Below are 60,948 nucleotides of genomic sequence, written 5' to 3'. Positions count from 1 at the left end.
TTTCTTTATATTATTTATTTCTTTATTATTTTATGATCATAGCTTTAGCATCAGCTGTGGAATGGCCAAGGGAATACGGTTTGTCAGCCCTCCCAAAGGAGCCAGTCTGAGAAGGGGCTAGGACACAGCACGCACTTCATTTACCTGCTCCTCTGACCTTCTCCGCTGGGAGATCAGTAGGTCACCAGCCCTCTCTGAGTCCTGTGTCAAGGGTTTGCTAGGGAATATACTTTGGCTAACTCATTTGCTTCACTCTCATTAGTCCTGCCCTTCTCAACAGCCCTTTCAACATGGTGCTCTCTCCTGTACTTCCCAGTCACCCAAGCTCCCATCTGAAACTCTTTTCTGAGTTACAGTCCAGAATTTCACCAAGGACACAGTTTCACAAGCGCTTAAAGAAGGTAGGAATGCCACTGACCGGTTCCCACTCTGGTTCCCTGTGCAGGTGCACAATGATCGTGTCAGCACAAGCACAGGGCAAGGGCGAGAGCAGGATTACACATGGAGTCTGCTGAACTGCTGCCTCGTTCACATCTCCGGGTCCCTACAGAAATAGTTCTCCAGCTGAGGCAAAAGCGGCAGAGGAAGCGTGTCCGCAACGCGGAGCAGGGCAGCTCTCAGCCTCCGACAGACTTCGTCTTTGATGGAGAGGTCACAACACCACTGCCAGCATCCCTCAGTGAGTGTCAGCACTCTTTCTTACATAGTAACTTAGTGACAGACTTCATGGGAAACTTCGGCTCTTCCTTTAAGGTAAGCGTCTCAACCCCTGTAGGTGGGGACCTATAACTAGGGTAAAGCAATTATTCTTGGTACTTAATGTAAGCATCCTGGATCCCACCCAAAGCATCTTGACATCTCTGCCCCTCAGTTTCTCTGCCTGTATTTACCTATCTACCTGAGTTATTTATGGTTACTCCCACCTGCCAGCTCCTCAGAGGTGCTATAAATAACAATAAAATAATAAAAAGTGCTGTAATCCTAGGTACTAGACCAACTTTTAAAATTGTGTCGACTATTCTATTTGAAATTTAGAGAAATTTCAGAAAAGCTATCTTTAGTATTTTCTGTTTTACTTATCTTTGAAATGCAGTCTCGAAACCGTTTCTGATTTCTCTCCAGAAGAGAGACCCTGACAGGTATTTGGCTGGTAATTGGAAATACCATGGAGGTATGAATGCTGACAACAGTTTATTACAATGAATGCATTATAACAAATATTCATTTTTCCTCTCAATGTTCTTCTCTTCCAAAGTTTCTTTTTAACATTTTGATTTTGCACTGATCTCTGTCTAAAACCTTTAGAAAATCACCAAGTATCTAAATTCATCAAAGAGAAAAAGGAGAATGTATTTCTGCATGAAATGAAATGAAATGAAAATTTGACATTTTTCAGATTTTCAGTAGAGCTTCATACTCAATATAAAGTAGGCTATACACAACATACAATAAGAAGTAGATAAGATGAAAATATTTGCTAGTTAAAGATTTTCAGATAAACTTACAACTACGAAAGGTGTAACTGGTGTCCGCAGACTGTTCAGCATTTGATTATTAGGGGATTATTTCCTCCACTCCTGCTGTTTAAGGTATCCTGGTTTTCAATCTATTCTTGAAAAAAAATCTTTTGGTATAATATTATATCTGAAAATAGATTACTCTGCACTAGCTATGAAGAGCCTTGGGTCAGACACGATCAAAGGTATGGCACTCAGTAGAAGTTTGAGATTGTTTTTCAATATTTTTATAATGGAAGCTATTACTAAATAGTATTATTATATAGAAGCTTGTAAGTTATTCTTCTTGCCATGTGAACAGTGGGTTAGTCTTTAAGGAGATTGATGGCCTGGTTATTAGGAACAGATGTGGAAAGTACCAAAGGGTATTTGCTGTCTGCCTCAGTCTTTCTAACCAGTTGCAGTTCTTGAGATTAAGCTACTGTCTGGGACTTGATACTCTTGAAAAACAATCAATGGAATAAAAATTGCACATAAGTTTTTTGTGACCATGCCTGCTTCAGGTTGAGAGAAAGACTAGCTGTTCAAAGCAGATCATTTTTTGAGACCCTGGACTTCTTTAGGGGCTTAGAAAGCTCTCACTATAGTGTTTGAATAATTCTTATCAAATCCTACTCTGCTATCTTGGTTTCTTCCTGAAGGTTACCTTGTTTCCTGCTGCTGTTTTATCTAAGGTATGAACACCTGTATGCAGGGCCATTTAAAACACAGGAGGGTTATTCCCATTTGGTTCACTGTTACACAACCAAAAGCTAACAGAATGAGTGATCTTGTAAATATTGACTATTTCCACTGCAAATCAATCAACTGTAAACCTAAGCATAGTAACAATATTGAATGGCTAAAGGAGACAGAACCGCAACTCACAAAAGGCTGCCATGCAATGAACAAATTCACAAAGGGGGAAAAAAAGACCAGAGCCTATCTTGAGAAATCTGTGATATTTCCAGCTTCGCAGATCTACCACTGTGGTAGTTCAGTATCCTGAGCTGGACCTGACCTGAATGGGCGTGGGTACAGAAGACTCTGAAATTGGTATTGGATAACTACACATCTCCCGGATGTCTACCTTCCCCAGCGGGGGAGACTTCACTGCATCACAGCATGTGAAACTGCTCCCAGAAGTGGAAGAAGTTCGTGGCTCCAGGCTGGTGCTGGGCAGGGGGATGTGCCTGCAGGTGGGCTCGTCCGAGCCCAGGACACCCGCGATGGGCCATCCCAAACAGGGAGTGCAGTGCTGAGCTACGGCCCTTCTGCCTCTCTGTGGTGCTCTGCTGGATCTAGCATGGCGGGTCACAGGCTGAGCTTTCATTTTCCAGCCCGAAAATACTTAAGATGGAAAACTGGTGTTAAAACCTAGATAACAGCTGTGTTACTAATGCATCTTACTTAACAATTCTGCTTTCTCCTTAACAGAAATACATTTTATTCATAGCTGTTAAATTTCTTTTGTATAAAATAAACATGACACAGTTTGTATCAAAAATGATAAATGTGATTTATTTGTTCTACTTTTCAACTGACTTTGAAATGTCTCAACTAATATTCAACTAATATATGGGGTCTTACAGATTGTTTTCAGGAGAGGAGAAATTGATCATGGAGTTTGGACTTCTTGTTGTACCTCTTTTAGTACACGTACACAGACCTCTATTTCTACCTATGGAATCCTAAATCCAAATAATCAAAGAATTTGGCTTCTTTGTGAAGCTGCACACATCTCTGAATTCAGTCCTCTGTAATAACATCTCTGGGCGGATTTTGCAGATACCGCTTGTTTTAGGTTGTGCCTTCTATTGTTTCTCCTATCTTTCTCCGAAAGGAATCTCATTGCTTCTGATATTCATTATGAATGAAATGACATGTTAAAGATAATAAATTTAGACTCAGAGAAGATGATGAAGTCATCAGTTTTCTGCTTTGTTATTGAGCACCCTGCATTCTTTTATTTTATTGTATATTACACAGCTATGATTTATTAAGTTCAAACAGTAAGGTCACCCCTCTGGGTGAAGGCAACATGAAGGCAGTCCTGTAATTCAGATTTTCCAGCTTAGAAGATGCTGAAAACATGATAAACTGGGGAATAATTTGGAAGTTCTTACTTTGTCCTTTTATCAGTAATTCGTACCTTGTGGGCATCACCAAAGAAGAGACTCTCCAGGAGAGATTAGGAGGCAGTGACAGATAAACTGGGAAGAGAAGGCATCTCTGAGGGAACAGGTAGTGGCAGGAGAAGAGACCCAGACAGGACTGAAAGATGAAGAGAACGCAATGGCCATCACTGTGCCAGACTACTCTGTGATATAGTGGCTCAGCAACTCTCACACAGAATTAGTACACGCTGCAGCTTCTGCTGTTAACACTAGTGGTATTCATGGCATGATTAGGCACACCAAATTTAACCAAGAAACCATAATCATGTACTGTGCGTAGTCACAGTAAAAGAATATACAAGCTACTAAGAAACAAGAAATAGAAGTTCTTTGTAGAATGAACATGCTGATACAGGTCAAAGTTTTGAAAAAAATGTGATAATTTTCACTTTTCACATAAATGCATTGGACTTTATACACTGAAATGTATATGACATTCCTGTGGAAGCGCAGAAGTAAAACTCTCTAACCCTCGAAACCAATAGTATGAATACAAATCCCACAAAAATGAGAAATGTGCCACTCAGACTCATGACAAAATTTAATCCTACTGCAGTATTTTCGATACATCAGGTGGAGAAGCAACAGGCTGAGGACAAGAAAAAGAAAAGTTTTAAGGCAATACAGAGAAGTCACAATGGTGTATTTCACACATTAATTGACAAGTTAGCTAAGAGAGGATTTACTATCATAACTTTGATTGGAATAGGTCTTTCTTAGTCATCTTCCTGGCTGCAGAACAGGAAGACCAAAACATTCTTCACTTGAATCTTTTCAATGTTGTGACCTCCTCCAAACAAATTATTTAATACATGTCACTAGATAACAAGATTTCCCCATCAAGAGATAAGTGCTTGAGCACAGATCTCTCCAATGCTTCATTAGAAATGTGGAGGCTTCCTAGCCTCAAACGAGGCAGTCATCACATCTCACCTGAGTCATGTATGCTGGACATGAGTGCAGGTCATAAATTACACCTGGAAACATATAAATTTCGTCAGAAAAGACAATATTTTTTTTTCTGCCAAATGTGTTATTCTGAATCTTTGAAAGTGCATTGTTCCAACTGAACGCATTGATTTTATTCCCAGAATTACATAATATTCAGAAACGTCAACTCAGTAATCACCTTGAACAATGCCACTCTAAAATTTTTTTGGATTATTCATGAAGAAAGACAAACCTTTCTTTCTTCCCTGTAATAACAGCCTCATCATAAGGCATCTACTTTTTACTTCTAATGACAGCCGGTAAAAGAAAGCATTCTGTAGGAGTGGTCTCACCCATGAGTCTACACATTTTTCATCTTTCCAGGTGGGTATATTCCACATGTGCAGAGTTACTCAATTTAGATTTAGTGGCAGCTGATTTTAACTGCTTTGCAGATACACAAACGATAAAGTGGGTTGCTCTCAGTGGAGTTTCTAGAAAGACAGGAGCATACATAATCCTCAAGGTCAGATCCTCAGTATGGCAGGTACAATGCCATATATTCTTTTTCCACAGACTCCGGCCTAAAAGTACATAGGCTTTTCTCCTTTGCTACTCCAATTGGAAAGCTGTTCCAGATACCCAATCATCTTACCGATAGTTTTCTAATGGTTTTCAAAGCAAGGATCAGTATAAACTCCTGTGATTTTGTAACTTCAGTACAACTTTATTTCTTAAAATGTTTTTGTTCCCTGGCATAGATGTTTCTTGGTGTCATCATGCTGTATCAACAGCACCATAAACAAGAAGCTAAATCTCACCTGGAAAAGATTTTCCCATCCCTGAAAAGAATAAACAATCTTTCCTTATTACCACTTGATGCAGACAATTTGTGTTCCTTTTCATACTAGGAAAGGCTTCTCCATTAAGCTTCTGCCCTAAAAGAGAACAGGGAGAAGAACAAACAAATGAAAAGCTGGTATTTGTTTATCTGAATATATAATTAAATTAGAGCAATTATTTTAATTGCTTAAACTGAGCAAAAAATAAAAAGAAAAATCCAGCTTTAAAATGTAATAAAATCACACTCCCTGTTCTGATTTTCAAAATAAATACTAATTTGCTATGTGATCAGTAGACACTGCTTCAGGAATCAGTAATAGTCCCTAGTTGGGATGGAAGAGCAGCTACTCAAGAGATGAAGAACTAAGAAAGTGGTATGGCCTAGTTATAAAATAGATCTTGTTGGAGTAAAGTGATGGCTAAAGGGGAGTTTGGACTGCATTTACTGTTGTAAAAGATTCATGTTGCTAAATTCAGGCAAAGGACATTTTTCAGGAGGAGATATTTCTTTCCTGAAAAATGCTTTTCTAGCCAAAGATTCGTCTCAAAGATGAAGCTAGAAGAGGCTTTTCCTTTGGACTGTCCAGAGAAAATAGTGAAGTCTCAGGGGTTAGGAAGTTGGTATACAGTTAAACTAATAAAATAATCAAAAGTATTGCCTGCATGTTTGGCAATCTTTCTTTGACTTTGATTGTACTGGAAATAATTATGTATCGTTATGCACATATGCATATATTATACAATATTTGTGCATCCCCTGAAGTCATATTCCATATTATGCATAAATGAACATTTCTACATGTAATGTTGTCAGCCTTAGAATGGCTTATACTCCTCTTCCGTGCCACAATGCCCTACAAAGAAAAAAACTATATATATTCTAGTACTGTCAGAATACATATGTTTAGAACTGAAGGAAGAAAAAAACTTCAGCTGAAGACAGTAAACACCTCATAAACATAACTGACTTGTCACACTGTTATGTTAAAGATTATGATGTGAGAAAACATAGCTTAAATTTTTATCAGTTTTACTGGTGGAAAAGGAAAATATCTGGGATTTCTATTATAAACAGAGTACTAGTTCTGTAGTTCGTAAGGCTACAAATAAAGTGCACGTGAACTGTACAAATGAAAAACGGCAGATAATGGCACAGAAATAACATGCGAATAAGCATAGTATAAATATGCAGAGAGATAGATACTGAAAATGCACTCTTGAACTCCAGGACAAAGAGTAGCTAAGTGGTTAGCTCAAGACTACAGATTGCTTAATAGCACCCTGCATTATAATAAACCTCCTCTGAGTTTGGGAATTTTGTATATGTTGCTGGAAACGTACAGAATGATTATAGTCAACTAAACACAGCACACTAAAAGCAGCAGGGGTCATACCAAATACCTGGTTCTTTCAAAAGTGTGTCTCTCGGCAGTGTAGTGCTCTATCAGCCAAGTGAACTACGAGCAAGAATCCTAAATAACCCAGACAGCCATTGCTAGATTCATGAGACAACAACGTAAGCTTGCTCTGATATAATAATGTTTGCTCCAAAACCAGGCTTGACTGCCCCAAGGAATGAAAAGGGGCCAGCATAGCTGGGAGAAAAGCCATTTTAAGCAGCAACTACAAGCATTTGTCATTGCTGGAGCTCCTAAGGTGCTGCAGCTGGAAATTAAAGCTGTGGAAAATCTGAGGCAGGGTGGCAGGGTGGTGGCACCGTGCTACGAATCTTAATCTTTTGGAGCAGCTGTCCTCAAATATGCCGGGTGGCACATAAAGTGACGCTTTGTCCATGCAACCCTAGAACAAAGGAGCATATGGCTTTTGCATGAGGGATATGCTTCATCCCATCCTTGTTGTCGAGCCTGAGAGTTTGACTTCCTGAGTTTTGAAAATGAAAAGGGCTATGGGATTTTTTAACTAAAGGAAAAGGACGATTTTCTTTTCCTCCACACAAACTCAGCAGGCCTTCTCCAGATCTGCAGTGGTACCAACAATAACAGAATTGCTTTCAGTTAGACATTGGCCATGAACATTTTAGCCAAAAACAGGAGTCTCAAAAAAGTCACAAATCCCTAAAAACAGGTCATTATAGATGAAATCAGCTTGCAATTTTAATTATAGTGCTTGTTCTTGTTATAATGGCTTTTGTCAAGGCCCTTATCATACAAACTTAAACCATCAAACAAAATAACCAAGATGTAGAACATTTTACTTTCAAGTGGTTTTACTTTAATATTTAATATTTCCAACTAATGCATTTCAGATTTATTATTCTAATGTGTTGGGAGCTTATTTTATCCTTGAGGCACCTCATACCATGGAATAAAGACAATTAGGCAGCTTTTGTCAGTTCAGTCATTCAGTTAATGAAATATCTAATTCATCCATTAGCAGGCTATACCACAATTTAAATATTCTACCAATCCTCAGACTCTTAACTATGTTATCCTACTGCATACCAGCCATGCTTTTCCCAAAGGCCTGTGAAGAATGAGCTGCACAAGTACAGAATAGTGAAAACTAGGGTTCAGGCATAATGAATTTCACCCTCTGAGTGTTCGTTGTGTGCTTTGCAAACCTGCTTATACTCCTCATCTTTCCATGGTATTTTTGACAGACTCCTGAGAAGTGAGAGTCTTTCTCTTCATATAATGTTAATTTGCTTATTTCTGTCTCTTCATTTAGAAAACATTTGAAATGGTGCTGATATGCCTTTCTTCTATTTTGTAGCACATCTAAAACATGTCTTTTCCCTGCTTCCTCTTTTTTGAGTTGAATGTTATTCAGATTCTCTCCCAGACAATTCTCAGATAACTAACTTAGTTTTAACATGGTCATAGTTTGGCCTTTTCTGGGCACAACAGGATGCAGTCACACCTTACTGAGAAAGCCTGAGCAGAAGTATCTCGGGAGGATGAGACATCTTTCTAGTTTCATTCCAGCCATTCAAAACATCCATCTTCACCTATTTTTTCAGATATATGTTCTGATCTATATTACTTCAAATACAAACAGTTTTCTGTACACTGTCCATATTTTAACACCTTTAGGCTGATGGCCAGATTTGGGACCAAGAAGATTTTCCTCATGCCAAGCTAGCATGAAACCATGGTGGTTGTATGTTCATTTGCAGCCTGAGAAAGGCACATTAATTGCAGGACTGCCAAAGTATACCTTATTTAATCAGTTCTCTGGTACTGCAGAGATCAGGAGCACTGGTATCGCACTGCAATTTCCTGTTCTGAATATGAGATACATGTGCGCCAAGTCTCACCAGGACCTCACTGAAGTTGCTTGGCTTTAATAGGTGGGGGTATATTGGTGGAATATGTAAAAGAGTATTGTGCTCTCTTTTTTGTGCTCTGGCCTTCATTTTCACATGCCTTTGGAAAGGAGGTGAACTTTTATTCCAGTTTCTCAGCTTTTCGGGTGATGTTTATGCCAGGCTTAGCCTGGTTGCATTCCACTCCTTTTTTTTTCTCCCCAGGCAGTCATCTCACTCAGCACCTGCTTCAGGGGTTTCCTCTGTAGATACACTGTTACCAGACAGGCAACAGTAGTTTTAAGGTGCCAGGAAAAAGCTGCTGGAACAATTTAAAGATTTTTGGTGAAAGGTAACACAAAGATTAGTTTTACTTTTTCCTCTCTCCGTGCGGAGGCACATTTTGTAAAGCATTATGAACCCCGCTGTTCGCAGACGGTCTCCCCACCCCTGCCAGCCGGGCCGGGCCGGCCGCCCGGCCACGCTGCGCGCCGCGTCGGGGCACGAGGGCACAGTTCCAACCGTCCCTCCTCTCGAGAAGGGGCCCGTCCGCCCTGCCTCTGAGGGCGTCAGAAGTGACCGACGGGGCACTTCAGCACCCGCGCTGAAGCACCGCGGCTCTTTAAGGCAGAAATCGCAAACGCTGCGCGTTTCTCTGCCACCTCCTGGGCACCCGCCGGCGCTGCCAGGGACGAGCCGCGCCGCACACGGCCGGGCCCCGCCCCGCCGCCCCCCCCCGCCGAGGGGCCGCGCGTGAAGCAGCCGCCGCCGCCGGCTCGGCCTGGGGCTCGGCGCGGCTCCCCGCGGCGGGCGGCGGCGCAGCGGGCCGGGCCGGGCCGGGCGGTGGGGCGGGGCCTGGCGGCGGAAAGTGCTGAGTCACGGGCTGACGCGCCGCCGCCGCCGCTGTCACGTGTGGCCGTGCCGGGGCACGGCTCCCGCCGCCGCCGCCGCGCAGAGCACAGCACAGCGCAGCTCAGCGCAGCACGCGCGGCCGCCGCGCGCCCCGCTCCGCTCCCCCCTCGCCCGCCGAGGCGGCCCGCGCGCGGGGCCGGCATGGGGCTGCTGTCGCAGGGCTCGCCGCTGAGCTGGGAGGAGACGCGGCGGCACGCGGAGCACGTGCGCAAGCACGGCATCCTCCAGTTCCTCCACATCTACCGCGCCCTGCGCGACCGCCACAAGGACGTGCTCAAGTGGGGCGACGAGGTGAGACCCCCCCCTTCCTCCCGGCCGCCCGCCCCGCGCAGGTGCCGCGCGGGCTCCGCGGGCCGGGCCGGGCCGGGCCGGGCCTCCGCGCTGTCGCGGAAGCAGCCGCGCGGGGGGAAAGTTCAGCCCTCGCTGCTGCCCCCCGCCGCCGCCGCCGGTTTCTTAGCAGCGTCGCTCCCGGCGTTATCTGCTGGCTTTCAAACGCTGAAATAACTTTCGGCGCTCTCATCAGGCGCCTCCGAGCGTGCCGCCGCCGGCCTCGCGCGGCTGGCACCCCCCGAGTGGCGCCGACTGGTTCCTCTCCGCTTATTTTTAAAGCGGTGCCTGTGTAGGGCATAAAGCTTTTGTTTTCAAATTCTAGCCACGGGATTGATTTTCAGGAGAGGAGCAAGAGGAGGCGGGAGCCGGTCGCCCTTCGTGTTGGATGCCGCCTGCCCAGGGCGCTCGCTTGCAGGGCCGAGCGCCTGGCTGGGCTGCGCTGGGTGCCCTCCGTGGCCGGACAGCCTCTCCTGGGCCCTGCAGCGTGAGCCTGTGGTGTTTGCCCACGACCGTAACTTGCCCGTGTGGAAAGGGACCTGCTTTACTGCCTCGTGCTTCTGGCGTGAGTCAGCTGAGCTTCAGGGGAAGGAGAAAGAGCGGGACGATCGCTCGGGTTGTGACTTGAACTTCGCTGCAGGTACTTGTGTCTGAGGACCACAGGTTTATTCAGTTCATACCGGTATTTCCCTGCAAACCTGCTCTGATTTGCATCCCAGTCTGAGCGGAGGCTTGCTGTTGTGTTGGTGCTTAGGATTTGGCTAAGGTCCCAGCTTTCCCCTGGGATGGAGAGCTGCCTGGCATTTGCTGAACTGGAAGCCATCCTCGTTTGTGGTGCAAATGTGGTCCAGGATCTTGCTCAGGTATCTGGCGTAACTGCAGGAGAGCTGAAGAACACAGTGCAAAGCAAGCGGTGGAGGGGCTTGTCCATCACATTTGCATCTCCTGCTCTGGTCCCTTGCTGAACTGCAAGGATGTTTGCAAGAAAACTCTGTGGTAATAATAGCTGTGCACAGATGCTCTGTGTGAGAGGAAGGTGCCATTCCCATTGTGCGCCTTGAGAGACCTGGTCTCTTAAAATAGGTTCTTGTCTTGAGTAAATGTTACCATATTTTATATAAACTAGCAAGGGAAGTGCTGCAGCTCATCTTCTTTCAACAAGAGCGAGGGGGCTTTGCTACTGAAATATGTCCTGTGAAGGGATTGATACAGCCAACATGCCTAGTCTGCGTTGCGTGGTTTTGCATCCAGAGCTATCTGGACTTGGCAAGTTTAAATATACTTCTGTGTGTATATACATATATATGTGTGTGTATATGTGTATATGCATACATGCACACATGCATATATATAATGTCCCTGGCTGACATCTCTGTGTCCCTAGAACTCTTATATGACTAAAGCTATGCTGACAGAAAAGAACATTTGTTATCTTAGCTTGTGATGTGTGCCAAAGGGGTAGTTAGCTACACTGGCAGGCATCTTCTGCTGTTGGCACGTGCCACCTGTATGTGGGGGACAGTGGCAGTCTGTGGCATGGTTAAAGCTGCAGAGGCTCTGTAACACAGACAAGGCCTGTTTTGCTCTATAAAGTCCCTTGTAAACAGACTTAAGTTGAGGAAGATAGGGAACAGATTTCCCCCTATTATTCTGAGACTTTGCTTGAGAGTTTTCTCAAGAATCTTTAACATGAGGGACTTACTTTTCAGTGTTGTATTTCAGCTTTTCTGCTCAAATCCTCTTCTCAGGGTGAGATTTCATGATGCAGCTAAGGTTGGTCAATGAGCGTGCTGGTTGGGCTTCCCTCTCCTTGCTCGAGGCTTGTATTTTTTCTGCTTGGCTTGCGTTGGCTCTGGCTACACAGGATCAAGAAGCTAAACCAGCAGAAGACTTTCTTCCCTTTTGTTTTTTAGGATGGTTAGTTTTCTCAGCAGATCTTCCACAGTTTCACTGTGAGATCCAATAGGTTCTGGTGGTAGCATAGGGAAAGTGACTGGGACACGTGGAGGAAGGGAGCCAGCAGAAATGGCCCTTGCAGCAGCAAGCTGTGCAGTAAGCAGCGTTAGCTAAGCGTTACATTAGGTAACCTTAGCTGTACAGTAAAACTTTACTCCAAGGGCCTTGTTGTTACTTTGGCATGGAGAGCTTACAGGCACAGGTTTTTATACTTGGTAAATGGTGGCACATTATGTTTAGGAAGAAGCACAATTTGGTTTTGTCTTGCCTAGTGACAACAAGCAGAATTTTGAGAGCAGTATAGTTTCTGACAAGGAGGTAAGAGCCGTGTTTGAAATGCCTATAAATATTTAGAGAAAGTCGAGTAACTCGGTTCACCTACCTCTGGTTTTAGCAAATGGTAATAACCTCAGGTGTGGCAACTTGCCTTTATTCTACTGTATTATACAATTTCTTACATAATACAGCACTTACATTAATGTACCAGATACTTGTTGCCAGTCGGCTCTTGTGCAGACAGAAAACATATATGTCTTCATAACTTACTTCAACTGTGCTGTGGATAGACCAGTGGCGAAAAGCAATGTTCATCTTTGATTTCTCCTTTCAAATATCTAGTTATTAGAAAGGGGCACCACATTTGTATGCAGCTTAGGTAAATCAACTAGCTGTACAGTTTTCACAAAAAGCCTTTTGTGCACTTTGACCTTCATATGTGAAGTCATAGCCTGGGGGATGTTTTATAGTCTTAAAAACTCTTGAAGATAGAAATCAAGAGTGGAAATGACAGCCCTTACATTAATGTTAGTGATGAAATCAGAATAAATGAGATTACTGTTGTGTTCACAAGATGCTTCCGAGACCAGATATGGTGAAAGATATATTTTTGTACTTCATTTTTAAGGGATGCCTATGAAGAAAAATCTACTTAGCATATACTGAGTTTGTCTTTCTGTGCAGACAAACGTATTTTAAAGATCATTCCCATCTAGCTAATTCCAGTGTGAAAAAGCAACATAGTTTGCGAGTATAGAAACACCCTTTTCTTCTTTTCTTTTTCTTTCTTGTTTCAACAGGACTCCTCTATATGTATTGTACAACATATGTATTGTGCATTGTAAGATTCATTACGCTAGCTGTGGCGGTCCTTTAGGATGCTTGTGACCTATTATGGATCCCACTCCCCTTGACTCCGAGTGAAATTGAGGGGAACTGTTACGCTTTCTGTCTCTGGGCATAAGACGAAAGTATTAAGGCGTGTTAACGTTCAGAGCAGTATGGTGGCACTTCTGAAAGAAGCTAGCCATCATCACAACCTGTGTTACAAGGTAGTATTCCGTACGGCTCCCGTCCTCCCCTGACTGAAGAGCTGGAAAAGTCAAAACATTGATTCTGCTACCTCTTGAGGAAATAAGCTATCTTCTTGTTTTCAGGATTAAGAGAACTTGAGGAGATAAATTGCTGTTGTATTTTTTTCAGGGCAGTTCTTTTTGGCTCTTTGCTTTCTGTAAACTTCTCACACGCAACCATCAAGGCCTTGCAGCAAAAAGAAGGCCCGCAGATGCGAATGTAACAGAGAGTAAGACTTGTCTAGAAAACTCTTCCTAAAGGACTCTTTGTACCTGCATTCACAGGTAAAGGTACTTTGCCTCTTAATCATCCTTCTGCCTCCTTTATTTTCAAACTGACAGTTGGCCTCTCTGTTTATGCTAGGCTTCTCCTGACAGTGGAAAACAGGAAACATTCACGAAAGTACCTCATCTTCCCTCAACAACACCCTTCTTGTTATCTTCACCTTACTACCCCCAAAATTTGTCCAGCCGGTAGATATTCTGGGGAGACTTCTATCTGTCATGCTGACCACTACTCTCTTGCATTTTCCTTGTATTTTCATCTTCCTCTCCCATCCAACACTGTATGTTCATCTTTGTGTTTTATTTCAGAATAGAAGTCATGGAACTTCTGTTCGTGCAGCAGATAAAAAAAAGTGCACCTTTTCAGTACTGCGATTTAGAATTGTAGCAAAGCCGGTAGGCAGCATGGAAAGCAAACAAGTAGTTTGTGCAGGTTGGCAGATGTTCACAGTAGCAGTTTGTGACAGTAAGGCAAAGGCAATTCTGCCGCTTCACACTTTTTATCCTGGAAAACTCACTTGTATGCTAGTACATTACCAATCTCCTGTGCTGTTCAGAGCTTCTTGTCTGCTGATTGCATTCTAGCTGACTGACGTTGCTTAAATTTCACTTTGCAGCTTAATGTGGACATGCAGATCAGAAGAGTGGAATGGCTGGCTCTTGCCTAGGCTTATTAGCTCCATGATTTTGTGCTGTGTGCACATGTGAGCGTACAAAGTAACACTGCATGCCTAGCCACATATACATGCGTGTGTGTGTACATACTCCTATTTGTGTATATATGAGGGTGGTTTTTAAAGTTTTTTTTGCAGTCTGTTTTGCTGCTGAGTGGGACAGGTTGGTTGTTCTGCAGGCCGAATGCCTGTCTGGGCTGCGAAGAATGATATAAGCAAGACAAGCTGGAAATGGAAAAATTGAAGGAGATAAAGAACAAGGAGAAGCTGCTTCTGCCTGTGAAAATGATGGGAAAGGAATAGTATATGTGAATGAAACAACAACCTGATTTACCTGAGCTTGTTTAGAGAAATTGGACATAATGATCCTTCTGTTGCATACAAGCATTGCCACTATCAGTGTTGTGGCATAGAATACGAGTGTGTTCAGTTTTTAAAGGGTCTTTTTCTTTGTGGGGACTTAAAGTGAACTTTGGATGTCTTGAAAATAGGTTTGACAACTAATTGTATGAGGCAGTGTGAAAAATGTGCCACCACACTGTTTACAAGTCAAAGGAATAAAATAGCTAGGTTTATGATGAGTTAAAATGAGTATTTGCTGCTCAGCAGTTCCTAACACAAGAAGCAAAGCAGCCCTTCTTCTCGGATGCTTCAAGAAGAGTGGCCATAGGTTTCTTACCAGAACATCCCACATGTGTTGCTTCTGATGAGAAAATGCATGATTCACTCTAAAGCTTTTTCTCCTTTTTCTTAATGAAAGGCTGGACTGTGAAAATCACACTTTCTCCTTTTGAGTGGTTCTTTCCAGGGACCAAGCTACAGTACTCATGTCTTACTGGTGTTTACAGCCTGTATATTTTCTCAGGGCAGCAACACTATGAAACTGATACCATCAGTGAAACCTGCATTAACGTCTACAGAATTTCAGACTGGTAAAATAATTGTTACAAGTTAAGGAAATCGATCTGGGTTCAGATGCGCAGTTTGAGGCTCATGCTTAATGTCTGCTACTTGTGCAAAACCGGAAACAAAGTCTAGGGTAATTCTTAACAATGGTGAGTCTAGCTGACCGGCTGTGTAAAGTAGGTACAGCTCCCATCCATAAAATACACAGATGAAGTTTTGCTTGCCTCTTCTCTAAAAGATATAAAAGGGATTTGGAGACAAAAAAGTGAATGCAAGGAAACATTTAAGTAGAGATGAGAAAAGACTGTGACTGATAAAAGAAACACTGGGTTCAGAGGACATCATGGTGTACAGGAAAGGTGTTCATCTTTCCTCATTTTACAAGAAATTTGGGTAAGCTAGTGGAAAGGAAAAGTAGCAAATGTCCTTTTAAAATAATTACTTACTTTACAAAGTCCAGATGTACTGTGGCATAGAATACCCTTTGTCTTTCAAGCTAAGACAGACACATGGACGACAATAATAGACAGTTCAGTGTGTGTATGTGTGTCTTTGTTTTGTTTTTAATCAAAGTGGTTTTTTAAACTTCACATGCTGCACGATATATGCCACTCCATCCAAACTGCTTAGGTGGATAACTTCAGAGTGGCTTGCCTGGGGTTTCTTTAACCTTCAGCTGAAACTTTCTAACTAGCTGTTGACTGGATATGTTGTAAATAAAATGGAAATCAAATAAATAGTTGTATTTTCCTAACTGGCAATAATTAATGTTCTTTAAAAAATTTCAGCCAAGTTACTAGTTACTCATCAATATTATGCTCTGATCATTATAAATTATTTTGAGAGAGGTGGTTAGTTAGTATTAGTGCTTGCACTCTTTAGAGGTTGGAGATTTTTCTTCCTCAATGTGAAGAGGAATGATCTCACTGACGGTCTCAGTTTGCATGCACTGCTGCAATAGATTGGTGTGCAAAAGTTGCCTTTTTTTTTTCTTTTTCCTTAGCTTTTCACTGGAGTCTCATGTTTATAAAAATACTAATGTAGTTGCAAGTCTTACAAAAGTATAAATTTTTTACATTTGTGCTCCCATCACTTTGATGGTCATCTTTAGTGTGTGCCTCCCCCCTAAAATTCCCCAAACAGAATGCATTTTTGAATTTCTTTCATGCAGAAATTCCTCATAATGGCTCCCTGCCAAATGCAGCATGAGTTAATGGATTTGAATGGTAGCTGTCTTAATCGATGTACTTGCCTGCTTACCACATGAGGAAAAGCAGCACTCGTGAGTGATTTGGTTATTTGTCATGTGTCTACATTTGTTCATGCTTTGTCTCTGAGCTCTATTTGACTGAATACAGAAAGGGACAATGACATTATTTGTTTACAAATAGAGGTAGTGCTTCCTTCATATTTGCACAGCTGCACCTGCTATATATCATAATGGCTTTCTGGGATAGGATTTGAAGGTATGATGTTAATGCATCAGCTGACACTGCCTGAAATGCAGAGACCTCTAAATGAATTCACTGATGCGTGCAAATAAAACTCCTTCAATCTTGATTTGAACAAGGTAGGTGCCCTTGAAGAGTTCTCGTACTTATTGCTGGGCCTTCTCTGGATGCTTTGGCTGACAGTCATGAAACTGCTTTTTTCACACGGCTGCTTAATCCCCTTGTTAGAGTTTTAAGGAAAAGCCTAAGCTAAACTACATCTAAAGCCTCTAACTCTCAAAACATGTATGATGTGTTAACCTCTCCAGTGACTTGATTATTTTGCTTTAACTTCCTTCCTCAGTTCTTCTGTGGCCAGGTCATAAGATATTCTTAGACTGTAGTGCAGAAATACTGACCTGCCTTTGAATAAGTGAGCATTACTACTGGAAGTGTTTGTAACATGACAGTCCTGAGCTCACTGTGGTGTTTCTAATCCTGTCGAAAATATAATATAGACCTACCCTTAGACTGCTCATAAATGGTAGGTACTGTTTTGGGTTTTTTGACTAAAATATTGTGCATATCTATAATTCTCTGTAAATACCATGGAAAACAGATCCAGCAGTTTTATCTGTGTAAATTTCTGATTTCTAAGCATGTGTTTCTATTAAGTTTCTTTTTACCTGGTACTGCTGCAATGGCTTAGCCTGGATTACCTCCTGAGCATTAAACTGCCTGGACTGTGGAAGAGGGTAACAAACAAACAGGGGGAAGAAAACCAAAAGATGCCTAATATCCAGAAGATTTGGCCCATTATGCTGAAGAAAACACAAAGGCTGAGACTTGGAGAGAGGACACAACTGTGAGAAGTCTAATGCCAGAGCACCAGGAATGGGCAAGGTGCTGGTATTTGGGAGGGTGCTCCTGGTCCCTGTGTGAGAGGTGAAATATTTGCATCTCCTTCTGTTTTCTTTACCCTAGACTGATAGAAAAGCAAAGGAGATTCTTATCTCTTCCTCCTGTCCCAGCAAGTGAAGATACAGATATGGGTCTTCTGCTTTACCTCTTTCCTAGTGTTTGGTTCTGTTCACATTATGCTTCTCCTTTAGGAAGCTTTTACTCCTCTTATTTAAGCTGCTATCAATGGGTTTGGAATTGCATTTATAAAATGTATTAGTCTAATGCTACTGGTACTTGGCAAAACTAAACTGGGTATTGCAGCATGTAGTTTATAGTGATATGCTTTTCAGAAAGCTATTTTTGCAATTCACTTTTTTTTGTTCTAAACAAACTATAATTTGTCACAGATAGTGACCTACCTCATGGTATACATTGATTTCCTCCTCTCCAATATCAGATCTTAATGAGAGGAGCTTTAATTACTTACTATTTGGATACTGGGTAGAGAAATATTCTGTTCACAATGAACTTGCCTTTTGTGGATGTCAAATTAGTTACTGTGATGTTCTGTTATGGCTTTTTAATTTATTACTCCAACATAATCCGCCTTTTGCCACAAGATTTCCTCTTCTCCTTGCTGTGCAGATACGTTATTTCAGTTAATAGTGTCTGAAAGGTAGAGTAGGAAGGATGAGTGCAGGCAGGAAAGCATTCTCTCACTTTCTGATACAAAAGGCTATTTAGAAGCTTGCAGCATATTTTTTCACAGTTGAATAAGTTGTGTTTTGGATTTTTTTTTTAATCTAACAGTTTATAAGTGAGTGTCTTAAATCTGTGTTTTTCTACAGAAGTCTAACATTACCCTAGTCTTTTTTTTATAGTATTACCTCTGATATTACACAGTACAATGGTCAAAGGAGAGAGCCTTTGTTCTTTAATGTGCTACATTTTGTTCTTTAGAAACATGCAAATGGTTATAATCTCTAGATTCAGTTTTCAATAATGCTGCTTCCTGGTTTGTGGTATGTGCTGCACAGGACATCCTTTAGTCATGCTGTATCACACGCAAAAGAACAAAATCTGCAGCCCTGATGTAAGCAAACGGGAGGGGGGACAGGCAGGAACGCTTAACTGGGGCTGGTCTTGTTAGCTAAGAGCCACGGCATCCCCTTAATTTTGTCTACAGTGCTCTTTAATATGGCATAGAAGTTTTTGATTTTTATACTTACTGTCAATGCGATATAAAACATTAGTTGTGTTCTTTTGTTTTTAGAACATAATTTCTGTAGGTCAGTTTTATAGAGAGCTGGAGAATATAAATATTTGCTTTATTGAATTAGCTGCTTTGAATATGTTTGATCAAATTAAGCATTTTGAGAAATACATCTGAATCTTGGTTTCACTATTTGTAGCAGATTTTTTTTTAAAGTCTTTCTATGACAGAAAATATCTGTCACAATATTGTGAGCATAGACATGCTCTGCCTTGTGCCAGTAAGTGGTTTGGGTGCTTGCTGAAGAGACGTGGGGAAGCCAGCTTGTGCTGTGTTTCCAGAGTTGTTTTCCTTCTACACTTGACTCCCCCAAGGGGTAGACCCTCCTTTGGGGGCTATTAAACCTGTCATTAAAGGTATGTTATGGACTGTGGCTCTGTTTCACCACAGCAGTGGTGAGAAGATAACTGTATTAGAAAACTATGAGCATTATGCTTTACATGTATCAAAAGTACATATACATGCAAAAAATTCTGCTTTTTCCATGTTACCGCTGAAGGCTTGCAGCAGAGGCTCTTTAATGAGCAATCACATTATTAAGGCTTTGTTTTGTAAAACATCAATTTAATGATACGTGGCATTTTAATGATGTATTAGGTGACCAACAAAAGGGGAAAGACTTTTTTTGCCGTAGCAGAGCATAACTAGTGAAATCTTTTTTTGAAGCTCTTGGGAAAGTTTAGATGGATTTTATTTTCTAGTAGTCATGTAAATATATGAGCCATTCTACATGAAAAGATTTGTATCAAGGGTTGTGTTGGCTTTTAGTAATAACAAACAACAGCCATGTGATCTTGTTTTGTGCTCAAGAAAAACTTCCAGTCTTTCTTAAAGCTCCAGGTCAAAGGGAAAGTACGTATAAAGAGATCTCTGATAATCTGATGTTAAGGTGACTCAGACTATCATTCCATATGCTTCTAGCCGTATTTGCATGGTGAAAACACTGGTAGCTACAATTATACAAAGGAAACTTTAATAAGATTTTCCTTTGGAAACAGCAGTGGTCCATGAATCACTTATGGTCAGGTTTTTTAGTCTTGGGTAGAAGTTCAAGAGTGTGGTGAGGTGAATGCAGAGAACAGTCTCTGCAGTATTTTTCGCAGGAGGATGAGAAAGGTAAAGAGTATACAAGTGTGCATGCTCTTCTCTCAAAAACAGTTTCTTTTTAGATGATAATTCTTAAGTTATTTTTCTCTGTTATATAATCTCGGCCTCCTCAGCACCATACTTCTGGGTTTACCAAAATGTAAGACTGTATGTTTACTTTGATTTTTATATACAGAACATGCCACTAAAGCAGAAATACCTCATGGCAAATATTCTGAGTATGTTAAAAGCACTTGTGTAACATGCGGGAACAGAGGTTTTACAGTCAAATACTAGACATATTTTGTTCCTGGTGTATTTAGCATAGTGATTTTAATCGAATGTGTGCTAGGTGGGGTTTTGACATTGAAAAGTAGACCACTAACGAAAGGCAAGTATTTGGACAGAGATACTGTGCTGAACACATACTTTGCCTTAACTTAAGTGCTCCTTGCTTTTTAGAATTGCTACTGAACAGTTGCTTGACTATTATTTCTTCAGTTTTAAGCAGTGTGTTTTATGCAGAAAGAATACATGTAATTATGGTCAAATAAAACCGCATGAACTCTAGAATTCAAATGCAATTTTAAACATTTTCCAGAAGACAATAGTCTTTCTCTTTGCTGCTGGGCAAGTTCAGTACAACTATTCGGTGTAATATGTAAAGAGTGGTTTGGCTCCTCCCCAGTTGAGGGTAATTCAAGGTCTGGCGTGCAGATTTGACATTAAAGAATTTTCAAAAGCCTTCAAAATTTCATCTCTAGGCAACTGTGCAAAATAATTCTGCCAAATGAAATACTACCATTCTAGGTAGTGTCCTGCCAACAAGCTATTGTGTAATTCCTCTTTCCTAGAAGATATGGCGGTTGAGTAAAAATCATCTGGAAGTGTTATGTAGTTGCAGTACGTTACAGGTCAGTGGTTCAAAGGAAGAAAGACTAGAAATAAAAAATTGTTTGAATAGTTATTCTAACTAGTATTCCTCTAAAGACTAGTTATTCTTTGTGTTGGCTCAAGGGTAAATCTGCTGTACTCAGATTTTTTTACATGGACAATTAGTTCACCTTTTGAATGCATTTAACTTTGAAGATTTTTCTAGGCTTATCTTTGTGTGTGTGGATTTACAGCTTTTGCTTTTCAATCTTTCCGGCAAAGCTGTCGTTCCCTCTTCTGGTGAGGTGTCCGCAGCATTTCTGCAAGCCACTGAGCAAGTGCGAGCTGACCAGAGGGATCAGTTGAGTGAAAGATGGTGCGCTCTCCTTGTTGGAGAGAGAGATGGCAACGGCAACTGAGGCAGCCTTTTATCCTCACCGGTGCCACAGTGCACGCCAGGCGGAGAAGGAGATGAGTGAGAAATGAGAGCAAAATGGTTTGTTTCAGGGTCGGAATGCCCACTGGACCGGCAGGTCCAAAGTGATTGCCTGCCTTAAAATGGCAGGGTGCGCTTTTCTGGCAGGCTCTTAGCAACACTTCTTGTCAGCCCTCTTCATCTGTAATTTGACCTGAACTGTGCTGTGCAGCTTGCTAGGCAGACTAGTTAAAATTAGGGAGAAAAATGAACTAAAAAGGAGTTTAGCAAAGTGATGAACTATAAAAGTTGGGTGAAACCCCATATATTTGGCTCTTGGGCTCTTGAACTTCTCACAGGCATGTTGATACTTACAGCTTGGCTGCAGTTCTCCAACCTTTATTGTGGTTAAAAAGTGTGTGAGAAGTCTGTGAATGAACAGCTGAAGTTAAATGTGAAAATGTGTGAACTCTGAATGTGCTTCTCTCTTTCTAGCTGTAGGCTAAATCTTTTGAAGAGCTTAAATTAATTCTTTAAGGATGCCCATTCAGTCAGCCTCTCTGTTGGCAAGATATTCTGTGGGCTGCTTGGAATTGTTGGCAGCTGTCTGAAGTGTTTGGATTTTTTTTCTTTTCTCATTAAAATTAATGACAGATCTTCTGTGTGTTAAGACAGCTTTGAAGAATTAGTCAGTGTTTCCAGAGGCAAGCATAGTAGTTGTTTCTAGAGCTGGATGTGTAAGTGGAGTACCTTCACTAGTGCATTCAGACAATGGAATACTTTGATTTCCTTGCTTTTGCCTCCTTAACTACATGTTTCTTTATGCTTTTGGAGTATTTTGTTTTGTGAAAATTTTAAACAGTGTGTAGTATAGTTTATAGAGAAGTACAGTGTTCACACTACTAGCTTATTGTAGTTACATTTGGGGAGGGATTTTTGTAAGGTAGTAGGCTAATCTCTGTAATAAAACACATTTACATTACACTGGACAGATGTTCATCTGTAGAGTCAGTGAATGCAATTGCAATTCTTTTGCCCTTCCTTCTGCTGCTGATCCTTGAAGGTGTTGTAAGGGCAGTGCGGTGGGAGGCTTGGAGTACAGCAGGTTTGAGATCCAGTCACATATCTGTCTCTACAACTTGGAGAACTGTGCACTTAATGTACCTTGGATAGTTTAGACTGGGATCAAGTGAGGATGAGTTGGCTAAAGCTTTGCCAGAGGAGGAAGAGAAGGTGCTGATTGTAGCAGAGCCTGTGTATGTGAGAGAGGTGTCTTTTTATTGCCATGGATCGTGGGTCAAGTGTTACTTGAGAGCAACTGGTACTAGATAATAACTAAACCAGTGCTTGAATGCATGCTGATTGACTGTCATGTCTAGTTACCTCAAATAGGTTATTGTGGCATAATATGCACAAACCATGAAATAAACCACACAAAGAAATGCTATCTTTCACAGAAACTGGAATAACATCATTACTTTTCATTAGGGGATTAAGACTTAATTAAAAAAAAACATTCAAAACATGTATAATTGCTCAGTGAGTCCCTCAAGTATTTCTGTGTAATCAAATTCTGTAGCATTGCAGACATTCCTGGGTAATGCTGGCTTAGATTTAATCACAAATCCCAACGGATGATTACATCCATTGACACTGTAGCTAGCAATAACTTTTCTCGAACACTGGATTGATTAAAGAATGAGCAGCCCACAGTTCTGTTTACAGCTTGCTGGAAAATGCTGCATAAGTTTCCCGTGTTTCGGAAAACTATACACGTCTGACTTCTGTACAAAAAAAAAAAAGTTGCTATGAGTTAGTGCACTGTAACTTTAAAATCAGCATCTTGCATAAATCTAAGCTCCAGACATCAAAATAGTAGATATCAATAATTATTCAGGGATGCCTTTTATGTAGCCAGTTCTAGACCATGTCACAAAACAAAACTGAATAGCGTGATGCAAAGACTGACAGAGTCTTGCTTTGGAATTTATGACTACAGCTTGGTGCTTGTATTAGATTAGTTGTGAAAGCCTCGGAGGAAGGAGTCAGTGATTTGAGAGCCTCCAGCCAAAGGAATTGTATATTGCAGTTGGTTCATCTTGGAGTTTGCAGAGCCATTACCCCTGTGTGGCATTTCCGTGTGTGATTTCTTCTTTTACCTGACATGCAAAACATCATACTTTGAAGCTGGTTTGTTTTTCAGAGCTTCTAAAACAGCATAACATGCCTCCTGCCAAATAGGTTTCAGGGCAATAGGTTTATATTAGTAAGTATTGAGGTTTTATAAGGCCCAGACAGCTGTCAAGTTGGTATATTCACTTTGCTCTAAAAGTCTTTCAGGTAGTTGTGATAGCAAGTACGCACATCAAGATTTGAAATGAGAGTGATCCGTGTTTGGCTGTTTTCTGGTAATATCTGCTAGGGAAACAGTTTTCTTCAGCTCCATAACATGTTATTGGCATCCCTTTCATTAGCCGTTGGTGGACTGTGTTCTCCACTGGTGTGGCACAAAGGGAGGGTGGTGGTAGTGGCTTAGGGAAGGAACATGTGATAAACCAGAGGTTTTGGGGGCAAGGTGAGATTAAGACAAGGGAAAGTGAGGCATTGGACAGGAAGGAGAGAAAGGCCATGGAAGTAAAGCTGCACCAAGAATGAGTTGGAAACCCCTGTGCTATATCAAGAGCTGAAGAGCATTAGCAGCAGGACTGCCACTGTTTCTTGCTTCCTGTGGTGTAAATGATGATCTGTCATATCAGTCTTCAATACTTTCTGCAAGTGATTAATGTAATGTCTTGTTCGATGTTTGATATGATGTCGTGTTTGTAGGATCTTTTTTTTTGTTCAGCTGCAGATACTTTAACTCTAAATGTATCAGAGAGATTCTTGTGACTAATAGTCTGCATGGGGTTTTAATTTTTTTTGTGTCTGAAAAATAAAGTAATATAGAAGCAAAGATGCATTCAGGAGTCTTTCTGTGGAATATCCACAGTCAGAAATGGAGGGAAAAATTTTCGAGGCTGTTTTAATGAATTTCAACTCTTTATTCAAAATGAAGCAAGCATTGGCAATTTGTCACTGAATTATCTTCTCCTATGTTTACTGTATTCATAGTTAGTAATTGCTTTTAAGCTCCTGTAGAGATGAAAAAGTTCAACCTGACATCTGCCATCCCTTCCTACTTAGTGCTTAAGATTATGTGCAAGTGCGTGTATGAACAAAATACTATCCGTTTATTTTGTTTTTATTTTTTACAAAAGGTGGAATATATGTTAGTAAAATTTGACCATGAGAATAAGAAGGTACGCTTGGTGCTATGTGGTGAAGAAGTTCTTCAAACACTGCAAGACAAGGGGGAAAAGGTAAACCCCAAGTGAGTAGCTGTTTCCTGTTTTGTTTTTTTTCCCTGTTATGCCAATGTACAGAATTTTTTAGAACTAATTTTGCTTTCAAATCTTTCAGTCTTCACTCAGTTAAGTTGTAAGCCAGAGATACCAATATTTTCAGATAAAACTAGGGCACAGAGAAGTGAAAGACTATAAGCAGACCTGCAGGTGGTCCACATACCTTGTGTTACACCTTGAAAAGGATGTAATGATGAACCCACAGAAGTTCAGATGTTTGGGTTTTTTTCTCTGTTTTCATGTCTGTGTCATCACAAACAGCAGTATTGTCCATCTGATCGTGACATGTGAGCCTGTTGTGGCCATCTTTTGAACCTTCGCCCTTATTTTCTCCAGGGCAAGAAAATGAAAACCAAGATTAGAGAAGTGGTTTCTTCTGTTTTCTCTGTTCCTGCTACTGTCTTTTGGAGAATGAAAAAGAGGGGCAAATGGGCCTTCTTAGCTGTCAGCAGACAAAACTTAGAAAGCACAGAAGAAGGTCCCTCTGCACTTACTCTTTATGCCCGACACTGGGCATCTCAAACAAAATAGTTCTAGAAAATAATTAGATCGTATCACTAAAGTATCCAGAGAACAGTGAATTGCCTTTTAATTGATGGCAGCAGATCTGTTTTTCCAGGGCAGAGAAATGAGACTGGAGGCAGTGCAGTGTTTTGGTTGAAAAGAGCCAAAAGCAGGTCACAGATTACAAGAAGTTAGAGAAACATTCCCTAGTGATGATAGGCCTGTGTGCCCTGGGCCTGTCATCTTCTTTCTGTGTACCCTCACCCCCTGCCTTCCTGTAAAGCTTTCTTGCCTTTCTCGCTGAATGTCAGAAAGGGGGAATATTGAAGGCATGGAAGAAAGGAGTGCCTTGCTTTTAGACTTTACACTTGAAATTACTGCTGGCAGAAGGAGGACCAGTAGTGGAAAATTCTGCTGTGCCTTTGGATAGAGCATGCTCCATGGAGATGAGGCGGCTTGTCAAGGGGATGGGAAAGTTTTACTTTCCTGGGGTAAATACATGCACTCACATTTCACTTTATTTCTTAAACTTACAAATTTATTTGAAGTATGACCATGTTTTCACAGGAAGGTAGAAATAAATTTTAAGTGTAACCTTTGCCTTGCCTTGTACTGTGGAAACAGCTAAATGTTCTGTTTAGCAAGTTTCAGCTAAAACCCCCCAGAACAAGACTTGAGCCAGATGTTAAAGATGATTACAAATTGACACAGAGGAATTCTGTTTTTTTGCACTATACAGCAGCACTTCAAGTGCAGAACTGTGCCTTTATTTCTTTTAGCTGTTTCCCTGTGGTCTCCTATTGGAAGGTCTAATTCTGCAAAATAATCAGCTTTGTTAATAGATGCTATTTTTTACATGTTGCATTCTTTTCTGAAATTCAAGCTAATAATTCATCTCTTCTGAAGTTGTATAAAAATTTAAACTAGGCTATTCTTTTATTTAAGTCACCCAACACTGTGGCGACCAGAGTATGGAAGCTATATGATTGAAGGGACACCTGGACAGCCATATGGGGGAACGATGTCTGAATTTAATACCGTACAAGACAACATGAGGAAAAGAAGGCAAGAGGCTGCTTCTGTGCTTAAAGAAAATGAGGCTGTTTGCACTGTGACGTCATTTCCAAGGTTAGATTGTTGTTTGCTTAAGAAATGCAAGGCTGTGTAGTGGTGAATATTTATGCTTCTCTCCTTATTACTGTATAGTTATAATGTACAATGAAACTGAGCAAAATATGTTTCAATTAAAGTAATTTAACCTAAAGTTCTTGTTTCCTAAAAAGAATATTTTGTCCTCATGAGACAGAAACAAATCAGTATCTTTCACTTTTGTAGGTTACTTTTAATCTATTATGATTTTGTATTAGAAGTCCTGAATACTGAAAACAAAATACCGTAAAGTAGTCCATAATCTTGATTTGACATGTCAAGTCACATATAAAAAGTTTCTCTACACCTATTTTCTAGGTTTTGATCTTTATAAATAGCAGCTTTGTTAAATGTGGCTAACCTGATCTAATTTTTAACACTAGTTATTCACTGAAGTACATGCATACTTTTTTTGGTGGTTTTGAGCACGCAGTAGAAGGGGACTGTGATTATCTTTACAAAATGAAAACCTACCATCTGTATAATCCTGTATTTATTGAATCTAGAAAGGAGCACCTTTCCTAAGCTCGTAACATCCTGACAAAAGATAATTTCCTCTTGTTGTTGGTGTAAAAAGGCTTTTGAAGAAATGATGAAACTGAGCATGTACTTCATTGCCTGGGAGAAACCATACCCTGTGACCTTCCTTTCAATATAATTCTAAGCAGGAATTTAGTATGTTCATTGTTACTAACTTGACCAGTCAAATGAATGAGGATAGTTGTGCTTAAAATAGTAACAAATTGTTCCACAGTAGAAACAGAAGCTGTTTCAGTTCAGCTGGTCTCATTGGCTGGTTTCTGGTATAGTACAGAATGCAATGGCTCTAAATCCTTACTCAGAGCATACATGGTACAAAATGTGACTTAGCAGCAAAGTTCATGCTCTTGAACCAAAATGCCTGAGTTATGCCCCATGAATGCTCCTTTAAGAACACTGACAAAATATGTTCCTTCCTAATGTGAACTGTACCAGATATCTCTATCCTAATAAGAGCTTATCTAAAGCAATATAAGAAGCTCTAAATACATTACAGAACTGTTTTTTTGCCCTGCAACCTTACTGAACAGTTATACGGGTTAATAAATTTTGTATACGAAGATTTCAGATGCAGACTTACACTTACTGAATGAGGAAGGGGGTCTTTATCATGTTAGAGATACAGGTAAATAGTTCTTCCATGGCTGTAGAAGGCAATACATGGGACTTGATTTAGTGAAAGTTGGTAAATAATAAAATGTACAAGTTGTTTATGACTTAAGAATCATCTCAAGCATGGTTTCCTCTTCCCTAGGCAGGAGTGAGAAATTAAATAGCATTTTGCCGTTCATCCTGACTTTCAAGTTCCTATTTGTTTGACTGAAACCTCGCCAAATTACTCTTCTGAGGTTTTTTTATTGTTATATCGTCTCTACAGTGACCTATATACTAAAAAAAACCATCTGATAGAGTGCTGACAAAGAGGAAAGGTAAAGAGTGGGCTTATTCAAATTAAAATAACTAAATTTAGTTTAAAATAAATGACCCCCCAAATGCTTGAATATTAAAATTACAATGGTGCTTAAGCACTGACATGCCTTTTTTTTTGGTAGCTGAAGTGCCGAATGGTTGGGATTTACCTGAGATGTCATAGCAAGTCATTATCTAACTCAGAAGTTAAAGGAGTATCTCCAGTTCTTAAATTTGTGAACCCTTGCCACTGGACCAGCAAATATGTTTTCTTAAAAACTACAGTAGCGAACTTTGCATAGTTAAACAGCTTATTTATGGCTTATTATGTAAGCAGTAAAGCTAGTTAAGACAACTAACAACTAAGAGGACAGCTTCTTTATTTAAACCAGGAAGAAGAAACTATAGTGAAGTGTATGTTTAGCATAAGTAGTATTTTCAGAAATGCGAGTGCGTTTCCTGGAATCTCAAGTGGCTTGTTTGTGTCTATTATCAGCTAACCTTTTTTTAAAATCCAAATATTGTGGCCTCTCTAGATAATGCAGTCTTTGTTCTATATACCATGTAGCCTGGAGAAATTTGTCTTCTGCTACTTAGGTAGATTGCTGGGAGTGGAACTGGTGAATTACTTCAGGAATCGGTGTTTACCAGTGCTCTCTAGACAGGCAGAATGGTGCTGCATGTCAGTATTAATGACAGGTACTAACATACTAATATGTGTGTGCATCCTGTGCACAGTACTGAAGTTCCCCGCTTCAGGCACTTAAAAGGTCCGTGTTTAGCATCCACTGGTGGACAGATGTTTAAAAAAATAAATAAATAAATCTCTGTTCTAACCTCCGTAGAAGTCAGTTGTTAGCAAGCACTGACAGTTCAATAGCAACTGTCTTAAGACTGCTTTCTGGCAATTCCAGGTGCCTAGGTAAGAGTGTTGAAAAGCACCTCGGAGATAATCAGTAAATACAAGCCTTTAAAAGACTTTTTATTCCTTTATCTACTAGAATCCTAATCACAGATTGTCTAATAGCTTTAAAATCACAGTCTGTTTGCTTTGTTGACTTGGACTCGCATTATTGTGTGATACAGGTTAGGGTGTCCTGGATTTACACTGCCAGAATGTGAGCCAACACCAGTAGAAGGAGGAGCATCAAAATCCCTGTTTTTTCCAGATGAAGCCATCAATAAACATCCTAGATTCAGGTAAGAGTATTTGGGGAGTGGGAAGGAGAAACTGAATACTTTTATTTGTATAAATTTCATATGCATACCTGCCACTCCTTTACATTACCGAAATAAGAGATTTATGTGGCTAGTTGCTGTACATATCCCAAGGACATGGAGACATCTGTGATGACATGTATTTTCTGTCAAAGTGACTTAAAGTAAACTGTTAAGTTTAAGTAACTTTATATAGGAGACTGCCATTATGGGGCTAGTGCTTTTGTCTTTGCTACTGCAAAATTGGTTCCAGTTTGAAATCTCATAGTTAAGCACTTTTGCTACAGCTAAACCAGCTTTCACGCAGGAATGTCACAACACATTTTATTGTGGAAATATCACAGTGATATTAAGCTTATTCTAGTTACCCTGGATTGGGGCATGGTATGAAACTACATGTGTAGTTCTACAAGGTTTTTTGATTATAAAATAAGACTTAGGAGAGCCAAAAATCATTCTATTTTGAAAACTAAGGATGCCTTTTCACTTGCACCTTTCTTCTTCAGTCTACAGCCTTTTAATTCTGACTGTTCTATCAGCATAGTACAGTGAAGTCCCTCAGAATAGGATTGACTTCACTGAAGAAAAATTCAATGTTGTATTTGTTATCATCTATTGTTAACTAAGGAAAGAAGGCTCCTGAAGGAAAATGCTGAAAATTAGTGAGACCAGTTGACATCCTGAAATCCTGAAAATTACTGAGAAACTAAATGTGAAAATATATTTCAGCAGACTCTCTTTGTTTTAGTACACTGACCAGAAATATTCGGCACCGAAGAGGAGAGAAGGTCGTGATAAATGTACCAAGTGAGTGAATTCTTTTTTCTTTCTTTCTTTTTCAAAATAATTGTTTGATCTCATACCCTGGTTGTATTTTCCATGCAGTATTTAAAGATAAGAACACGCCATCACCATTTATAGAAACATTTCCTAATGATGATGGAGAAGCAGCAAAAGCGGCTAAACCAGACTATATATATATGGATGCTATGGGTTTTGGAATGGGAAACTGCTGTCTTCAGGTAAAATGTATCTGCTTTCAAGGTGTAACAGAATGTTGTCTGCCTTAAACTGTGCCCTTTTTAAGACTTGCCTTTTCTCTAATCTCTCTAGCTTGATTTAGTTGTTGAATTTTCAGAGCAGAGAAAAGGGGAATAAAACAGCAAGCTTTATCTTGCATATGATAATGTGTTCTTAAAATCCGGGTTGGTTTGTTTGCACTCTGTTTCTTTTCTGCTAACTTGGTAATGTACTTTCATGCCTTGCCAAAAGAGTTTGCTTGATCACTGGACTGGTCAAATCCCATTCATTTGATCAAGCACCCTCCCCTGGCACTCCAACATCTTTCAAGAGTGAAAGATCAAGACAAGATCACTGTCATCTAGCTTCAGTCTGTAACTGAAGGACATTGTGGAAATGGAAACTGAACTGTCTCATAGAAGCATGGTGATCTTGTTTGGTGTGGGGTGGGTGGATGTGTTGTTTGCTTGTTTGTTTTTTAACCCTTCCCTATTCTGCAAAGCAAGCGATAACAAGTCATCTTAAATTAGAACATCTTAAATTGTGTCACCTTTAAAAATAAGTAGCTTTCTCCTTCAGTGTAATTTTACATTCTTTACAAACAGCAGTAACTCCTATATAGAATTCCTTATCCTTTGATATTTTTAGCAGTATACTAAGAAGCTTTCTTCTTGTTGCCTGCCCCATGAACATACCAAATCCGTGTGGGTAGCTGTCTTCTGTTAGTGTGTGCTGGGAGGCGTTTTTGGGTTTGTCCCTTTAATGTGTGCCCTCCTCATATGGTTCTCATTTCTTTGCCTGAGTTACTAGTATCCTAATTTTAAAGCACTCCCAAAACACAAAACTTGGATTTAATCCTTTCAAAATCTGTTTGTTTTAAAGATTTCTCTGTTATAGCAACCTGATGCTAGGGGCTGATGGCTTAGGTAGTAGCAATGTATTTTGATTTGTTGATAACATCTTTCTATTGCCACTCTTATCTTGGAAGCAGAAATAGGAAGAGGCTAGTGTGTTAAGTCTCTAGGGGATTAAAGGCAATTCTCCAAGCTCTTCTTGTTTCACGACATTGGTAAAAATAATCCCCATTCGAAACACTTCTCTTTGAGATTAAGAAACTAAAAAAGCTGAATAAACAAAATGTTCTTGAGAGCAGCTAAGGGTGATTTCTCCTCACTAAGGGTAAACTAGGGAGAATCCGATAAAGTAGCAGGGTGTATACAATACTGCATGTTTTCACACGGTATTAATTTTGAAATGGCCTATTTCTCACCATCACTATTTCTTATTTAAGACCAACAAAAGAAATACAGCCTTAGCTTTCAGTCCTCATATGAACTCGTCTAAAACTTTTAAAATTTGTATTTATAGAATACCATGTAAATATTCACCATCCTCTTAATCAGTGGTCAAATTCAGCAATCTTATTATTGTCGAAGGGAGAATGAAAATAAAGCTGGTAGATGCTGTAAGCAACTGCTTATGTATTAACAGTTAATTCTTGATAACTGACTAGAAGAAAACATGTACACTCTGCCAATTTCCCATAAGGCTTTTTGCGGTAGATGTACCTTCTTTTTTTCCATTCTCTCGGTATGCCGCAAGAACATGACTTTGTTAAATATATTTCTGAGATTTTCAAGGTCTAAAATAATGACTCCTCAGTTTATCTGGGATTGTCTGCAATTATAGTGTAGTTCTTGCTAGGGCACCAGACAGGATGGAAGACTCTGCTCTCTGCAGTTGGCTAGGCAAGCCGTAGTACTCCTGCCCTTTCTGAGGCTTTGCGTCTGCAGGTCTACTGAGCTTCATGCTCCTGTGTGCTGCTTTCTGCAGTCGTTGTGGGGCCTGTAGCACTCTCCTGGGGAAAACTGCCATACGTTTTTCACTAACAGGATGTTTGGCTTAAAAGGTGACTGAGTCAAATCCCAGATTTAATATGATTTGGGATAAACATAAAGGGGAAGGGGAGGAGCAGATAGCTATGTCAGGAGAAGGATGTGGTACTGCACCCCCACCCTGAGACAGCCTCCTTAGTTCTGGAAATCCAAAATTAAATTTTTCTGTAAGAGAATTGTAGTTGGGTCTTTTCAAAGTGGATGTTTTCTGATAGCCAGGTGAAGGATAGACAGAGAAGAAATACTTTCCTTGCCTCATAGACTTTTTCTCATTTTTGATGTTTTCTCGTGAGGAATGTTGGCTAGAGACTGGAAAAAAGAAAGAAGTGTGTCTCACTAAGCTCAAGAGAATGTGTTTTGTGTGTGTGTGTTTGTTTTTAAGTGTGTGTTCAGCTGGCATTCTTCAGAACAGTCAAAAAGCAACAGTGATTTTGGAGCTGAAGCCCATTGTGTAATGTCAGGACAGTGGCCCAGAGGTCCTTTACCACTTAAATTATCCTATGATCTATGAATATGTAAGCTGAGAAGCAAAAGATGGGGACTTTTAATCTGTTTAGTCCCTTTTAACAACCTTAGGTTGTTAAAGGGTTTTTGAGCCCTCTGCATTTTTAAAATGTGTAAAGTGGTAGTTTGGAAAGTCTGAAGGGAAAGGTCTGATACTGTGGGTGTATCTCTGGTTTGATGCTGATCTGAACGAGTTTCCTCTAGGACTTTCACACTGTTAATAGTCTTCTGCAAATGCTTCATTTCCATCTTTCTTTGTGTCCTGGCCTCTAATACTGGCCTCTAAAACAGGCAAAATTGGAACTTTTTTTTTTGGTTTTGTTAACAAAGAGTAGCCACAAAGCTATTTATTTTCCTCAGTTTTGTAGGATCAAACAAAGACATCTTGAAATTATGGCAATTTTATAAAACAGACTTAATTGTCACGTAAAAAAAAAATTACATCTACAATAGTTTCTGACTGTTGTTTTAAGGGATTTGGTTCCTGGCATGCTTCCTGAAATTGCATTAACAACTCATGTATGTATTGTAGATTTTAACTCTTTTCTTTGGTTCTGGCAAATGTTTGTATATTTAGCCTCACAGCCTAAGCACTGTCATCTGAAATGTTTTCATGAGCATAGAAATGATGGGGAAAGAAGCTTATGATGTAAATGCTGCTGATAGATGGGGAAAAAAGTTGTCCAAGAATCACAAAAAGACATTTAAAATTCTTGATATCAAGATCTTTTTACAATATCATTGATTCTAGTAGAAGCTCAAATTCTAGGAAGATTGAACTTGTGCTATGATTATAAAAATTATAATGGCAATTGTACTTTTCCAACAGGTAACATTCCAGGCTTGCAGCATTTCTGAAGCAAGATACCTCTATGATCAGCTAGCCACAATCTGTCCAATTGTGGTGAGTAATGCACTTCTGTCACATGGACTATTTAATGTGCAAAAGCCACTAAATGTAAAAAATAAGATCTGTACGAGAAAAACCTAGATGCTAGTGAGAAATTTAGTATTTCAGGAAAAGTACCAGTGTCTCTTACTGCATTGTCACGTGGCACTGAGTAAATCTTATTATTCCAAACAGGCTTCATGCATCTGAACTGTCACCAAGTAACCTTTTATGTGCATGCAATCTTCAAAAAATGTGTATGATACCATAAAGAAAAAGATGCCTATTTCTCATCCTCTTTCCTGCTTTCCACATGCATAAGACTTCTGTCAAATACCATTACAAATGCATTTGGGGCCCTTTTTCAAAAAAACAAGAGAAGGTCACTCCTTAAAGAATTTTTATATTTTCAACTCCAGTTTGACGTTATGGAAAATTTCAACTTAAGTGGCATACATCTGTCCCTTTTGGGAGCATCTAGAAACAGGCATAATACAGTAAAGTATTGGTCTGTTTTACATGGTGAGCTCTAGCTTTGAGTGAAGTATGTTCCAGCTCTGTTAATAAGGTGCCTGGCCAATACGCTAAACAAACTAAAATGATGGCCAAGTGAACTTTTTGGAGTTTGGAGGTGTGCAAGCAGAATACTTGCTGCTTCAACATGAAATTGCTTCTACGTGCATCAACTCTCTGTTCTTATAATGCTGACCCATAGGCATAATAAATTTAGAGAACGGCAGATGCCACTTAAATAACACTATCCATCTATGTAGCTATTTTCCAGAGAGAGCTTTTTGAGAGATTTGTGAAGCTACAGGCTTTGGCTGTATGCTAAACTGAAGTATACATACTTCAGTTACTTCTGGACCAGCAAGTTTCCCTTTCCTGTGAGATTAAGATACTACTTTTGGTTCCTTGGTTTGTCCTTTGTTTTCATATCAGGCTCTACTTTGTTTTAGATGGCGTTGAGTGCTGCATCTCCGTTCTACAGAGGCTATGTGTCTGATATTGATTGTCGCTGGGGAGTAATCTCTGCATCTGTAGATGATCGAACACGAGAAGAGAGGGGGCTAGAGGTAAGTAATGTTAGGTAATAGGCTTCTACTTTTTTTAAGGCAGAAAATTTAAACTTTCTTTAGTTAAATTTAGCAGTTAAATTCTGCATATAGTCATCAGAATCCCTGATGAGGGAACGTGCATTCTTTGTGGTAAATACCTCATAGGAGAGAAGTGTAAACATTCCTCTTGGTTGTACAGTTTGCGGTAGCAAATACGTATTTTAGTTAGCTATGGAATTCCAGTAAAACTCCACTTTGACTTTTCCACAGCTTGCTGAAAAAGTCTGTATATGATGAAATTTTGCATTCTGTGTTTGAGCCCAAAAGGCAAAAGTTGCTTTGTATTAAATGGCCGGTGATGCTAAGTAAAGTTCTAGTATAAACTGGAACTGCTTGAAAGGAGCCAGTCATCAGAACCCGAACTTAAGAAATTTCTCTAAGCAGGAATTGACATCCAAGACACATACATTATTAAATAAAATTATTAAAAAAAAAAAAAAACCTACTTGAAGTAATTCTTGAAATACCCAGTTTAAGAGCATCTCTAATGATGTGTGCCTAACGAAACTGTATTGACATGTGTTGTAGGTATAATAACATTTTCCAGTTACTTAGGTTTATTTTGAAATGTTGTGTTACATCAGGAAAATGTTTCCGTTTTTAAAGAAGTAGAGTCAATATATTTTGAGGAATGGACGATTTTGTCATTCAAATATATATCTGCGAGCAAAATAGTTAATTTCAGGATGACTTCCCATCAAGCTTATTTAAGACTCATGCTAGTAGGATCTTTCTTGCACATGTACCTGTCTGTACATCTGGACTTTCCTTTAATTTTGAAGACTCAATATCATTTGAAAAACTTTGAAGCTGTAGTTTTTTTTAAACAGGGTAATAATTTTCAGATAAGTGTCGTTAGTGAGCAAAAGTTGGGTAACGTTGTTAACAAGCTGTTAAAATATTATTTTCTTAAATTATATAGCCACTGAAGAACAACCATTATAGAATCAGTAAATCCAGATATGATTCCATAGACAGTTATCTATCTGAATGTGGTGAGAAATACAATGACATTGATTTGACAATAGACAAAGATATCTACGAGCACCTGATAAAGGAAGGTAAGTGTTTGCCTCGTTATGAGCAGGTTTAGAATACTGCCTGCAGCGTGTGGGGATATTTTGGTTTAAGTTTTAGTTTTTGTTTGTTTCAGTCACTGTGCATCCCTGAGGGTGACTCTTGCTCAGGAAGTATCTATGTAATCTGGTCCTGTGAGTAAAAATAGTGGTTTATAATGGAAACTGTGCCCCTGGTTCCACCTTGAGAAGCCCAGTGTTTGATACATTAATGTTTCATCTTTGTGGCAAGAACAGAGCTGTCTTAGGAACCATGACACACAGGTGCATCAGAAAACAGGAAGAATGGCAGCTATACCAGTGCTCAGTACCATTTCCAAACAAGAACATGTTCTCTTTTCTCTTTAATTGTTTCCTTCCCTCCCCAAGTCATCGTTTAAACATTAACAGGATGTGGTGGGTTGAGGTAGCCTTGCATAACTGGATGTTTTCAGTCTTGGTTCTTGTAAAACGTATCATTTCCTAAAGCCAGCTTTGCAATCTCTGACCTGTCTCTGAATTTTCATTTTGTAGGTATTGATCACCTTTTGGCACAGCATATTGCACACTTGTTCATTCGAGACCCATTGACTTTATTTGAGGAGAAAATACACCTAGATGATGCGAATGAATCTGACCATTTTGAGGTTATGTTTGGTTAAGAGCAATTTAATAAATATATACTTAAAATTGCTTATTCTTCATAGTACTGCTCAGTTGGAGGATGGCTATATTATCTAATAATATTGTCCTTCTGCACTTTTCACTTACTCTAATTAGTTCTTTAGAGTGTGACTTTGCAGTTGTTATAAGCATGTTTATTTATGTATATTTCTAAACTGTTTTATCATTTATTTAGGAGAAGATGGTGGCTCATACTTTAAACCCAGTAAAATAGAGCCCGAACTATAGCTATGTAGATAGTTGTTATGACAAACTGTCATCTTTTATGGCTTGCTAAAAGCTGTTCTGTATGATGTATTTATATACGCCTCTCATGATACAGACATATGAAAGAATATCTGTGATAGTAAGTGTTTCTAGTTTTGGATGCATCAACCCTTTATAAAAAGGTCAGTTAATCTCTGCCTCCTAGTATCTTGTATATAACCCTCAAACAATACAGTATAAGAAAGTACGATATATTTGTTATGCCCTAGGATGGGTAGCTACATTATGATTTTTAGGAAGTCATGCCACTTTATTTGAAAGTATTTCTCTGTAATTTGATGGGCTGCTCTTGGGGAAACTAGTAAGACTCTAGTCATCTGTTGCTTTTCCTTGACTGTGTTATAGAATGATGCGTATCTTGACTGTGACAGATTATTTTGTGCGCTTTTCAGAATATTCAGTCTACAAACTGGCAAACAATGAGATTTAAACCACCTCCTCCAAATTCGGATATTGGATGGCGAGTGGAATTCAGGCCTATGGAGGTAAGGGAGGAGTCAATATGCACAAAAGCACATTTACTTATAAGTGGAAAAACACCAGGCATTCTGCCATCTAGTATCAAACCCATATTACATATGCTGTGTTTTCTGCCCTCTGAATTGCTAGATGCAAGTGGAGTGGACAGCAGTGTTTAATCAAACATGGACTGTGGGAATGTAACTGACAGGGGAATCTACTGTAGCATAGTAAAAGCATGCTAATGGAATTGGGGTGATGGGGAAGAGGAATCAGGCTTGTATTAAAGCAGTTGTAAATAAAGCACACTTAGTTCCTGGGAACCTTCCTTCTTCAGTATTTTTCTTGGTACTGAACAATTTCATTGGCGTTGTTTTGTTTTTCACGAGTGCTTATATTGTATAGCTGTCTATTTCTGAGCTCTCTAAATTCAATCGTTTTAAAGTGGAAATTTAAGAACTATTATGCATGTGTAATTACACAGAGCCTGAAGGTGCAGGTTATTAGGTAGCCCTTTAAACTCAGGTGTGTTTTGGCATTGGATGAAAGGGTTGAGGCTGTTGAAGTGTGTGCGCTGAAACGTGCATTTGAAGTCAGTGTTGATTCCAGCACGCACATCACCATCTCTGCTAGTAGAACATTTGTGAGTACATTATTACAAGTATCTACATGAATGTTTGAGTCAAACTGTTTTAAACTCTTCCAGATAGCCATCTATTTTTATTAACATGTTCCAACTGAAGTAATTTAATCTCTAATCTTTTCATGTCTAGGTCCAGTTAACAGACTTTGAAAACTCTGCTTATGTTGTGTTTGTGGTATTGCTTACCAGAGTGATTCTGTCGTACAAACTAGATTTCCTCATTCCTTTGTCCAAGGTAGGTGTGAAAGATCTCATTTGTTGGAGCTAAATGCAAAGTAGTTGTATCAGGTTTCACTTTTACCCTCTGCATGCTAGGAATTAGTATCAGTACACTTAACAATATTCATTTCTGTCTTTCAGTCAGTTTTCATCTGGACCGTTACTTTACCATCAATTCTAACTCTATGCTATTAAACAAATGTTCTACTACTACTTAACGGAATTAAGCTTAAATAGTTAGTTATTTCTTGTTTACCTTTCATGGCTCCATTAAAAATAGCCAATAGACACCCATTCAGAAATTTTGTCTTTACAGGACTTGTTAAAAATCTAGTGAAAACAAGAATGTCTTAGTTTGACTGTTTCTCCTAAAAGCAGTGGAATTTGGCTTTCAGTGATGGCAATATGAACGTGGCTACTTCTTACATTTGTTCCTATTAGGCACTCCGTTTCGGCTTTTTGTATCAAAGGTAACTCAATGTAAATTACAAAATTAACTTTTTCCCAGGATGCCAAACTTGAGTCTTCCACACACATTTGATTTCCCTCAGAGAGCCACATCTTCAGCAGCTAATATAAATTTATGCTTTCTTTTCCTTTCTCCACTTACTCCTATTAATTAATATATTTAAATACATAGATTTGGCATTGTATTGAATTAATTCTCTCAAAGCAAGGGTTTTGTTACGACATGTATAATATGTATTTATGACATCCAGTAGAAAAGATCTGTCCTACAACAATAATCGGAGGTGTATTCTGACAACGGTAAATAAAAAATAGTAATTTACAGTGATTTGTATTGTTCAGCACCGGTGACCAGCTTAACTCTCCATGTAAGTTTATCTTGCTGTCTTACATTCAGTGAAAGAATAGAAGTTAAGCTTCAGGGAACTGTTCTTGTGCAAGTTCTGTATAAGAGGGAGGAACTAAATACACTTAAAAGCTTTGGTGAAATGATACTACACTTACCAAATGAAACAGTTCTGTAGAGACTTCATTCATTCTCCTTTTTTACATATGCATTAAGCCATCATCTTCACTTCAACTGCAAAGTCTTTCTACAGTTCTTTTGCTTCGTTTCTGTGTGCAGCAGCCATTCAGTATTTCATTTTTCCATGTTGTTTAATGTGTGGCTTCAAGCCTATTTGGTGAAAACTGGCTGAAATACTTCTCTGAAGCCTTGATTGCTGATTTTGTTGTGGGGAACTTCTGTGTGCTTAACAGTGTCCGACTACTTCAGAAATGTTGACAAATCTCATTGTCACAGAACTCTTTCGACTGGCATGTTTCCACCATGGGGAAACAGATGGGGAAAATAACCTATGGCAGCCAAGATAAAAACTTAACTTAGGCATTTATTTTAACATGGCTGTGGCCTGTGTTTCATGTACTTGTTTTCTCTTTTGTTGTTATTAGAGGAGAGGGAAAGGATGAGTTCAGCATACTTAGTGTTGTTACACAGTATTTGGGTGAAAGCACAGCTGTTGTTGACACTGATCACGACTGTGGCTGTTTGGCATTTAAACAGACCAGTGGTGCAAAATGATTTTTTTCCTTAATCTTGTCAACACAATTGCTGGACTGTTTTGGATGAAATGTCTTTGCACATCTTTTTGAGGCAGCTGACAAGAAAATTTTAATGAAATTGATAGTCCTACAGTGTACCAGTAGTATCCTGCTGCTTTTCTTAGTGTTTTAATTGAAATGGAAAAAAAATACTGAAGTTGCTATTAAGTTTAAAAAATAAGTGATTGAAATTATACTAAACCTAAAAGAGAATTCCTCCTTCCTGATGTCACAGAGTTAAGACTTCATAAATAATGAGCATAAAATACAGCAATTTAATGTTAATCAATATTGCACTTACGCAGTGCATGTGAAATGTCTCATAAATAAAGTGCAAATTTTTTAGCTAACAAATACCAGGTAAGACTGAAAAAGAGATTGGGTATAGAAGGAACCCAAACAGAACTGGGGGGGGGGGGGGGGGGGAAGGGGAAGGGGAAGGGGAGCAAGGGATGGAAATCAAGTTGGTTGAGCCTGCAAAGCAATTTGGCACATAATGCAGCACAGAGTTGCATAACCATCAGTAAACCTGCCTCTGTTGCTTAGAAGGATAAGGGTTTATAGGGCTAATCTTACAATAATCTCTGCTTTATAATCAACTATGGTTGTACCACAGCTAGAATGCTTTTAATCGTTCGAAACAACCTGTTTTATAAATACATTTCATAATGAGTGAGAATGGGCTTTTGAAAACAAAGCTTTGAAAGTTAAGAATTTAATGAAGATTTTGCATTGCACCAAAGAATTCACCAAATCTTGGCCTTTTTTTCCTTAAGGCAATGGTAAAACTAGGTGTCTGAAAGTTAAATGATGGACAAAATCTTCTGTCCAGAAACTTAGTAACACTGTTGTGTAGTTTTTTGATAATATTACAATTTAGAACTTTTTTACTAGCAGTTTGATTTTATCTAATTACCTGATTGGATTTGGGATAGATAATGATTCCAATACTGTGTTAACTGGAATATTATTTCTGAAAGTTTTTAATGTGGTGGTGACTCTTCTAAAGACTTCAATGATTTTGTTAATGAAAGCATCAGACTATGATTAGGGAAATGCTAGTTCTTTTGTTCTGTACCCATTTAAATTGGATCTAGACATCTGTAGAGAAGTTTGCCACATGGGATGCAACCTGTTAATCTGTTAACTTGTTCCTCTGTTTCTGTTCAAAATTAAAAGGTTAGCATTGCTTGTTCTAGCATAGCAACCTATTAGTAATACCATTACCTTTTCTGCTGATGACCTAATTTTACAGAAAGTCATCGCTTTGATTTTGTACAAGATCCCTGAAGAAATATCTCCAGAGCTTGGCCTTGTGTGGTGGAATAGTAAGAAACATAGTAGATGTCCTAACTAATGAGACCAAAATGTGAGGGTTTGGAGAATCCTAATGTCTGAAAATTCTCTTTTACTAGGTGGACGAAAACATGAAGGTGGCCCAGAAAAGAGATGCTGTCCGTCAGGGGATGTTTTACTTCAGGAAGGATATTTGTAAAGGTATTGCAACAAGCAATCTGACAACACTGTTGTTAATGTTTTGTGCGCCTCTTGGTTTCTAACTGCTTCTTCCTTTTCCTTTGTCATTCACTAAGGTGGAAATGCTGTTGTGGATGGATGTGGCTCTGCACAGAATGGCACAGGCACAGACACGGAAGAGTACGCCCTAATGAGCATTGATACAATTATCAATGGGAAGGTCATAGCCTCTCCTATCTGAACACACAACCTTTCCCTCCATTCCACCCTCCCAAAAATTACATCAAGCATCTTTTGTGCTGACTGTGTTCTCTTATACAGGAAGGATTCTTTCCTGGTTTGATCCCAATTTTGAATTCTTATCTTGAAAACATGGAAGTGGATGTGGACACAAGATGCACCATCCTAAACTACCTGAAGTTAATAAAAAAGAGAGCATCTGGTATGTCTGACACTTTTGGACAGTGATTTTCCTGGCATTTTTCTACTTCGAGAGTAATTGGGATATTTTCTAGCTATCAATTGGGTAAAACTGGTGGCCACTGCAGCTCTCTGGTTAAGTATTGAATCATTAAGAGCAAAGGACTGGAACGTGTTTCCTGGCTTAAATCTGGTCCTATTTAATTCTGATCTTAAATGTTCAAGGGATCCATTTTGGAACTTAAGTTAGGAGTAATTGATACAGTTAGGGGGTAGTATCTCTCCAATCCAAACAACACTTTACAGCACCACTTAATATGGCTTTTGTCACTGCCTTACCTACTTTGCAGTAGTGTGTTGCACATATAGTAGTCCCTTCTTCCTCTGACTTGAGTGCTGTAAGGGCATGTGAGGGTGGGTCTGATAGCCAGTTATTACTGATGCGACTCCAAAGCATGCTGGCATTCATAGGATTAAATTCTGGTATGCTAGAGCATGAGGCCTTGTCTTCAGCTCCCTGATAAGAAAGTCCTTCTGTAAGGAGCAAAACTCCTTAAAGCCAAAGCAAACCAGGTTCTTCCCTGCCTCCCCCATGTTACAGTGTTTTTAAAGATAGGCATTATAATGGCTTTTTATGCTCCTTCTTAAAATGCACCAATATAATGAGTAAAAGATGCATGCTATACACTTTCATTCAGAATTGGGCACATAAGTCTGTAACAGTTTTATACCTTTCTGTGTGCAAATCACCTGTGTGCCTGCCTTGCTGTGAACTTAGATAGTTACTTTCAGTCTCAAAAGTCAAGACATCCTTTTTCTATGAAATACATTCATAGGTTTTAAATTAGAAGTGTTGTGTTACTTCTTAATTCTTGAAAATTATTGTAGAAACTTCTAGCTAAAGGCATTTTTAAAGCTGAGGTGAAAATCAGGCCTTTCCCACACCTGCTAAATTTAATATTTCAGTAGTGCTTCAGAATGGTAACAAGTTAACTGAAAATGTTCCTTCTTAAGACTGCTTGCTTGCAGGAGGCTTCAGGTTTCTGGCCCTCAAGTGACACAGAATGGGGAATTGATGTTTGGCTTAACTGGATGAGAGATAAGAAAAACAGGCAGGAAGAAAACTTCCTGAAGCACATTAGTCACTGCAATAGCAGCATTTTCTTGGTTTTTGTCCTTCAGAAGAATGCTGCTCAAAAAGAAAAGGAAAGCATAAGTTTAGTTTTGTTTTTGTTCTTTTTCTTTCCTTCCCTGAGAGCTAATTACCTGAGGCTCAACGCCATGTGGCCAGTGTTCTCATTCTGAAGAACTTCTTTGCTTCCTGGTACAAACAAGAATTTTCAAGTTGCAGGTGTTGCAAAAATCAGCTCTTGTATTTACAAAAACTTAAAAGGCAGGAGTGAGGTAGATGAAATCTAGGGCTTACATCTCTTTAACTATGATAAACTGAAATGGTTTTAAATGATAATTCACAAGAATTAGAATTCACAGAAGAAAAAGCATTAGTCATTGTGTTACTGTGCCATGATATTTCTCAATCATGCACTTTTGATTTAAGATTGACAGTAAGACAGAAAAATCCAATGTGCCTGAAATGCAGCCCACCTAGCACAGGACATGTCTTGCCTACAAAGAATGGTTGTTTTTCAGATTTCTCTCCTTAGATGGTGAACACGGAGCACTTCTGTGTGTTAAACACTGCAGCGTTGCTGCTGTGGCTTTAGCCCTACCCTGGCATACCCTGCCAGTTGCATCTTCTCATGAAGCACAGATGTGTATTGCCCTCACTGGTATGGGTGTAGCTGGCGTGTAACTGCCACCACCCTCAATCAGCCTGAAGGCTCTCCTAGGCAAGCAGCAGCTGTTGGCCACCGCAGTTGCCAAAGAAAGTAGTGTTAGGATGACCTGCATCCTTGTCCTGATGCGCTCTCCTAGTTCCTGGCAGTCTGCAGTGCAGGCAATTTCTCAGCCAAGTGGCACAGTAATTGTGGTGCCTAGTTACTGTTCTCGGTCATGATTTCCATGGTATATGTGTAATCCTTTTGGAAGCAATTATAATTCTGGTCTTCACAAAGCGCCACACTATTGTTACATGCTCTGTGAAAAATGTACTTTTTTGCTTGCTTAAGCATTCATTTCATGATACACCTTTAGCTATTGTATTGTAAAATAATACTTTTTTGCTCACTTTTCATCAACATTCATGATTTTCTAAACTACTGTGGTCTATTGTCTGTCCAGTCTTGAGACTTCCCTCATTCTGTCTCTCCTTACTTAGAAGTTGTCTAATACTTCTTATCAATTTATAGTGCCTTTTTCTGATTTTACTCTGTTCTGAGAGGTGCATGCTGCGTTCAAGATCTATATATTGTAGATTTCTACCGTTACAGTGGGTGTCATTTATTTTCAGTGAAGGGTGATTGGGCTGGCTGACCACTAGGTGTCTGTGTTAGTATGAGCTAGACTGCTCTCTAGTTTACATGAGTTCTGATAGCATGTAGCAGGTTTTGCTTCAAGAATGTCTGTTATGCTCTGGTAATCCCCTGGCCCTATTGATTTTCTTACAGTTCCTCAGGTTCTGATTTGCCTAAGAGATTTCTCATTTAATGCCTTCAACAAATACTTCTTGGATAATTTTTGTCTACTTCTATTTATTTATTTTTATATATATATAAAAAAATACACACACGTGTGTGTGTATATGTATATATATGTGTATAATGTAATGTGTGTGTGTGTATATAGATTATATATATAGAAATATGTTGAGATTCTAACTGCAATGAAAATGCAAAAGAACTGACTTCCACTTCTGCTAGGCTCTTCAGGCATCCTGGCAGTCTACATTGATGCCTTATTATCAAAGTTAGCTGAATTTGTACTAGTTAAGGTTTGATTACCTATGCAGCATTCAGGAGCAAGGTTCAATAGCCTGAACACTGTTGTCCAGCTGGTCTCCAGTTGCTGCTTCACAAGGATGAAGGTCTCCTGCAGATAGTGCGTGTCACTTGATGGCCCTGTATAGCTGTCTCAAGAGCCTTACATCCCGTTGATTGCCCTTAGGTCAGCTAAATCCTGCCTAGGTGAGCAGATGCACTTGTGTACAAACCAGGAGTTAGTATATTCAGGAACCTGCTTATTTTCTGCTAGGGGAGCTGCCAGCAGAGGAAAGCAGCAGAATAATCCAAGGTAGACAGAGCCATGCTAGGAGCTGAGTTGGATGAATCAGCCACAAAATCATTTCATATGTACGTAATTATTATAGAGGTATCCTGAGTGCAGTTTGGTTCGTCTCGGACAGCGTCTCTGTTAAATGTTTGAGACTTATTGCTATAATCTGTTAGTAACACCCATTCCAGTAGTTGGTATAATACTTTGCACTGTCTTGTTACAACATCTGAAAGTTTGAAGATTGTTCCACACAAGTAGGTTTTGGACTATCCTTGATATCTCTGTTGAATTATACATCAAGTTTAGCCATAGTTAAAAATAAATGCATATATCTCATGAAAACATACAGTATTTATTAATTGTGTATGTAATATGCGGAATGTTAAGTGTTGTAAATTGGGTGTATAAACTGTCTGAAATTTGACTTCCAATTGCCCACAGGAGAGTTAATGACAGTTGCCCGATGGATGAGGGAATTTATCGCACAGCATCCAGACTACAAGCAAGACAGCGTGATAACTGATGAAATGAATTATAGCCTTATCTGGAAATGCAACCAAATTGCACAAGGCCAGGCAGAGTGTCCTGAACTGTTGGGAGTAGGATTTAACAAGAAACCAAGTGGAAACAAAACTGACTCTTTGTAATGAATGTGTCTTACACAGTAGAAAGTTTTAAGCATTTTAGCAAAGCACTAGCAATGGTACTGTGAATCTGGTACAGTTTCATGGTGTGAAGACCAAAACAGGTGATACTGCACTATAAAATGGGCCAATCTGCCTAATTCATTTAAGGCGTCCTAAAGTGGGCATATTCTTTATTGTTAAGGTTTATACAATGTACATGTAAATAGTAAAATATTTTTATGATTAACATCAATGTATTTTAATAACATTGTATCTAAAGTTATTGTGAATTAGCTTGTAACTTTTTTATGCTTATTCTAGAAAGAAAAAATTGTTCTGAACAGCTTTGTAAATGTAATGGTACTTGTATATTATATGCATTCCAGTTACTGAATGTTTACTGTAATTTTTCTAACCTGGAATGTGCTAAGTAATCTACCTTATTGTAAAAAAAACAAACAAACTTTCTGGACCTACCTGATTCATAGAGACTTCTCCTTCCATTCTGGTTTTGAAAGTGTATAAGAATATATAAATGCATGTGCATTCTATTTGTTGATCTTTACAGCAATTTCTCGGTTGTCACAAGACCTGCATTGGGGAGGAGTTGGGAGGAACTGGTCTGTCTTCATTCAGATAACACAGGTGTGTCTGTTGTCTGATAACTGTAGTCTTAGGAAAGGGCTGCCATATTCTTATGTGACCTGCATTCCTGCATAAAAAGACTAACATAAATGTATCCTCTCCCAGATGCATGGTTGTTCTTTTCCCCCTCTCAAGTAAATTTGTGCACTATCATAGTTCAAAAACTTGCCCAAGTAGTGTGTGATTTTAAAAAGGCGGTAAGGGGAGAAGGTGGAGAAAGAGGAGGAAATGAGAGCTGAAACAAGGATCTCTTTACAAAGGAACCAGAGACTCCTGCTCTGTTTTGTGGCACTCCTTAACTGCTGTTTTGCCCCCCCTATTGCTGCTATTTAGTCAATAATGACCGCAGCACAAAACCAAGGACCTGCTGATGCTTTCAGGTTGAATCTCTCCTTTGTCCCTCATTATTACAAGTATTTTTGTCAGCATGTTTATTTCCTATAAAGTACTTGATGTAGAGAGCTGAGATGCCTCTATAGCTGTAAGTATGGGTGACTTAATCCCCTCTATAAAATTAATCATGAAGTGCACTAATCCTTTGAATTGGGAGTCGGTGCTGGGAGTGATTGCTAAGTATTTAAAACTTAGCCATTGCAACTGTAAATAAGGCAAACTTATGGGGCCTTTTTAATTTAGCTTCTTAACTGGCTTCAAAAAATGATTTGTGTTATGGGTAGATTATGCAAAGCTTCATGCAAGCATAAATAAGTATCTAAGATGTAATAATTTTTAAAAAGAACTAATGGAGAAACTGCAGGGAAGGTGCACTAGAAAGAAGCTTTTATGTACTGACATTAGAATTTGTGCTGTGTTCCCAGGTGTGCGTTAGAGAATAAAAGAATGCTTTTTTCTGCTGTGGTGGATTTGTTTTAATCAAGCTGTAAATGGCAGTCATATACTAATTTAGTTTCTGGAATAAGGAAATGAAAAATAAAATTTGCAGTATGTGTTGGTCATGTGCATGAGTCAAATGCATATTTTCAGAAATAAAAAAGGAAGAGTTGCATGTCTGTCTAGTACAGCTCACATTACCCACACTGACTTTTTTTCTTAATGAAACTTTTCAGAAGGACTAATGGCAAATGCTTTACCAGTCCTGCAACAGAAATCCTTGTCCTTGTAGCAGTAGCAGCTGTCTCCCACTAGTTTATGTTTGGAAGATGCCTTAAAAAAAAGACCACAATGCTTTTCTGCTGGTACCAAATCAGCTTATTTTCTTGTTTCCTTAAATTGGCATTAAATCACTCTTCCAGGCTGCTAGGTGGCCACTGTGCTGTGGGAGAGAACAGTTTTTGTCTTAACACTTACAAAAAAAAAAAAATGTGGTTTAACGTTTCCCTCATTTGTGTTTGCATAGGCATTTTAAGAAAGGATGGGAAAGATCAAACGTAAACCTGTTACTTGATGATTAATTAAGGTGCCTGTTGCTGTGGTATCTAAGCAGCTTATATTCCCCAGCTAAAGTATGTGCTCCAGCCTGTTCTATGTGGTGTGGTAAAATGATGGCTTTCACACAGGGCAAATTAGAGTTGCTTTAGGCAAAGGGCAAGTTTCGCCACCACTGTGGAATAGTTACTAGCTTGAATATACCTTAGAGGTGACTACATATGGGAGTCTGCACACACTTAGAGGTGGAGAAGCATTCCCTAGGCCAAGATTCATGCTGGCAGGCTCCAGCCGAGCTTTAGTGGAAAGCATGAGAAACTCCCTTGGGCTATGAATTTAGGATTTTTGGTCTTGCAGTCATCAAGTGCTTTCATGGAAATAATGACCTTTCAAAAAGCCATGTGAGCAGAGGGAAGGAAGGAACCACCAAGCACCTGAGGTGAGAAGTGATTGATTCCTTGCCCAGAGAACTGAGTAACGCATTAAGATGGTTGTGGGAAATGCCGTGATTAATGTTCTCACCCTAATTCAATTGCAGTGATTGAATCCTTGCCTTCCACCCCCTTTTCAGGTTAAGAGAACCTATGGTTCTTGTTTCCTGAGCCCTCAACACTATAGGCAGTAATGTTTCCCAGTTCTTTCTTAATAGTCAAACTACCTCAATATATGTGCCTTTTTTTCTGAATTATATTAGCTATGCTTTTATCATATATTAAGCCTTTAAAATGTGGTTCCTTTTATATGTGTGTGCAGCTCTGCAAGCACTTTGCTGTTGCAGGAGCAGTGGATCAGGAGCCACATATAACATGCTCTGATCCTGCTGAGAGCTTGCATTGAGGTCTCTTGAAAGCACAACTAATCTCTTTTTTATAGCTGTTTTGTTTCTAATATTTAGTGGATTATGTTCTGCATGCTGACGTGGCTTTACAGTGAGTTTGTGAGAAATCTTCCGCTACATAGGAAGTTGGTCACGGAAGCTGTGAGCGCAGAGGCTCTTTTCCATCACAGTTTGCACAGTGTGAACTGGATTCCAGCAGGAGAGGAGTATTGCAATCGCTTCCAGGAGCCAGGCCCTTTTTTCAAACAGCCTCTAAGATAAACATGTGTGCATGCAAAAATGCACCAGTAAGGGTGTTCTCTTGTCCAGGAAAGCAGAGGTGGGGATGCAGATGGTAGTTCACCTTTAATGTGTACTGGAAGATTGCTATTGACTGTAAAGAGGAGCAGTACTATCACATACAAGGGAACAGAAAGAAAAATGCTGAATTTAAGTATTATAGCAGAAACCAGGGATCTCAAATTATGAAAGACCTGACAATTTCTTCCAATTTTCTTCAAGCAACTTTTGGGGGAGAAAAGAACAACTTACATTTGTAAATGGTAAATTTTGCAATGAGCTTATTTGTACCCGTTGATGGAGGGTGGGAGTAGTGCAGTTAATGCTGTGGTACATGTGGCAGAAACAGGCACAGCTTCATGACACACAACATGTGAACTAAAACAAAAGCATCCTCACAGCATTGGCAGCTTTGCTGTAATGTCTTCAGTGTTACCCTGAATCGAAGGACACCAAAGTGCATGCTGTATATAGTGTTTTATAGGAATGAGATTGAGTGAGTTTAAATCAAATAAGGGCCGATTCACAGTCTCTCCTACTTAGAACTCTGAACCACTGAGACTGAAAGGATTTAAGGGACCCACTCCAAATGCTTGCCGAAAAAGTTGCAAAGGGATTAATAAACTATGTTTGATTCCTCTTTCTCTGTAGACAGATTACTTCATAATTTCCTCATCTGTCCTCCTGTAGAGCATGTAGTACTGATCACTGTGAAGAAGATGGGACGTTGGTTTTCCCCCTCTGGTAGTGTGTGTTGTAAAATTTTCTGTCAGGCTTCGCTGAGCTACAAATTAAAAATGTTACTGTGGGGTCCTCAGCAAAGAGAGGATCGAATGGCAGTGGCTCCTACCAGCCCAGTTATCCTCAACAAAGCCAGGCGCCTCTTGGAGCTCACGCTCCTCGGCTGAGGGGAAAGTGGTGCGCTTAGCCTTTTTTTATGTAAGACATCATATAATCAAAATATCGTACTAATACAAAATAACTGAAACACCCCCACAACTTCATGAGGTAGCAAAATGCGTTCTGAATTATATGGAAGAAATAGGGAAGGAGCAAAGGGCAATGAAGCAAAGTGGAATAGAGTAGCTCATTAAATGCCCAAGATGTCAAAGTCCCTAAGTCAGGCAGAATTTTTGCAAACCCTCCTGAAAACAGGACATTGTCCAGTTCAGAAAAGTGCTGTAACTAGGGAGGGACACAGGCAAGGGCTGCCACAGAGCTTTGGTGCAGGCCGGGACCGGCTCGGGTAGGGCCAAGTGGTGGCCCTGACTGCTCCAATGCTAGCCAAAGCTACAGCTCAGGTGGCTGCTGATGGCGTATTTAAGGCAGCAACCTCCATTAAGAGCATCTGACCCTGTAAGGGTTTCTCTGATTTTTAATCCAACCTTTTCTCCCTCTTACATGCAGTGCTCCAGGTATACAGTTGCAAGTGCAACAGTGACTTCCGCTGGTTTCTACCATTGAGGGAGTTGGAGAAAAAGTGTCCCTCCTTATTTTATAGCTGCCACATTGGAAAGCTCAGCCTTCCCCTTGAAGAGGCATTTCACATCTTTGCTTGGCAACGGGAAGCTACAGAATATTGTGACAAATGACAAGAATTCCTTTAATTCCTTTTAAAACTCGTGTAAGACTATTGCCAGTTTAGGGATCACCCCATCACTTTATTTTGAAGGAATTTTAAATGTTAAGAAGATTTTCTTTTGAAGTCAGTTTATACTGGATAAAATAATGAATGCCAAATCCTCGTGTTTGCCACACTGTTGCTTTTATTGACCCCAAGGACTGGTAGCCTCCCGGGCGGTTGCTGCGCTGGCTGTTGGCCTTCCTTCCTTCCTTCTCTGGTGGGTCCATCACCTTCAGAGAGGCTCGTTCCAGGGGTGGCCTGGAGGTGGCAGCACCAATGCACAGTCCCTCAGACCTTGGTGTCAGCCCATGCACAGCCTGGCTCTTCTGCTCTCCTTCCAGGGCGTGTTGTGGTTTAGTGTGAATTGTGAATATTGTATTAAATACAAGCTGAGATATCCAAAAGTCCTGGCCATAAAGTGGGTCCTTTTGCAATAAGAGGGGCAGGAGAATGCTGCTGTGTGGACATGCGTGGCTCGGGGCCCCCCAGCAAGTGCCAATACATCGTTTTTGCTGTAATTCTGCAAGAGCCACAGTGTCACCAACTACCGCAGAGACGCTGCTCTCCCAGCTTTAGAAACACACTGCCTTTTCCAGATATCACTATAATTTTGTGGAAATGCAGTCCGTCTTCTCAAAACACACTGTTAACAGAGTTTCCCATCTCCAGCAAGCTGGTTTCCTGCACGGTTTCTTTAATAAACAAACATTTAAATTTCCCAGGAACAATATGGTTCATTTAGAATATCCGCAACTTGTTTATGTTATTTAGTAGAAAATCTACTGAAGCTGATGCAAATTTCCTCCTTTTCATTTCTGCTATGTACATTTATATGCAGTGCAATGTTTGCATTTCTGTGCCTTAGTGAATGCCTCTTCTCTCTTGTCTCGGAGAGAATTGCTTGGTTTCTCTAATGTGGCCATTATTTTTAGTGCTGATCCCTGGGGTTCTTCCGAGCTTGAGGACAAAAGCAGCAGGCGTGCAAGCAAAGCTCCGGAGAACTTTGGTGGGTGCTAAGGACACCCCAGCCTGTGTGTCCGTAGCTAGCAGCTCTCAGCAGATCCTGGTAAAAAAGACATTTGAAGCCCAGATCTAAAGTGTTAATGCTATGTATATAGTAACTATTTGCTGGGTCTTTATAAAATTCTCCTGGGTAAGTGAAGTCAGGAAGGGATTTGCGACAAGCCTCTGGGATCTCCATCCATTCCCCCTCAAACAGGACGCATTGGCGGGTTACAAGTATCGGCAGCGGCTGCAGTGAACACCGGCAGGGGTGGCCGGGGAGCGTTTGCTGCTGACTGTGCTGCTCCCCCCGCTGTGCCACTCGCAGAGGCTTAGGAAAGAGAGTGACAAACACCTTCGCTCCCAAAATCTTTAAACTGCAATGCAATGTCTTTCCTGAAGAAGAGTTTTAATTAACTAGAAATGATGGCCACGGATTGAAGAGCTGGGTGAAATTCTGTGACTTGGGTTAAACGAAAGTTGTTATATAGTCTTTTCTAAGCTTATATGTATTAATCTGTTAATTTAGCCCTTGAACTTCATTATACATCCTAAAGATATTCTGAAAACTACTCCTGTTGTACTGACCTAAAGGGGCAGGTGTAATCAGTCTGACACTGAGAAGGTAGAAGGGATTGCAGTACAGCAAAGTAAGGGTAAGACAGAGAAAAATTGTTATCAAAAGTGCTCAGAATTACAAAGGAAAGTACTAGATGGTGCATGACAGCTCTTTGTCAATGACTTCTAAGAGTTTGTGCTCTGGTTGGAAAAATGCTATTTTATAAAATATTAAAATAACAACTGTTCTTACTCTGGAACTCAATACATAACTCAAGTCTCCTATTAAATGCGATTAGATCCAAAGAAAGCAGTTTCTCGTGGAGATGACAGTATAGGTTTTGATGAGGGCAAATAATGCCTTGTTATCTGACCACAAACAGTCCATGTGCATAGTGAGGAGCTCCTTAGTGTGTGTTGCTCTTGCCTTTGGATGATGGAAATTTTAGTTTTCATTCTGTCCTGAACAGAAAGGAAAGTTTGTGTATGAGATTTGTTGATAATTTATAGGTTCATTATTTGTATGTATCCTGCAACGGTCAGACACTTTTGAGCTCTCTTTACTTCTCCAGGCTGATAATGAAATGATTAAATAAAGACACTGCCAGATCTTGGTTCTGCCAAGCTCACTTTCCGCCACTAAGAGTGCAAACTGAACTTAAAGCACTGGGAGATTTACTGCTAAATTATCCCTTCTTTGCATGGGAAATCTGTGTTGGCATAAACTAGCTAGAAATAGCTCCAGGCTAGGACTTTATTTCAGGAGGAGAAGAGGTCGTGTTCAGAAGAAGAGGCTAGGAAAAGTGGGAAGCAAAGTGCAAAGGAGTGAAGCCTCTCAGCATCGAGTCGCTGCAAACCTCCCTGCTTTCTCCCACTCTTTGATCTGTGCTGGGGCCGGCAGGGAAGCAGCCGTGCTGAGATGACCTCAAGCTCTCTAACATCTTTCAGTTAGGTTTATTCTTTCCCTTAAATCATTTACTAGGTTGGACCATGTGCCTCCCAGTCCTTTCCCATACATGCACACACACACACAGGGCTGGACATTTAATCCCCGCGAGCTTACTCACAACATGGGCATTCAGAGGCCAAGAACTTGCAGTATTTTTCTTGGCCATGTAAGGGCTTGGGACTCCATGCCCAGAGACTGTCATGCAGCTGCCTAATGAAAAACAGGAAAGCATTCCCGAGAAACCTCCGCACCGCAGGGAAGCAGCACCCAGCATCATCAGCACTTCGTACCATTCACCCCACCTGCCGGTGTTCCTGCACGTTACTCATCCTGCTGGCACCAGCCAAAGCCCATCTGATCTGAAGCAGCAGCAGGACAAGGATAGCCGTGGATGTGACCCGTGGGAGGCCAAGCCTGCAGCCCTCTCGTCTTCTCCAAGAGCACGGCCCCCTGGTTTCAGCAGGTGGGAGATGCAGTTGTGTTTTGGTTGCATGTTTGTGGGTTGTGTTTTGTGTTTCGGGTGCAATACAATAACCTGAATGCCTGGGCACAAACCACTTCTCTCTGTAATTTCATGTGTCAGCAGGGTGAACTACGAAGGAGCACTTTGAACTCTGCTGTGATCCCTGAGCTACGACAGCGCTAACATTGCCAACAAAGTGAAAGGTACCTAGCATGGAAAGTGCAAAACGAGCCACAATCCTAGCTGGGGTTTTGGTGATATGGAAAGGGATGAGATCCGAGAAGCTCCTTGCTAAACCCAGGGCCAGCCCTAGGTGGCCTCCTAAGGCAGGAGGCAACACACTGAGCTAGAGAGAGGAAGTACCTCGCCGCTCGGGAAACCAGAAGGGAAAAAGAGTCTCTGCGGCTTTTGGCCCGAGTGTCTAGTAATGGGCTTAGTCCGAGCCCATGCGACCAGTGTAAACCCTTTTGCATCTCCTCACGCTGAACCCCACTAAGTGAGCTGAGTGGAGTGGCTACAGCATCTCCCCAGCCCATGCGTGCAGGCTCCTCGAGCCCACACACGTAGGGTTTCCTCCAGCCCACGCGTGCATCCTTTCCTCCAGGCCACATGTGCAGGGTTTCCTCCAACCACACGTGTAGGGTTTCCTGCAGCGCATGTGCAGGCTCCTGCAGCCCAGCCTGCAAGGTTTCCTCCAGCCTGCGTGTGGGGTTTCTCCCCGGCAGAGGCAGGGCAGCGGCGGGGAGCAGGCAGCGGAGGCAGGGGTAGGACGGACAGGCTGGGCCACGTCCCCCAGGCTGGGAGCCCTGACGCCCTTCCTGGAGATGTGCAGTGCAAATGCAGCCGAGGGGCCCTACAAGCAGAGCAGACCTGACGTGCTTTAACGGGAAGGGACTAGGCAGTAACAGAGGCTGGAAAATAGGCCAGCCCATCCCTTTCAGATGTTTAGTTCAGCTGCACAACTGCATTGCTGAGAGCAAAATTGCCACTGTCTAAATTAAAATCTGTAACGTCTAAGTACTCCAGGACACGGCATACCCCGGACACCTGTGAGATGAACAGGAGAGCTCCCTTTTCAATGTTAGCTAGTTTTTATTCCTAAAAAAGGCAAGGCAGGAGGGATTTCCCAAAGCACCCCCATGCTCCTGGGAACGCCTTCTGCCTGCCCGCTCCCAGGCACCCAGCCGCCCTGGGGGTCACCAGGGTTTGTCCCCAGCCTGGTCCCTCTTCGTGGGGAGGCGTCACGTGGCGGTGCAGGGATGGTGGTCCTGCAAGCCGCAGACCACTCTCGTCACTTCAGCCCCCGAGGCTGCGGCTCCGCTTCCAGCAACGTAACGCGACCGGCCGTGCTGTGAGCTGATAAAATGTGGCGCTTGCCCTGAATCCTAACCCCAAAGCTGGAACAAAAAGTTATTTCTCAGCCTGTCTCGGAGAAGCAAAATCCAAGCCACAGAAAGGAAGCGCAGAAGACTGAAACTGTGCAACAGAGTACCCGAGGGAAGGCCCTGCCTGGCGGTAGCGTTTGGCCACGGCTGCCTTGTGTATTTATGCATTTTTACAAAGCTTTGTAATGGTTTTCAAGACAGACAAGGGCAAGCTGTTCTTCAGGGAGAGGAGCGCTTCCTCCCAGACCGCGCGGTCCGAGGAGTGGATAACCTGCCAGGCGGCGGCCAGCTGGGGAGTCGCACATCTGGACTCTGTCCCCAGCCCCGCCTCCATCCTGCACAGGGAGTTTATCTTCCTTTTGTCCTCAAGAGCTTTGCAGCCTGAAAACCCTGGTGCCAAAAGCATCTGTTGTCGCTATAAGGTGCTAATGCACAGTTTGGTCCGTGCATTTTAAAAGACACACCCGTTTCATACCTTTTTACACAAACAAATACACAGCGTGTATAAATTTGCTCTATACTAGCAGTTTCCTTTTAAACAGCTTTTACTACTGGGGCCCACTTGCAGTAAGGACCGTGCTCAGCCAGATCTGTGGCTGATTTGTGTCACACTTGGGGACCATGCCCTGGGACACCACAGGCCGTATGTGACTGCCAGGAGGCGTCACAGACAGTGCTGAAAGCATTAAATACAAATGCTGCATCTTCATGGCTTATCTCCAATTGCAGAAAGAAGCTGGTATGACAGCTCCTACTACAGCAGCTACTTCCAAAAGCTCTTTTGGTGGGATAAGGAACACTTACATAACATGAATTTTTCAATTTTGTGAGCGGCTTGATGATTTCTGCCTGGAGAGGAATGTGAAAAAAAATCTGAGCTCAGATGTACCCAGCAAATCTCAGCCGCTCTGTACCAACGGTCCCATGGGCTCCCCGCAGGCAGGGAGCTGTGAACAAACTCGGTCAGGGTAGTCCAAGAAGCAAAGCGCAGCTTTGTCCAGAGGACCTGCAAAGAGTATTTGGGGGGAGAAAGGCTAGTCTGCATCATTACTGGCCTCTGTCCCAGAGCCAAGGGAGATCCGCTAACTGAAATCAGTGCCGACCATATCCAAATACTGGTCAACTCACTCTCATTTTCCAGGATGTCTCCCTGGAGAGGAGAGGGTTGCTCCCAGGTTTGTGAGCATAGCTGTGATCTGGAGCCCAGTACCGGTGTACCTGAAGACGGCCTCCCTGCTCTTCCCTCGGCTCCAGTCCCTTCTCCCCAGGTACCCCTCCTTCGGCTGCTGGGCTCTGCCTCCGGGCCGCCCTTCCCGTCCCTCTTTGCCAGCCCTACCTTCTCCTTCAGGACACCCTTCCACCCCCCTCTTTTTCCCTCTTTCCCCAAATTGGTCATTTCCACAGTTTAGTCTCCTGTCCAGCTGCTTCTTCCACTCCCATGTAAGCTCTGCCTTCTGATCCAGCCTCTCCTCCCTCAGAAAAAGGAAGCTGCTCTTTTCCTGCTGCCCACCGGCAACGCTGCACACCTGAGGAAGAAAAATAGGAGGCTGTGACTGCTTCCCTGCTACCTAAATGATGGAAGAGCCAGAAAAAGTTGCAGTGTCAGACAGACACAGTAGTGAGCCAGCCCGTAGCCCTCTTAAAATACCTTGTTATTTGTCATTATGAAGGAAGACTCTGCAAGGCTTGAGCAGTCTGCACATGGTGACCTCGGGGAGGTCAGAGTCCAGGTTATGCACCTGTGTTTGGCTTTTTCGTCTGGGGTGGGGGGAGGAGGAGAAAGAAACAACCTGAGATTTCAGTGTGGGCAGGAGGAGGCAGGTCTGGCATAGAGAAAGATCTGTAAATTGTCTGCAAGACAGACATTTGAAATTCTGCTTTTATCCAGAAAGACAGGAGAGCGGACAGTAGAAATGGAAACCCTCAAGCCATAGAAAGGGCGAGAAGCTGAGAAAGACTCGCCAAAGGCAACCTGGTAAAGTGATTAGATAGCAAGGAGGGAAACCAAGAGTGGGCAGAACAAGAGAAAGCCAAGGAAGATTAGCTATCAGGCAGAGGGTGACAGTGCCTGTGAAGCCTGATAGTCCAAGGGAGATAAGGTATTATTCGGGTTTGAAGGCCTTTTTTGTTTGCAAAATTTTATCTTAAAAAAAAATTAAAAAATATCTCTAATTTTGAGCCACTCCTTGCAACTTAGAAGTCCTCAAATGACTGCCAAGGAATGCTTTTATAGGCTTACCTCATTTGCTTTGGTATGCAGAGAGGTAGGCAGGTAACTTCTGCGTATGTGGTTAAAATGGAACAGGTTTTTGATATATAACCATTAATGCTTTTCCAAAAAATTCTAACAGTTCCTTCTCACTAAAAAAAGCTGGGGTTTCCCTCCTCCATATGTCTTTCTGTGTGATATATGTGAACTGAAAGGGAAAGAAGCATTTCTGAGATAAAATGGAAATTTTAAAGGAAGGCCAGGCTTTTGGGCAGTTTGACCCTCAGTCAGTAAAACTCAGGACTGTGATCAAAGAATCTGCTGTTGAGGAAAAGGGGCTTTGTGAGGTTGAGGCTGGAGAAAGGCTGAGACCAGCACAGCCTACGCAGCACCCCGAGTGTCACAGTGGTCATGGCTGTGTGTCAGCTGAAGCTTTTGTCACTCATGGTGGCTCCACACTCCTGCCACGTCTGAGCTCCAGGTTCCCCAGGTATCTCTGCGCACACCCCTCCAACAGCCATGGACAGCAAGAGACCTGGGTAGCTCTGGTCAGTACCCAAATCAGAAATGCCTGTGCCTCAGAGGGACTCAATCTGGAGGGTAAGCAGCAGGCAGTGGCAATGTTGGGGCCTCCACAAATTGCAATAAATGGCCACTTTCTTTTCTTTTTTAAAGATGGACTCACCAGAAAAATATCAGTATGAGACCTTGGTGATGAAGGCACTCCTCAGGAAGTGGAAGGCCAGATACTAGATGCTGTGCTGCCTGAAAGGGTTCAAATGCACACAATTTCCTCGGGGAGTACCTAAACTAGTTCATTAACCTGTTTTCTAAAGGGGCTCTGGAAAGGGTCGGATTGTCCATCCCTTCTACTGAGCTTTGCTACCACAGAGCACAAAAGGGAACATATTTTTATATCTCTGTACAAATCTGTAATGTACTGACATCTTCATTACTGTGCAATGTTCTGGTTGTCTAATCTCAAAAAGCGTAAAATAGAGCTAGAGACAGCCAAGGCCAAAGAGGATGATCAGAAAAATAGAAGATCTTTCATAACAGGGGAGACTAAGTAAATTAGGACTCTTACTCTTGGAAAATAGGCATCTGGGAGGGAAATATGATAGGGGTATATAAAATTAAATCATCTAAGTAAATTGTGGAACTGATCACTGTAAGATATCATGGAGGTCAAAGTATGAAAGGGTTCAGCCAAAATAATGGAAAAGATATAGCTATAGTAGCTAGATAATGGCATCGGCATCACTATTATTATCATTATTATCCACTTTAATATCCAACATTCTGGTTGACATAGTCTGGGTGACATCTCTGGTCAAGGAAGTCCCCAGACCACAGACTGCTGGAGCATGAAAAATACGTTAGGGAAAGGATCATTTTGTACAGGCTCTATTTTTCCACATTCTTTCCCAAAGCATCCACATCTGTCAGAGCAAAAATATTGGATCTCTGGTCTGACTGCGTTAAACAGTTTCTATGTTCTTACACAGTTCAGTGTTAATTGAGAAGAGCACATAGAAGGAAGAAAGGACTGCAGCCTAGCAGGCAGGCATTGGGCTGTGAGTCCTGGGTTCAGGGCTCTGTCAGTATTTAGGCACTCACTAGCAGAAAACAGGAAAGGGGAATATGGACCTGTCAGACCTCTCCTCTAGCAGGTAGACATCTCAATCACCAGACTACACATGCAGCTACTCTGGTGTGAACCTTGAATGTGGACTGATGGGGGGTCTTGGGGGCGGTTGTTAGCAATTTGAACAGAGCTGGCTGAGTGTGCAACTAGTTTTAGGTTTTCACCTTTCCGGGTGAGCCCTCTAAACAAAATGGTATTGCGCAGAAGCACAACCAGTCCAGCTGCTGCAGCACTGCCAGGTCCCCTGACAGGAGAGTGGAACCTGCCCAGCCCCGGCAGCAATCACAGCTCAGCAGCTCCTCTCTGGAGAGGACTCAGGGCTCTCGTAGAGCTATTTCCCTAATAACCTTGACCAGGCGGATTTAAGGAAAATCTCAATGTCCCCTATTGGTTTTGCTACAGATCAGCATTTTCCAAACTGTTCTGCACTATGATCCTGCTCTAAGTGGATTTAATCATTCACACTCTTCTCCCTAACTACTCAAGTGCAGTGACACGTTATCATTCCTACACTTGCTCTTTGTCATGCCCCAAGTACCTTCCCAGTCATCTCTTCTACATCATTAAGGGGTACAACCCACATCTTGAGAAACACTGCTCTAACAGCTTGTTAACATTAACCAGCCCTTTGATTAAAGTACTGGTTTCTTTGAGCTATGGAGATGCCTAACCCTCCCCATGAAGTGGACAAAGACTTTAGGGCTCAGATATAGTTTTATTGAGGCCTGGCCATTTGTTCATAGAAAACATATGGTTAGCATACTCTCTGGCACAGTCCCACCCTGAGGTGACGAGTGCTCTGCTAAGCAATGCTTTGGCATGGCCCAAGAGTTACCAAAGCCAGTAGGATCCGGCCACACTCGGTGAGAGAGACTGGCTGTACGCACAGAAGCTGTGCTGGTCTTGGAGTAGTCGGCCTCCTTGGACTGTTTCATTTACTAACAGAGATATTGCCTATGTACCTCCCACCAACTTCCACTGGACAAAAGAGATGTCTATAAATTAGGCATAATGGCATTTAACTTTTATACACCCAAATTGTTTCTTCGTTTTGCTCCCAAATTCCCTAGAGAACTAGAGGAATTTTATGCCTTTGTGTTATACCCAGCAGCACTTGATGGAAAGTACTATATAGTACCCAAGAAGCCTTTTACAGTTGAGGAGACTGGTCAAGTGCTGCAGCTCCAGGCAATGGCAAAAGCTCAGAAATTTTTGATTCAGCCTTGTGAAAATAAAGCAGTATTTGAGTCTCATATAACAAATGTTCTTCTTACACATTGTCTTCAAGTCCAACTTTCTGTAAAACAGCTGAAAAGCTACATCTAGACTTTGTGTCTGAAATAACAAACAGATGTTCTCATGTGTGGAGGGGTGCCTCTTCCCTGCAGCGCAAGCAGGAACTTCTTTGCTTTTCTGATAAATGAATGTGAAGTTCAGCTGCATGGCAGTTTAGAAATTAAAGAACAGAATCAAAGAATATTTGGGGCTGGCAGGGACCTCTGGAGATCATGTAGTCCAATCCCCTGCTGAGAACAGGGTCACCTAGAACAGGTTGCCCATAATCCTGTCTGGTTGGGTTTTGAATATCGCAAAGGATGGAGATACAACCTCTCTGGGCAACCTATCCCAATGTTCAACCGTGCTCACAGGAAAAAAGTTTTTTATGTCTAAATGGAATTCTCAGTTTCAGTTTGTGCCCATTGTCTCTTGTCCTGTTACCATGAAGCACTGAGAAGAGTCTGGCTCCATCTTCTTTACTCCGCCCTTCAGATATTTATTCACATTGATAAGATACCCCCCAAGCCTTCTCTTCTCCAGGCTGAACAGGCCCAGCTCTCTCAGCCTTTCCTCATATGAGAGCTGCTCCAGTCCCCTAATCATCTTCACAGCCCTTTGCTGCACTCACTCCAGTAAATCTATGTCCCTCTTGTACTGGGGAGCCCAGAACTGGATACAGTACTCCAGATGTGGCCTCACCTGCGTTAAGTGGAGAGGAAGGACTTCTCTTGACCTGCTGCCAATGCTCTGCCTAACATAGCCCAGGATACTCTTGGCCTTCTTGCCACAGGGATGCATTGCTGGCTCATGGTCAACTTGTTGTCCACCAGGACTCCCAGGTCCTTCTCTTCTGGTCTGCTTTCCAGCAGGTCAGCCCCCCAACCTGTACTGGTGCATGGGGTTATTCCTCCCTAGGTGCAGGACCCTGGACTTGCCTTTGTTGAACTTCATGAGGTTCCTTTCTGCCCAGCTCTCCAGCCTATCAAGGTCCCTCTGAGTGGCAGCACAGCCCTCTGGTGTATCAGCCACTCCTCCCAGTTTTGCATCATCTGCAAACTTGGCGAGGGTGCATTCAGCCCCATCATCCAGGTCATTAATGAAGATGCTAAATAGGTTTGGCACTGGTATTGACCCTGGGGTGCTCCACTACTGACTGGCCTCTAGCTGGACTTCATGCCTCTGATCACAACCTTCTGAGCCCTGCAGTTCAGTCAGTTTTCAGTCCATATCACTGTTCACTTATCTAGCCTGTACTTCATCAGCTTGTCTGTGAGGATGTTATGGGACACAGTATCAAGAGCCTTACTAAAGTTCAGATAAACAATATCCACTGCTCTCCCCTCATTCATCAAGCCAGTTATCTCATTGTAGAAGACTATTGGGTTAAGTACAATTTCCCCTTCATAAATCCATGCTGACTGCTCCCAACTACCTTCTTTTCCTTCATGTGTTTGGAAATGGTTTCAGGATTATTTACCCAATCACCTTTCAGGGACTGAGGTGAGGCTGACCATCCTGCAGTTCCTCAGGTGCTCTTGCCACTCTTGAAGATGAGAGTGACATTTGCTCTCTTCCAGTCCGCAGGCATCTTCCCCAGTCACCATGACCTTTCAAAGATAATCAAGAATGGCCTCACAATGACATCAACCAGCTCCCTCAGTGCTCATGGGTGCCTCCTTTCAGGTCCCATGAACGTCTGTACATCCAGTTTGCTTAAATGTTCCCCAACCTGATCCTCCTCCACCAAGGATAAATCTTCATTGTTCCAGCCTTCCCTTCTGGTCTCAGCGGCTTGGGATTCCCGAAGACCAGTCTTACCAGTAAAAACTGAGGCAAACAAGGCATTAA

General features: G+C 41.1%; 1 protein-coding gene and 2 long non-coding RNA genes across 6 annotated transcripts; 2 read left to right on the top strand and 1 right to left on the bottom strand.

The window, feature by feature from the left end:
* Positions 1 to 4,196: 4,196 nt before the first annotated feature.
* Positions 4,197 to 5,543, bottom strand: LOC112984875 (uncharacterized). Its single transcript, XR_003259607.2, has 3 exons — positions 5,425 to 5,543; positions 4,607 to 4,650; positions 4,197 to 4,262 (listed from the first exon to the last, which is right to left on the bottom strand). It is a non-coding gene; the product is annotated as an uncharacterized LOC112984875 (long non-coding RNA).
* Positions 5,544 to 9,580: 4,037 nt separating this feature from the next.
* GCLC (glutamate-cysteine ligase catalytic subunit) lies at positions 9,581 to 46,437 on the top strand. 4 transcript variants are annotated; one of them, XM_064508573.1, is made up of 17 exons: positions 10,407 to 10,590; positions 16,292 to 17,453; positions 24,358 to 24,470; positions 25,951 to 26,133; positions 28,690 to 28,803; positions 29,570 to 29,628; positions 29,707 to 29,843; positions 33,070 to 33,144; positions 34,089 to 34,205; positions 35,170 to 35,308; positions 35,837 to 35,949; positions 36,646 to 36,738; positions 37,486 to 37,590; positions 40,559 to 40,640; positions 40,736 to 40,839; positions 40,941 to 41,061; positions 44,652 to 46,437. In XM_064508573.1, exons 2-17 carry the CDS (start codon positions 17,445 to 17,447, stop codon positions 44,855 to 44,857), a joined length of 1,770 nt encoding a protein of 589 aa, XP_064364643.1. In that variant the 5' UTR covers positions 10,407 to 10,590; positions 16,292 to 17,444; the 3' UTR covers positions 44,858 to 46,437. The 4 variants fall into 4 exon arrangements, with proteins under 4 accessions (XP_025958835.2, XP_064364643.1, XP_025958836.2 ...); XM_026103050.2 differs by lacking the exons at positions 10,407 to 10,590; positions 16,292 to 17,453 and adding an exon at positions 9,581 to 9,914; XM_026103051.2 differs by lacking the exon at positions 16,292 to 17,453 and having other exon boundaries at positions 10,408 to 10,590.
* A 5,522-nt stretch (positions 46,438 to 51,959) lies between these two features.
* LOC112984888 (uncharacterized) lies at positions 51,960 to 52,783 on the top strand. The gene is made up of 2 exons (XR_010388222.1): positions 51,960 to 52,580; positions 52,704 to 52,783. It is a non-coding gene; the product is annotated as an uncharacterized LOC112984888 (long non-coding RNA).
* The last annotated feature ends 8,165 nt before the right edge of the window (positions 52,784 to 60,948 follow it).

This window comes from Dromaius novaehollandiae, chromosome 3 (genome assembly GCF_036370855.1).
Source record: "Dromaius novaehollandiae isolate bDroNov1 chromosome 3, bDroNov1.hap1, whole genome shotgun sequence".
NCBI lineage: Eukaryota > Metazoa > Chordata > Aves > Casuariiformes > Dromaiidae > Dromaius > Dromaius novaehollandiae.
The sequence above is the reverse complement of the archived record's forward strand: the minus strand, read 5'-3'. Positions and strand labels throughout refer to the sequence as shown.

Coding starts and splice junctions, on each gene's coding strand:
- GCLC (XM_026103050.2), top strand. CDS start 9,765: ATGGGGCTGCTGTCGCAGGGCTCGCCGCTGAGCTGGGAGGAGACGCGG. Junction 34,206..35,169: donor GAGAAGAGAGGGGGCTAGAG/GTAAGTAATGTT, acceptor TAAATTATATAG/CCACTGAAGAACAACCATTA. Junction 40,840..40,940: donor ATACAATTATCAATGGGAAG/GTCATAGCCTCT, acceptor TCTCTTATACAG/GAAGGATTCTTTCCTGGTTT.